This window comes from Pongo abelii, chromosome 2, assembly GCF_028885655.2.
Source record: "Pongo abelii isolate AG06213 chromosome 2, NHGRI_mPonAbe1-v2.0_pri, whole genome shotgun sequence".
Lineage (NCBI taxonomy): Eukaryota > Metazoa > Chordata > Mammalia > Primates > Hominidae > Pongo > Pongo abelii.
In genome coordinates this window covers 51598250-51670338 of record NC_085928.1, presented here as the reverse complement: position 1 = coordinate 51670338, position 72089 = coordinate 51598250, and the positions used below count along the sequence as shown (strand labels likewise).

General features: G+C 41.7%; 1 protein-coding gene across 1 annotated transcript; it reads left to right on the top strand.

Moving 5' to 3' along the window:
* Positions 1-21271: 21271 nt before the first annotated feature.
* ZNF717 (zinc finger protein 717) lies at positions 21272-68729 on the top strand. Its single transcript, NM_001132579.1, is given in 5 exon segments — positions 21272-21456; positions 62844-62970; positions 63214-63306; positions 65251-66980; positions 66982-68729. Coding segments are annotated over 4 exon segments (2595 nt in total). The 5' UTR covers positions 21272-21456; positions 62844-62936; the 3' UTR covers positions 67720-68729.
* The last annotated feature ends 3360 nt before the right edge of the window (positions 68730-72089 follow it).

Sequence of the window (72089 nt, the reverse complement as noted above, 5' to 3'; positions counted from 1 at the left end):
CCAGATGCTCTATACTTCAGCTCAAAAAGTGGAGCTTGTAGCTGTAATTGAGGTATTGACTGCTTTTTATATGCCTATTAATGTGATTTCTGATTCTTCATACATGGTTCATTCCACACAGTTAATTGAAAATACTCATTTATGATTTCATACAGATGAACAACTGATAATAAAAACAAAAAAGGGGGAGAAACAGGGATTATATGACAGCCCATACACATTGAATCTACCATTATTAACTTTCAATTTTTGGAGCCTGCCCAAAGGCCAGATGTTATCAGCAGCTGAACAGCATCTACAGAAAACAGCTGCAAAGACAGAAGCAGAACAACTGGTTTGGTGGAAAAATTCAATAACAAAAAGTTGAGAAATAGATAAAATAATAACTTGGCATTGAGGTTATGCTTGTGTTTCTCCAGGATGGAATCAACAGCTGATTTAGATACCATCAAGACACCTGAAACTTTATCATGAGCCAGATGCTGAGGAAGAGATTAAAAGCACAATCATCATTGAAATTACAGAGCTTCTGGCTGAGCGCGGTGGCTCATGCCTGTAATCCCAGCACTCTGGGAGGCCGAGGTGGGCAGATCACAAGGTCAGGAGATCGAGACCATCTTGGCTAACACGGTGAAACCCCATCTCTACTAAAAATACAAAAAATTAACTAGGTGAGGTGGCGGGTGCATATAGTCCCAGCTACTCAGGAGGCAGAGGCAGGAGAATGGCATGCACCTGGGAGGCAAAACTTCAGGTTTTGCCAAGAATGACACTGTAAATGTAACAAAGCTTCCATGCTTGTTAGTGAACACCAACTCAGCCACTCTCCTGTATTTGCACATCAGGATGAAATGAAAAGAACAAGCAGGCCTGATGCGGTGGCTCATGCCTGTAATCCCAACACTTTGGGAGGCTTAGGCGGGCAGATCACCTGAGGTTGGGAGTTCGAGACCAGCCTGACCAACATGGAGAAACCCTGTCTGTACTAAAAATACAAAATTAGCCAGGCGTGGTGGCACATGCCTGTAATCCCAGCTACTTGGGAGGCTAAGGCAGGATAAGTGCTTAAACATGAGAGGTGGAGGTTGCAGTGAGGCGATATTGCACCATTGCACTCCAGCCTGGGCAACGAGTGAAACTCCATCTCAAAAAAATAAAAATTAAAAAATTAAAAAAGACCCCCAACCTTGTCTAGACTATGGGTTTCAGTTTCACCCCAGGGGGATCCTGGTTGGGTTAGAACCCTGAATCTGGCTTGAGTTCGAATCCTAAAGAATAAAGGGAATAAAGGCTGCAGCCACTGAGATACTCAATCTGGTCTGGTTCTGGCTTTTATGTGTCTAGCTGTATTTTTGGTCTAAAATATTTGGCCCAACAGAGGCTAAAGGCTTTGATGGTCTCAGCAAAAGCCTTGTGAGATCTCTAGTTTATCTGATTGCTCAATTGGAACAAAAAGACTCCGTAAACTAGAAAAACCTAAAGAAAATGGCACACGTGAAAAATTGAGAGCCAACTCCTGTTTGTTGTTCTGTCCACCTCCATCTCTCACTCCTCTTTCTGCCTTTGCTGTGGTCCCATGGTGTTTCTCTCTTTCTGGGGACCTGATTTCAGTGTAGGAGTGAAGTCCACGATTTTAAAAAGTTTTCATGTCTGCTTTTTAACTCTGCCTGCTTTGCTGAGCTCTTATAATGAGAAATAAACCATTCAGAACAGAAACAACGGGGCATCAAAAAACCAACTTCAGGCGGCGCTCTGGCAAGTACCTCCCTAGAGGGGAAGGGCTTACTAAAGGAGATTTAATGTTGAAAAGGCCAAAATGAGAAGCTCTAACCTTAAGCTTGCTCGGTTTCCTGGGACTCGAGCTGGCTATATATTATGGACCATTCTAGTCACACACACACACACACACACACACAAACACACACACATTTTTTTGAGACAGAGTCTTGCTCTGTTTCCCAGGCTGGAGTGCAGTGGTGCGATCTTGGCTCACTGCAACCTCCACTTCCCAGGTTCGAGCAATTCTCCTGTCTCAGCCTCCTGAGTAGCTGTGATTACAGGTGTGCTCCACCATGCCTGTCTAATTTTTGTGGTTTTAGTAGAGATGAGGTTTCACCATGTTGGTCAGGCTGGTCTCAAACTCCTCATCTCAAGTGATCCACCCACCTTGGCCTCCCAAACTGCTGGCATTATAGGCGTGAGCCACTGTACCCAGCCTATACATATACATATATACATATATATACTTTTTTTTCTTTTTGACACAGAGTCTTGCTCTTTTGCCCAGGCTGGAGTACGGTGGTACAATCTCGGCTCACTGCAACCTCCACCTCCCAGGTTTGAGTGATTCTTCTGCCTCAGCCTCCTGAATAGCTGGGATTACAGGTGCACACCACCACACCCAGTTAATTTTTGTACTTCCAGTAGAGACGGGGTTTTGTCATGTTGGCCAGGCTGGTCTCGAACTCCTGGCCTCAAGTGATCCACCTGTCTCAGCCTCCCAAAGTGTTGGGATTACAGACATGAGCCACTGCACCTGGCCTCTAGTGCACACTTTAAACCTGATGGCCAAATTACATGAAAGAAAATTCAGAACTCAAATAGTTACTATTTTTAAAAACCCTAAAATGAAAAAGTCTCAGTTCTTTTGCCTATCTATTTTTTTCCCCTGCCTACTTTGAATCTGCTGACTTGTCTACCGGTGTTGAGACAAAACTTACTGTCTGTGGTGTTACCAATTCAAGGTTACTTGGCTGAAGAAAAACAAAAGAATGAAACAATTCTTTATTTTTTTGTCTTTTTGAGACAAGTTCTCTCTCTAAGGTCTCACTCTGTTCCCCAGGCTGGAGTGCAGTAGTGGGATCATAGCTCACTGTTACCTCAACCTCCCAGGCTCAAGCAATCCTCCTGCCTCATCCTCTCCAGTAGCTGGGACAATAGGCATGCACCACCATGCCTGGTAATTTTTAATCTTATTCTTAGTAGAGATTGGGTCTCACTATGTTGCCCAGGCTGGTCTCAAACTCCTGAGCCCAAGTGATCCTCTTGCCTCAGCCTCTCAAAGTGCTGGGATACAGGCATGAACCACTGTGCCCAGATGAAAGAGTTCTTTTATAAATACAAATAATTTAAAAAGTATTGATAAAATAGAAATGTCTTCAGAATTGTCAGCACATTTTTGACTGTGTTTTATATTTACATTTGCTAGATATTTTAAGGTGCTAGGGTTTGGCGTGAAGGTTATAAAGCTATAAACACAGGAAAAAAAGAATATTTGTTAATGTGATTTTTAAAATACATGAGACCAATTTAATACGGTTTGTTGAACAAAAATAATGGAATTTTCTGAGTTATTGGTAAAATACCCAGGTATTTAACTTTGAAGTCCTCACTTACATGAACACCTGATATTCACAGGCTATAACATGGTTAACAAGAAAATAACCTAGAAATGATGACCAGCTTTGTCTAATACCTCAGTTCTCACAAATACTCTGGATAAACTGTTAAAAATAAGTAAATGTAAATGGATAAATGTCTATACAAGACATCTTAATGTATTTTTGAAATTTTTTTGAGACAGTGTCTCTGTCTGTCACCTAGGCTGAAGTGCATTGGCATGATCACAGCTCACTGCAACCTTGACCTCCTGTGCTCAAGGGATCCTCCCACCTCAGCCTCCCAAGTAGCTGTTAATTACAGGCATGCACCACATGCTCAGCTAATTTTTATTTTTTTTGTAGAGTCAGCATCTCACTATTTTGCTCAGGCTGGTCTCACGATACTCCTGCCTTGGCCTCCTAAAGTGTTGGGATTACAGGTATGAGACACCATGCCCAGCCTATTTTTGAAATTGTAGTTATGTTAAATTAAATAATAGATACTCATAAATATCTGGGTTAGTTTCAATTTAAAAACTTACGTTTTAGCCCGGCTGTGGTGGCTCATGTCTGTAATCCTAGCACTTTGGGAGGCCAAGGCAGGTGGCTCACCCGTGGTCAGGAGTTCAAGACCAGCCTGACCAACATGGTGAAACCCCATCTCTACTAAAAAATACAAAAAATTAGCCAGGTGTGGTGGTGGGTTCCTGTAATCCCAGCCACTCAGGAGGCTGAGGCAGGAGAATTGCTTGAACCCGGGGGGCAGAGATTGCAGTGAGCTGAGATCATGCCATTGCACTCCAGCCTGGGCAACAAGAGCGAAACTCCATCTTAAAAAAAAATATATGTTTTAGGAACACGTAATTCTAAATTATGAAATCATTCTCATCTGTAAGATACTGCTATATGACAATTCAAGATTTCTTGCTTCCTGGGTTTTTTATTAAAATTAGGGTTACTAAGTGTTAATATTGTGGTAGATATATGTGATTAAGACTACTAGATACAAGAGAAACAATTCTGTATGCAAAATGTATACTGGTTTTTGTTTCAGAGAAAGTAAATTCGCTTGGAGATTTTTAAGGATTATTTTAAATTGAAGGAATAAAAAAGATAGATAAAACTAAATGTGTATAAAAAGTTGGGAAAGATGGAAAAAATTATACAAGGTTATTAAAAGTTTATGTAAATCTTACCTCGAGGTCAAAACTGATTGATATCAGATAGATTGTTTGTAAAGTTTATTTAAATTAGCTGTAATATTAAAAACATAGTGATACAAAACTAAAAATTTTGGTTAAAACAACAAGGTTTTCTTAAAGTATTTATTTGCTCTTAATAAGAGGTAATAAATATTGACTTTTAATCCTGAAATCTGTTAGTATAAAAACTTTTCAGATTTGTATATCAGAAGTTCAAATTTTCCTGTACTTTCATGTTACACATGACTCACGGATCACATCATTGTCTTCTGTTCCTTCTTGAGAAGGAATAGAAGGCTTGGCTTTTCTGCTTGGCTGGGATGATAACTCCTTCAGCTTTTTCATCAGGTCTAATTTTGTGCTCTTGGCTTTTAAATATGTCTGAATTACTTCATGTAACCAGGAAACTTCCATGCTATCACTGTGAGCTACGGATCCCCACTGCTCTATGCTCTGGTTTTCCTGTTTACATTCCTCTGTAATATTATGCTCACTCATGACCCTGGACACACTCTTTCTATGTCTAATTAAATTCAAGTCTCCTTGTCATCCGGTTTGACTTCCAAGTGATTTAAATTAGCTTCCCATAAGAAGACACAATTATGCCACAGAAGTTTTGCCCTTTAAATGACTGGCCTGTAATAAAGAGTTTAGGTTTTATCAAGGTAATCCATGTGTTGCCTTTATTGTTTTTTTAATTACTTGGGAAAACTGAGGGTTTTCAGTTTTCACATCCATGTAACCTTCTATGTTGCTTTTGATGTCTTTTGGTTGTCATGCTAATTAAATGAATGACTATTATTTAAAAATGACATGTGGCTGTGTGCAGCGGCTCATGCCTGTAATTCCAGCACTTTGGGAGGCCAAGGTGGGTGGATCACTTGAGCCCAGGAGTTCAAGTCCAGCCTGGGCAAAATGAAAAAACCCCATCTCTACTAAAAACACAAAAACTAGCTAGGTGTGGTGGCACATGCCCATAGTCCTGGCTGCTTGGGAGGCTAAGGTGGAGGATCACCTGAGCCTGGGAGGTTGAGGCTGCAGTAAGCCATGATTGCACCACTGCACTCCAGCCTGGGCAACAGAGAGAGACCCTGTCTCAAAAAAATAATAAAATAAATAAAAAAAAACATGTCATTCTGTTTTGGTCAAATGTTTTTAATTTTTTGACATCTTTGCTAAAACTTAGTGGCATGATCTCGATTCACTGCAACCTCTGCCCCAAGGTTCAAGTGATTCTCCTGCCTCAACCTCCCAAGTAGCTGGGACTACAGACACGTGCCACCACGCCTGGCTAATTTTGTATTTTTAGTAGAGACAAGGTTTCGCCATGTTGGCTAGGCTAGTGTCAAGCTCCCGACCTCAGATAATCTGTTCAACTTGGCCTCCCAAATTGTTGAGATTGCAGGCATGAGCCACTGTGTGTGACCTAAATCTTCTTTTGGTTACATTTGTAGGTATGTTATTAATATAAATATTTTAAATGTTATATAAATTATAAAAATCTAATATGGTATCAGTGATAATTTTGATGATGTTAAATCTTTTCTAAAGTTGTATGTGTATACATATATTATTAATATAAATATTCTAAGGATTTTATAAAATTTGTGGAAGTCTGATGGATCTGATGTGTTGCCATCAGTCATGATTCTGGCTGTTATCTTAAAATGCTACATATAGTAGAAATAACTAAATTTTCTTGCCAGTTGAGAACTTCCACTGGATTTTAACCAAAGGCTATTCTAAGTCTTTGTCATCCACGGTGATTGCTTAAAGTTCTTCTCTAAAACCCTTTACAGGCCGGGCGCGGTGCTGGACGTGGTGCAGGGTGTGGTGCTGGGCCTGGTGGAGGGCACGGTGCTGGACGTGGTGCAGGGCGCGGTGCTGGGTGCTGTGCAGGGCGCGGTGCTGGACGCGGTGCAGGGCGCGGTGCAGGGCGCGGTGGCTCACACATATAAAAATCCCAGCACTTTGCGAGGCCAATGTGGGTGAATTGCTTGAACTCAGAAGTTTGAGAGCGGCCTGGGCAACATGGTAAAACCCTGTCTCTACAAAAATACAAAAATTAGCCAGGCATGATGGTGCATGCCTATGGTCCCAGCTACTTGGGAGGCTGAGGTAGGAGGATGGCTTGAGTTTGGGAGGGAGAGATTGCGGTAAGCCAAGACCATGCCACTGCACTCCATCCTGAGTGATAGAGCCAGACCATGTCTTGAAAAGAAAAAAAAAAAGCCTTTACAATCAGCTATCATCCAAATTACTTTTAATGGAAAGGACTCTGACAAGTTCTTTTAAATATGGTTTCTGATAACTTTGGGGATCATACCATTGGACTAGGAAAATCTTCCAGGACTCTAAAAAGCTGAATGAGAATTTCTAATTGAAATCAAGCAAAACACAAAAAGCTGAATGAGAATTGCTATTTGAAATCAAGCAGAACAAGATTTAGTTACACGGGACTCAACTTATAAAAGACAGAAAATATTTTATTCATGGCCCTTTCATTGGAAACATTGTTGATTCTCTTTATGTTTTGTTTTCCAAAGTCAAGAAATTTTTTTTTCTTTTCAGCTATTTTTAACGTACAATACATTAGATAAACTATATTGTGAACAAAAATTTGAGCCATTTATCTGTCTCTCTAACTGATTTCTTCAGAATTCAGAAGCCATTCATGAGCATTCTTAAATTACGGCAATATAATTATTTGCATAAGTTCAATAAGAATCTGTTTCTGGTAACAGGATTCAATTGGAGACACTGTTTGTTTTATCAAGGCTTTAACTTGAATGGCAGATACAACCAGACCACTTTAAGGAATTGAGGTTGGCTTTATAGCACCAATACAAAGCCCCTTAGAATGACTGGCTTGGAGTCTTGTCTACAAGGGTCCTTTACAAAGTTGCTGTCCTTGTGGTAAGAAGTAATGCCACTTTCTGACGGGCCCAGGAACCTCAAGATATTTGGGGACCTTGAGAAGAGAGGACTACACCCATTCATAAAAGTATTACAGGAGAGCTGGCAAGATGTCTGAATAGGAACAGCTCCGGCCTGCAGCTCCCAGTGAGATCAACCCAGAAGGCGGGTGATTCATTCATTTCCAACTGAACCGCCACTGGTGAAGGCAAATAGCATCTGGAGTGGACCTCCAACAAACTCCAGCAGACCTGCAGCAGAGGGACCTGCCTGTTAGAAGGAAAACTAACAAACAGAAAGGAATAGTATCAACATCACCAACATCAAAGACCAGAGGTAGATAAATCCACAAAGATGGGAAAAAACCAGTGCAAAAAGGCTGGAAACTCCAAAAGCCAGAATGCCTCTTCTCCTCCAAAGGATCACAACTCCCCACCAGCAAGGGAACAAAACTGGACAGACAATGAGTTTGATGAATTGACAGACGTAGGCTTCAGAAGGCGGGTAATAATAAACTCCTCCGAGCTAAAAGAGCATGTTCTAACCCAAGGCAAGGAAGCTAAGAACCTGGAAAAAAAGTTAGATGAATTGCTAACTAGAATAACCAGTTTAGAGAAGAACATAAATGACCTGATGGAGCTGATAAACACAGCACAAGAACGTCATGAATCATACACAAGTATCAATAGCTGAATCAATCAAGCAGAAGAAAGGATATCAGAGATTGAAGATCAACTCAATGAAATAAAGCAAGAAGACAAGATTAGAGAAAAAAGAGTAAAAAGAAACGAACAAAGCCTCCAAGAAATAGAGGACTATGTGAAAAGACTGAATCTACGTTTGATTGGTGTACCTGAAAGTGACGGGGAGAATGGAACCAAGTTGGAAAACAATCTTAAGGATATTATCCAGGAGAACTTCCCCAACCTAGCAAGACAGGCCAACATTCAAATTCAGGAAATACAGAGAACACCACTAAGATACTCCTCAAGAAGAGCAACCCCAAGACAGAAAATCTTCAGATTCACCAAGGTTGAAATGAAGGAAAAAATGTTAAGGGCAGTCAGAGAGAAAGGTTAAGTTACCCACAAAGGGAAGCCCATCAGACTAACAGTGGATCTCTTGGCAGAAACCCTACAAGCCAGAAGAGAGTAGGGGCCAATATTCAACATTCCTAAAGAAAAGAGTTTTCAAGCCAGAATTTCATATCCAGCCAAACTAAGCTTCATAAGTGAAGGAGAAATAAAATCCTTTACAGACAAGCAAATGCTTTAAGATTTTGTCACCACCAGGCCTGCCTTACAAGAGCTCCTGAAGGAAGTGCTAAATACAGAAAGGAACAACTGGTACCAGCTGCTGCAAAAACGTACCAAATTGTAAAGACCATTGACACTATGAAAAAACTGCCTCAACTAACGAGCAAAATAACCAGCTAGTATCATAATGACAGGATCAAATTCACATATAACAATATTAACCTTAAATGTAAAAGAGCTAAATGCCCCCAATTAAAAGACACAGACTGGCAAATTGGATAAAGAGTCAAGACCCATCAATGTGCTGTATTCAGGAGACCCATCTCATACACATAGACTCAAAATAAAGGGATGGAGGAACATTTACCAAGCAAGTGGAAAGCAACAAAAGGCAGGGGTTGCAATCCTAGTTTCTGATAAAACAGACTTTAAGCCAACAAAGATCAAAAGAGACAAAGAAGGGCATTACATAATGAGAAAGGGATCAATGCAACAAGGAGAGCTAACAATACTAGACATATAATCACCCAATACAGGAGCACTCAGATTCATAAAGCAAGTTCTTAAACACCTACAAAGAGACTTAGACTCCCACCCAATAATAGTGGGAGACTTTAACACTCCACTGTCAATATTAGATCAATGAGACAGAAAATTAACAAGAATATCCAGGACTTGAACTCAGCTCTGGACCAAATGGACTTAATAGACATCTACAGACCTCTCCACCCCAAATCAACAAAATATACCTTCTTCTCAGCACCACATTGCCCTTATTCTAAAATTGACCACATAATTGGAAGTAAAACACTCCTCAGGAAATGCAAAAGAACAGAAATCATAACAAACAGTCTCTCAGACCACAGTGCAATCAAATTAGAATGCAGGATTAAGAAACTCACTCAAAACCTCACAACTACATGGAAACTGAGCAACCTACTCCTGAATGACTACTGGGTAAATAACGAAATAAAGGCAGAAATAAAGATGTTCTTTGAAACCAATGAGAACAAAGACACAACATACCAGAATCTCTGGGACACATTTAAAGCAGTGTGTACAGGGAAATTTATAGCACTAAATGCCCACAAGAGAAAGCAGGAAAGATCTAAAATTGACACCTTAACATCAAAATTAAAAGAACTAGAGAAGCAAGAGCAAACAAATTCAAAAGCTAACAGAAGACAAGACATAAATAAGATCAGAGCAGAACTGAAGTAGATAGAGACACGAAAAACCCTTCAAAAAATCAATGAATCCAGGAGCTGGTTTTTCGAAAAGATCAACAAAATAGACCACTAGCCAGAATAACAAAGAAGAAAAGAGAGAAGAATCAAATAGATGCAATAAAAAATGATAAAGGGGATATCACCACCAATCCCACAGAAATACAAATTATCATCAGAGAATACTATAAACACCTCTATGCAAATAAACTAGAAAATCTAGAAGAAATAGATAAATTCCTGGACACATACACCCTCCCAAGTCTAAACCAGGAAGAAGGCAAATTCCTGAATAGACCAATAACAAGTTCTGAAATTGAGGCATTAATTAATAGCCTACCAACCAAAAAAAGTCCAAGACCAGATGGATTCACAGCCTAATTCTATCAGAGGTACAAAGAGGAGCTGGTACCATTCCTTCTGAAACTATTCCAAACAATAGAAAAAGAAAGAATCCTCCCTAACTCATTTTATGAGGCCAGCATCATCTTGATACCAAAACCTGGCAGGGACACAACAAAAAAAAGAAAATTTTAGGCCAATATCCCTGATGAACATCGATACAGAAATCCTGAATAAAATACTGGAAAACTGAATCCAGCAGCACATCAAAAAGCTTGTCCACCATGATCAAGTTGGCTTCATCCCTGGGATGCAAGTCTGGTTCAACATATGCAAATCAATAAATGTAATCCATCACATAAACAGAACCAATGACAAAAACTACATGATTATCTCAATAGATGCAGAAAAGGCCTTTGACAACATTCAACAGCCCTTCGTGCTAAAAACTCTCAATAAACTTGTATTGATGGAAAGTATCTCAAAATATTAAGTGCTATTTATGACAAACCCACAGCCAATAACATACTGAATGTGCAAAAACTGGAAGCATTCCCTTTGAAAATCAGCACAAGACAAGGATCCCCTCTCTCACTACTCCTATTCAACATAGTGTTGGAAGTTCTGGCCAGGGTAATCAGGCAAGAGAAAGAAAGAAAGGGTATTCAATTAGGAAAAGAGGAAGTCAAATTGTCTCTGCTTGCAGATGACATGATTGTATATTTAGAAAACCCCATCATCTCAGCCCAAAATCTCCTTAAGCTGATAAGCAACTTCAGCAAAGTTTCAGGATACAAAATCAATGTGCAAAAATCACAAGCTTTCCTATACACCAATAACAGACAAACAGAGAGCCAAACTATGAGTGAACTCCCATTCACCATTGCTACAACAAGAATGAAATACCTAGGAATACAACTTACAAGGGACGTGAAGGACCTCTTCAAGGAGAACTACAAAACATCCCTCAAGGAAATAAGAGAGGACACAAACAAATGGAAAAACATTCCATGCTCATAGATAGGAAGAATCAATATCGTGAAAATGGCCATACTGCCCAAAGTAATTTATAGATTCACTGCTATCCCCATTAAACTACCATTGACTTTCTCCATGGAATTGGAAAAATATACTTTAAATTTCATATGGTATCAAAAAAGAGCCCAAATAGCCAAGACAATCCTAAGCAAAAAGAACAAAGCTGGAAGCATCATGCTACCTGACTTCAAACTATACTACAAGGCTACAGTAACCAAAACAGTATGGTACTGGTACCAAAATAGATATATAGATCAAAGGAACAGAACAGAGCCCTCAGAAATAACAACACACATCTACAACCATCTGATCTTTGACAAACCTGAGAAAAACAAGCACTGGGGAAAGGATTCCCTATTTAATAAATGGTGTTGGGAAAACTGGCTAGCCTTAGGCAGAAAGCTGAAACTGGATCCCTTCCTTACACCTTATACAAAAATTAACTCAAGATGGATTGAAGACTTAAACATAAGACCTAAAGCCATAAAAACCCTAGAGGAAAACCTAAGGAATACCATTCAGGACATAGGCATGGGCAAAGACTCCATGACTAAAACACCAAAAACAATGGCAACAAAAGCCAAAATTGACAAATGGGACCTAATTAAACTAAAGAGCTTCTGGACAGCAAAAGAAACTATCAGAGTGAATGGGCAACGTAAAAAATGGGAGAAAATTTTTGCAATCTATCCATCTGTCAAAGGGCTAATATCCAGAATCTACAAAGAACTTAAACAAATTTACTAGAAGAAACAACCCCATCAAAAAGTGGGTGAAGGATATGAACAGACACTTCTCAAAAGAGGACAATTATGCAACCAACAAACATATGAAAAAAAGCTCATCATCACTAGTCATTAGAGAAATGCATCTCATGCCATCTCATGCCAGTTAGATACCATGAGATACCATCTCATGCCAGTTAGAATGGCGATCATTAAAGTCAGGAAATAACAGATACTGGAGAGGGTGTGGAAAAATAGGAATGCTTTTACACTGTTGGTGGGACTGTAAACTAGTTCAACCATTGTGGAAGACAGTGTGGCTATTCCTCAAGGATCTAGAACTAGAAATACCATTTGGTCCAGCAATCCCACTACTGGGTATATACCCAAAGGATTATAAATCATTCTACCATAAAGACACATGCACATGTATGTTTATTCCAGGACTGTTCACAATAACAAAGACTTGGAACCAACCCAAATGCCCATCAATTATAGACTGGATAAAGAAAATATGGCACATATACACCATGGAATACTATGCAGCCATAAAAAAGGATGAGTTCATGTCCTTTGTAGGGACATGGATGAAGCTGGAAACCGTCATTCTCAGCAAACTAACACAAGAACAGAAAACAAAACACCACATGTTCTCACTCATAAGTGGGAGTTGAACAATGAGAACACATGGATACAGGGAGGGGAACATCACACACTGGGGCATGTTGGGGGGTGGGGGTGGGGGGAGGGATAGCATTAGGACAAATACCTAATATAGGTGATGGCTTGATGAGTGCAGCAAACCACCACAGCACATGTATACCTATGTAACAAACCTGCACGTTCTGCACATGTACCCCAGAACTTAAAGTGCAATAAAAAAATAGGTTAAAAAAAAGTATTACAGACACAGTCTGATTCAAATCTTTGACTTGGCTAGCCTCAAGGCTTTTAAAAGTCTAAGATTCCTTATTAAAAATTTCCAACAAAGCCAATTTTAAGAAGCCTATATGGTCAATAAATATTCTTTCTGCACTTTATGCAAATAATCAGACCAGGTATGATAAGACTAAAACTTATTTTGCACACAAATTGGTCCTACTATGATTTGTCTTTGATAAAATGATTGACTAGAGAGAGAAAATTTGTGTTCCAAAAGAAAACTATGACATATGCTATTAGATTCCAGCCCTGATCATTGTTTTCGAGTTTTTTTATTTGCCTATAATTTGGGCTGAATCCTGAATTATTTCCTGGCTCCAAGTGTTCCCTAGTGAACCTGGATATAATATATTGTAAAAAACTAGTTTTATCCTGTCAGGAATGAGATGTATTTTTGAAGGACTACTTAAACTAGCAATTACAATTCGATTATTATGATTATAGAATCTCGGGATTTCTCTTCCTTCTTGTCAAGGTCTTTACCTGATGTTTGTCTCATTAGAAAAAAAAAAAATCAGACTGATTACACTCTACTCAAGACTGAAGACATGTACTTTAACCTGTCCCTATTACCAGTAAGCCAAAGCCTTAACTTTCAGAATCTGTCAGGGACCCTGTGTGGTCCCTGGATCAAGCACCCATGGGCTTATGAATGCGTTGACTGCTGGCATATGAGAGGTAATTGTCTATTAGGTTATGTGGCTCTTCCTCTTTCTATTTATAACTCCAATGTTTCTGAACGCTGAAGTAGTTCATCAAAATTATTTTCCAGGATTAGACAAACCGTACCTGCAAACCAAGGAGATGAATTTTGGCCTATGTTTGGCAGAAGTCTCTTGCAATGATGGGGAATAACCTCTCATGAACGTATAATTGGAAGCCTGTCAACCACTCTAGGTAACTTAGCAAATGAACTAGCTGAAGCCATAGCTACCAAATAAAGATCTTTAGACCCTTTAGCCAGGATAGTCATGGATGACAGAATAACTTTAGGCTACATAGTGGTGAAACAGGGAGAAATTCATATGGCAGCTAGCTAACACATCGCGTTGTGTTTAGATCCATACATCTTCTGAAGTTGAAACACATGTAAAAAAATAAGACGATATGGAATTAATTATGACAAATCCTAGGGAAGAGGCTGAAAGAGCTGTAACACAAACAGGGCTGAGATATGACCCTTGCTCACCACATTGTGTGCAAAGAGAAGGAAAGAAGAGCTGTGGCCCTTTGGGGAGCCCAGACCTGGGAGCTCCCCGAGCCAGGGCTGTGATTCCCTCTTTGGGGCCCTGTGGTTCCTGGTATCTCCAAGCTTCTGGATGCCACTGTGTTCCCAGTGTGCCAGCTGTAGAAGCTGCTTGCGGTGCCCGTGGTCCAGCCACAGCCTTGTGGAGAGCTGGTGCCCGTGTTGGCACCTGGAGCTACCTGCCCCACTGTAGCAGCCAGCAAGTCTGACTGCACAGTGGCCAGACCCCATGCTCGCTCACACACCCCTTGCCACTCCATGCAGTCTCCCTTGGCAGGCATGGGATCCAACGTGGTAGCATGAGCTGAGCACAGCCTGCCAGGCTGAGTGTGCGGGGCCCAGCAAAACTCAGGCAAAAGTGCCACCAGACATAGAGGTTTCTGTCCAGAAAAGTGACACTCCAAGGATCCCATAACACCACTACTCTTCCCAGCCTCTGGAAACTCTCAGTCTACTCTCTATTTTGATGAGTTCAATTGTTTTAATTTTTAGCTCCCACAAATGAGTGAGAACATGCAAAGACTGTCTTTCTGTGCCTGGCTCATTGTACTTAACATAACGTCCTCTAGTTCCATCAATGTTCAAATGACAGAATCTTATTCTTTTTCATGGCTGAAGAGTACTCCATTGTGTATATGTATTACATTTTCTTTATCCCTTCATCTGTTGATGGACACTTAGGTTGCTTCCAAATCTTGGCTATTAGGAATAATGCTGAAATAAATATGGGAATGCAGATATCTCTTTGATATACTAATTTTCCCTCTCTTGGGTATATACCCAGCAGTGGGATCGCTGGATCATATGATAGTTCTATTTTTAATTTTTTGAGGGACCGCCATATTGTTCTCCATAGTGAATGTACTAATTTACATTCCCACCAACAAGTAAGAGTGTTCCCTTTTCCCCACATTCTTCGAAGCATTTGTTTTTGCCTGTCTTTTGCATAAAAGCCATTTTAATGGGGTAAGATGATAAGATATCAATCTTATTGTAGTTTTGATTTGAATTTCTCTGATGATCAATGATATTGAGCATCTTTTCATATACCTATTTGACATTTATATATCTTCTTTTTTGTTCTTGCTCATTTTTTGAGACAGGGTCTCACTCTGCCACCCAGGCTGGAGTGCAGTGGTATGATCATGGCTTAATGTAGTGTTGACTGCCAGGGTTCAAGCAATACTCCCACCTCAGCCTCCTGAGTAGCTGGGACCACAGGCATGCATCACCATGCCCAGGTAGTTTTTAAAATTATTTGCCATGTTGTTCAGGTTGGTCTTGAACTCCTGGGCTCAAGTGGTCCACCCTTCTTGGCTCCCCAAAGTGCTGGAATTACAGGTGTGAGCCACTGCGCCTGACCTGTGTGCCTTCTTTTGAGAAATGTCTGTTCAGATCTTTTGCCCATTTAAATAATTGGATTATTAGTTTTTTTCTTATAGAGTTGTTTGAGCTCCTTATATATTCTGGTTATTAATCCCTTGTCAGATATATAGTTTGCAAATATTTTCTTCCATTCTGTGGATTGTCTTTTCACTTTGCCCATTGTTTTCTTTACTATGCAAAAACTTTTGAACTTGATGTGATACCACTTGTTCATTTTTGCTTTGGTTGTCTGAGCTTTTGGAGTATTACTCAAGAAATCTGTGCCCAGACCAATTTCCTGGAGAGTTTCCCTAATGTTTTCTTTCAGTAGTTTTGTGTCTTTGATTTAAGTCTTTAACCCATTTGGATTTGATTTTTGTATATAGCACAAGAGAGGGTTCTAGTTTAATTATTCTGCCAATGACTTTGGGAGGCTGAGGTGGGCAGATCATGAGGGCAGGAGATCGAGACCATCCTGGCTAACACTGTGAAACTCCGTCTCTACTAAAAATACAAAAAAAAAATTTAGCCAGGCATGGTGGTGGGCACCTGTACTCCCAGCTACTTGGGAGGCTGAGGAGGAGAATGGTGTGAACCCAGGAGGTGGAGCTTGCAGTGAGCCCAGATCACGTCACTGCACTCCAGCCTGAGCAACAGAGCTAGACTCCATCTCAAAAAAAAAAAAAAAATTATTCTGCCAATGAATATCTAGTTTTCCCAGCACAATTTGTTAAAGAGACTGTCCTCTCCCCCATGTATATTCTTGGCACCTTCATTGAAAATGAGTTAATTGTAAATGTATGGATTTATTTCTGGGTTCTCTATTCTGTTCCATTGGTCTATGTGTCTGTTTTATGCCAGTACCATGCTGTTTTGTTTACAATTGCTCTGTAGTATAATTTAAAGTCAGGTGATGTGAGTCTTCCAGTTTTGTTCTTTTTGCTCAGGATGGCTTTTGGTATTCTGGGTCTTTTATGGTTTCATATAAATTTTAGGATTTTTTTTCTATTTCTGTGAAGAGTGTTATTAGTATTTCAATAGGGATTGCATTGAATCTGTAGATTGCTTTGTGAAGTATGGGTATTTTAACAATATTTACTCTTCCAATCAATGAACATGGACTATCTTTCTATTTTTTTTTGGTGTCCTCTTTAATTTTTTTGCATTGGTGTTTTATAGTTTTCATTGTAGAGATCTTTCACTTCTTCTGTTATGTTTATTCCTAGAAATTTTATTTTATTAGTAGCTATTGTAAATGGGATTACATTCTTGATTTTCTTCTTTAGATTGTTCATTTTTGGCATTTAGAAATGCTACCGACTTTTGTAGTTTGATTTTCTATCCTGTGACTCTGAATTTGTTGATCAGTTCTAATAGTTTTTTGGTAGAGTCCTTAGGTTTTTCCAAATATAAGATCAAATAATCTGCAAACAAGAAAACAGTAATAATTTTGCTTCTTTCCAATTTGGATGCCTTTTATTGTTTTTCTCTTGTCTGGATTGCTCTAGCTAGGACTTCCAGTACTATGTTGAGTAACAGTGTTGGAAGTGGAGATTCTTGTCTTGTTCCAGATCTTAGAAGAAAGGCTTTCAGCTTTTCCCTGTTCAGGATGATACTGGCTGTGGGTCTGTTGCATATGGTTTTTATTGTGTTGTGGTATGTTCCTTCTATATCTAGTTTTTTTTGAGGGTTTCTTTTTATCACAGGGATGTTGGATTTTATTAAATGCTTTTCAGCTTCAATTGAAATTATCATATGGTTTTTGTCCTTCATTCTGTTGATATGATGTGTCACATTGATTGATTTTCCTATGTTGAACCATGTTGGCATCCTTGGGATAAATCCCACTTAGACATGATGAATGGTCTTTTTCATAGAATGAGTTTGGAAATACTACAGCCTCCTCTGTTTTTTGGAACAGTTTGAGTAGGATTGATAGTAATTCTGCCTACAATGTTTGGTAAAATTAATCAGTGAAGCCATTGGATCCAGGCTTTTCTTTGCTAGGAGATGTTTTATTATGGCTTCAATTTCATTTATCCATTTCTTCTAGGTTTGTTGTTTGGTTGGTTTTTTTTTTTTTTTGAGATGGAGTCTTGCTCTGTCACCCAGGCTGGAGCATGGTACAATCTCAGCTCACTGCAACCTCTGCCTCCCAGGTTCAAGTGATTCTCCTGCCTCAGCCTCTGGAGTAGCTGGGAGTATAGGTGCATGCCACCATGCCTGGCTAATTTTTGTATTTTTAGTAGAGATGGGGTTTCACCATGTTGGCCAGGCTGGTCTTGAGCTCCTGACCTCAGGTGATCACCTGCCTTGGCCTCCCAAAGTGTTGGGATTACAGGCATGAGCCACGGTGCCCAGCCGTTTCTTCCAGGTTTTTCAATTTATTGGAATATAGTTGGTTGTAATAGTTTCTAATGATTCTTTGAATTTCTGCAGTATCAGTTGTAGTGTTTCCTTTTTAACCTCTGGTTTTACGTGTTTGAGTCTTCTCTCTTTTTTCTTAGTCTGGCTAAATGTTTGTTGATTTTGTTGGTCTTTTAAAAAATATTAACTTTTCATTTCATTGATATTTTATATTTTTAAATTTCAATTTCATTTATTTCTGCTCTGATCTTTGCTATGTTTCCTTCTACTAATTTTAGTTTTGGTTTGCTCTTGCTTTTCCAATTATTTAAGATGCATTATTAAGTTGTTTATTTGAAGCTTTTCTACTTTTTTTGATGTAGGTGCTTTTTGCTATAAACTTACGTCTTAGTACTGTTTTTACTGTATCCCATAGGTTTTTTTTTTTTTTTTTTTTGAGACGGAGTCTCGCTCTGTTGCCCAGGATGGAGTGCAGTGGCACGATCTTGGCTCACTGCAAGCTCCCCCTCCTGGGTTCACGCCATTCTCCCGCCTCAGCCTCCCGAGTAGCTGGGACTACAGGCGCCTGCCACCACGCCCAGCTAATTTTTGTTTTTTGTATTTTTAGTAGAGACGGGTTTTCACCGTTTTAGCCAGGATGGTCTCTATCTCCTGACCTCGTGATCCGCCCGCCTCGGCCTCCCAAAGTGCTGGGATTACGGGCATGAGCCACTGCGCCCGGCCTGTACCCCGTAGGTTTTGGTTTGACTTTAAAGTTTTTCTTTTCTCGAAAACTCAGTGTCATGGTACCGGCTTCTAGTGCTTTGGGCAGTGAGACCCTTTTACTTGATAACAGTGGTAGCTGGGACAACTTGGCAACGTAAATAAATAAACGGCATCTAGACTGGAAAGGAAGTACAGTTATCTTTATGTACAGATGACATAATCTTGCATTTAGAAAATCATGAGAAGTTTACTAAAAAGTATTAGGACTCGTGAACAAATTTAGCAAAGTAACACTATATAAGATTGGTATACAAAAATAACTGTATTTCTTTACCAAGAAATCAAGAATCCAAAAATGGAATTACAAAAATAAATCTTGTTACAATAGAATTAAAGCTAGGGAAGCTTAAACTTGAACACTAAAAACTACAATACATGGTTAGTGTTGGAAACATCCAGGTACCATCCTTGAGCCTTCTCTCCTTGGCTCTGAGGACTTAACCTTCACGGGGTGAGGAAAGGGGTTGCATTCTTGGCTTTTACATTATATTACGTGGGTTTGGGGTGAGGTATCTGCAATTCAAATGAGTATTACAATCTCTACTTTTATGGATAAGAGACTGAGGCCCACAAAGAGAGGGAATGACAGTCTATATCCTGGAAGGCGAATTGTCAGGCACTGATTTCCGCTATGTAACCCCTGCCAATCATCGTGTATTTAAAGGATCCCCAGATACCATACCAATAGGTATTCAAGAGAGAGGCCTGTAATCCAGGCGTCCGAGAAAGCAAGGCTAGAGATTCCAATGTTGGAGACAACACGACTCTGGGAAGATTAAGGTTGAGTTTTCTGGATCTGCAGAATAGAGTCACTGAGGAGCAATCGCAAGATCAGAGGAGATGAAAGAACAAGTCAGGGCATGCTTAGGAAAAGAGAAAACCAGGGACAGGTTTTAGGCAAGAGTCACACTGAGGAAGGGCAGGTTCTTGGAGTCGCTCAGGAAGGAATTCAAAAGCAAGCCTGTGGTGGAAGAAAGTAGCTCTATGGAGGCACTGGCGGTGTAACAGCCCTGCGTCTGCTCCTGCAGGGCAAGGAGCCCTCGGTGGGTTGTGCTCCCAGAGTAGCAGCCTAGGGGTGGCTTGTAGTCATTTTCATAATTCACTTTTAATGGCATGCTAATTAAGATTACTCAGAAATAGCTAGAAATGGGCAGTAACTTCCAGCTGTTTCCATGGCAAGGGGTGGGGACTTCCCGTGCTGCCATGGCGTTGGCAAACTGTCACGGCGCTGGTAGGAGCGTCTTCTGGTGATCTGAGGTGTGAGGTGCTTTCGCTGCCTCTCCCAGTTTCCTGCGTGCCTCTTATCTGAAAGCCCTTCACACCCCCATCTGCCCACCTACAAACTTCACTGCCCTTTCACCCCACCCCCGTTTCACACGCACCCCCACATCAACCCTGAGCATTCAAGCCGGCGTTTCCCTGTTAGGAACCTCGGTGGTAGCCGGAGCTCTGAGAAACCCCTAGGCAGAACTCCTTGCCTAGTTTGTGGCAGAAGTCAGGGAAGGAAAGGCAAAGTTCAGGTCTTTCTCACAATAAATAAATAAAGATAGGTAGATTTGATTGATTGATGGATGAAACGTGGGAGTTTATGGGCAAATATTTATCAGACACTGGAAGTGTAAATTGTCACAAAGATTATGGAGTGCATCTGTCTTATGACACTGTTATTTTATCCTAGTATATGCACTAGAGCATTTTTTCTAACTGTGTAAATTGAAGGCTCACAAATTAGTTTAGTGAGAGAAAAGATAACTGATTGGAAGAGAATTACCATATTCATTAGTTGTGTTTTTAAAAATTTAAAGTAAAATAGAGACATGATTTTTTTCATGATTTCGAATGCATCTATAAAAAATAGACATGAGGGCTGGGCGCGGTGGCTCACGCCTGTAATCCCAGCACTTTGGGAGGCCGAAGAGGGCGGATCACGAGGTCAGGCGTTCGAGACCAGCCTGGCCAACACGGTGAAACCCCGTCTCTACTAAAAATAGAAAAATTAGGCGAGTGTGGTGGCGCGCGCCTGTAATCCCAGCTACTCAGGACGCTGAGGCAGGAGAATCGCTTGAACCCGGGAGGCGGAGGTTGCAGTGAGCCGAGATCGCGCCATCGCACTCCAGCCTGGGCGACAGAGCGAGACTCCGTCCCCCCCCCAAAAAAGTTACTCATTAACAGCATAGACCAATCGGCCTCTATTGAAATTTCTCCATTATTTTCACAATGTCCCAGGCTGTGAAACCAGGATTTAATAAAGAAGCAGAATGCCACATCTGTGTCACCTGGGTAGGGACCAGTCCTGATCCATTAAGTCCGGGTCTCCGGGTAACTGGACTCACTGCTAGGCAAAACAGAATGTCCGGCGTGGGTTCCTAACGGGGGGCCGCAGAGCCTCATGGGAAATGTAGTGTCACCTTCCAATGATGTTACCATCAAGGACCTTGGAAACCTGCTTTTCTCTCTGCGCATGCGCCTGCCCGCCCACTCCGCCATTTTCCTCCGGAAGTGCGGAACCCAGGGGCGGTCCTGCAGCTGGGCAGGCCTGGGGCTTGGTTCTATGTCCATGCGGGTCGGTGCGAGGGCGAAGAGGAAACTGTGGGCCTCGGGGGATCCCGGGGAGCCGGACCAGTGTTCCCCAGTTGTTGGAGCAGACGCGTGAGCGCATCGCGGGCGGGCAGGGCCTGACGTGCAGGTGCGGGCCGCGGACCCTGGCAGGGGCTGGGAGGACAGGCGTGGGGTCCTGGCAGTGAAGCGGGTTCCAGAGGCGCAGGAGCGTGTAGGCGAGGCCGGTGGCTCTGGGCCCGGAGTCTGCAGGCCGCGCTCCTGTCCTGCCGCTGATGGGCCCGGTTATCAAGCCGCATGTCGCTCAGTTTGCCCATCTGTCCCGGTGCTAACACACTGTTCTCGGGAGACGTTCGCCATTCCCAGAGAAGTAGTGCGAAACGCGTGCGCCTCGAGTCTTAAACTGGGCGTTTGTATTAGTTGGGTTTCCCTGTGTCTCTTTAGCAAGTGAAGTTTCTGGTTTCTTCCTTCACTGTGTGACCTGCCTAGTCCTCCGGGGTTGCGTTTACGGAAGTTTGTACCAGACCTAGTTTCCAGGGAAGAACTCACTGATTCCGCGAGGGAGGTGGGGTACTGGATGATGGTCTTCAGCCTTAAGGGTACTTCAGTCTTAACCGTGTGTTATAAAGTTTGAAGGGGAGGGTTCCCTATGAATAAGAAGCGCACTTGAAAGAACAGCCCTCTGGTCTAACCTCTCACTGGTGCTTCAGAGGAGGAAAAAAGGTCACAGGTGAAGATCCTAGTTTTCCTCGCTCAGGAAATATTAATTCTGCTCCCTAGAACGTACAAGATTTGCAAAGACTAGATGATAGTGGAAGGTTTGGACAAACTTTCAGAAGGTTGAGGTGAATTCGGCTGAGAAGAACAGGCAAGGACCTAGGAAATATTCCTTATTTGAAGGGGCCTGAAAGTGTGGTCTGGGGTGCAGGAGTGACCTGTCATACTTGAGAAGATTAAAATACTCTCCAAACACAGTCCCATTCCTTCAGCCTTAGCTCGTTGTTTCCAGCGTCTGAGATATATTAAACCTAGTCCATCACCAAACTTAGCGTTAGATTGTGAAGTTCTATTTATTGTATTTGATTTGTAATTTAAGACTTTCTCCCCCTACATAATTTTGTTAAAAACATATTGAATTCTGTTCACTTAGGTGTAACAGTGAATACTTGCTGTTTAAGGAATTAATTAAACCTTACTGGCTTATAAAAAACAACCACCATTTTATTTGTTTGAAGTTCTGTGGATCTGCATTTTGGTGTGGTGGATTCAGCTGGGTAGTTGATACATTTGTGTTGCCTCGATCACAAAAGAGGCCTTGGTCACCTGGTGCCTTGACTGAGCCTGGTTGGTTGAAGATAGTTTCCTTCACAATCTGGCGGTTTGTGGTGACTCTTGGCTAGGCCCTGTGTCTCCATCAGGGTAGCTCCAGACCTCCTCACAATATGACTGTGTCCAAAAAGGCAAGAACCAATGGATAGTTGCGTGACATTTTCCATTGTCCATTCACTGGACAAGTCAGATAGAAAAGCCCAATTTATTGTCAGACCATAATATGAGGGCTTGGATTCAGGGAAAGGTGTTATTGGGAAATGTGAGTAGAATGGTGTACTGCAGGAAATACATATTATGTACATTTAAAAAAACGTAATTGTAGGCCAAAATTGCTGGGTTGCAAGATGCACTTTACATGATGTTCAGGTATAGAAAAGCAAGATGTACTGTCATGGGAGCACTCATGAAGTTATTTGTGGAGTCCCCATATTAATAGGAAAATAGTTAATACAGCCCAGTATATTTCTATAACATTTATTTTAGTGAACTTATAATGTTTCTTTGTATTAAATTATTAGATTATATCTTTAGGTAATATTGTTGTTAAATTAGTAGGTAATATATATTTTTATTCAAAAATAAATTGTGCATCTAATGTCTACCAATTAATGTACTTGTAGATGTATCTTATCTTAACTTGAGTCTTTGCTGCCCCTAATGAGGCGTGAAGGACTCTTCTCCCACGGGGAAGTTTTTCTTTTTCAGGAGGGAGGAGGGCTTTTCCAGGTAATGTGTCTAGAGTGTTGGGCAGAAGAATCTGGGATCACACCACACCAGTTCTCTCCTTAATCCACGTCATTTGCCTTCTCTCCCAGCTATGTTTCCAGTGTCCTCTGGGTGTTTCCAAGAGCTACAAGAAACAAATAAATCTCTGGTGAGTTGTTTATTTGTTCTTCACTTTGTTTTACACTGTATTTTCTGAGTTTATGGGTGTCTGTGAATTAAAAAGGAAAAGTAGAAATAAGTAAAACTCAGGTTGAAGGAAATATACATAAATAAGATAAAGCTGACCTGTAGATATAGGCAGGTTATAAGAGCTTAGAGTTGTCTAAGTTGAGTGCAAATTTTCCTCTGACGTTTCTGATGCTGTGACAAAAAAGGCAGTCGTGGTTGTTACATGATTGGAATGGAACCCGAGAAGAGAGCATGCTGTGTTCTTGTGGGACAGGAAAGCTTGTGTGCACCAAGTCTGAACCACCACCTTCATTGGTGACAGATTATGTGCTGGAACATATTTCACACCGGCCTGGCAGTAAACACTTGTAGTGTTGTGCAGTGGAAACGGTCATCTTCTGCTAAAGCACAGCGTGTTGTGCAGTGGAAACGGTCATCTTCCGCTAAAGCATGGCGTGTTGTGCAGTGGAAATGGTCATCTTCCGCTAAAGCATGGCGTGTTGTGCAGTGGAAAGGGTCCTCTGCCGCTAAAGCACAGCTTCCATCATAAGGTATGCTCCTTGCTCGAAGAATGTGGTCCCAAACAGCTTTTGGGAGGTCCTCCTTGATTCATGGATGAAACCCGGAACATCTTGAGGACTGAGTTAACCACAGGTCCTTAAATAACTCTCCACACATTTTTCTTAGTTTATCTCTACGTGCAGGGTGTGCAGCAGCCTGTTCAAAGTTATATTTTCTGGGAAATATTACCAGTGTTTATTTGCAATTTAGCCCACTCTGTGTAGTCCTAACTTATTTCTTCGAAACTCACCATTAACCTAAATAATAGTCAAATTTAGGGGGACTGTATTTTCATTACTCGAGTCTTCTACCGTAGTTGAAACGGTCGTACCCGAGAGAGTTAGAGAGAAACGCCACACTTTGAGACGAATTCAGGAGTCCTTTATTAGCCGGCGACTGAGAGACGGCTAACGCACGAAATTCTCTCAGCCCCGAAGAAGGGGCGAGATTTTCTTTTATACTTTGGTTTAGAGAGGGGAGGGGGAATTCTAGCTGCAGCAACTTTACAGAAGAAAAAACAGACAAAAACGTTAAAAAGACAGATGGTTAAAGGAAAACAAACTGTTCCGAGTGCAGGGGCTTTAAATTCACCACAAAATGGTAGGTGAGGGGGCTCTGGGTGTTATCTGCTGGACAAACATGGGGGCTTTATGATACTATCTCTGAGTAAATTGCTGGGAACTGTGGACATCGCTTGCCTCAGCACTTTATCAGTTAATTGCACTCTTTGATATGTTGAAAGTCGGCTTGCACAAGTTAAAGTCCTTGAGGAAAGGGGGTGGGTAAGGAACCCTTGATGTCTTATAAATGAAGGAGCCAAATGGAGTTTGTCCGGTTTTCTCTGCTAAGGGAGAGTCTATTCATATTAAAAACAAGGTTAGGTATCTAAGGAAGAGTCTATTCATGTTAATACAACGTTGGGTATTACAAAACATCTGTTCATGATCCAGAAATTCTTCTGTGTTAGTTCTGTTAAAAGAAAAACTTTAAAGGAGTTTAATTGAGCAATAAACGATTCACGAATCGGACAGTCCCCAGAATCACCGCAGATTCACAGAGACTCCAGCGCAGTCATGTGGTGGAAGATTTATAGACAAAAGGGAAGTGGCATACCGAAATCGGAAGTGAGGTACAGAAACAGCACAGCGTTTGCCTTGTTTGAACACAGTTTGAACACTTGGCAGTGACTGAGTGGTTGAAGTTTGGCCACTGGGATTGGCCAAGACGCAGCTGTTGTTCCAGGTGCATACTCTCAGGTTAGGTTTTCGTTCTTGTCTACCTATTAAGGTAGGTTGCAGTTCATCCACAAGGACTCATATGTAGAATTATGGAGTCCTTCTCAGGCCATACTCAGTTCACTTTAACAATTCCTTCCCTTTGGTTATTTTCTCAATTTTGAGAGATTGGCCAAAACTTCAGGCACTGGTGTCACTGTTACCATTGCAAATGTACTTACTTGGTTTAGAAACCCACTGGGAAATAGACCAGTGAGTTTTGAAAAGGTGGAACAAGGACTTGAGTAGAAGGTACCTTCTTATGCTGGAACGTCCTGTTTACAGGAGAAAAACAAAACCTGGTTTGTTCTAGGATTTATGTGTTTCCTTAAAGTCTTACTTTGATTATGTTACATTTAGCATGAGTGACTCCATTTTTGTTTGCTTTGGTCTGTTGGGACCTATTGCATGAGCTTAGTTTAAAACAATGGTCTCCCATAATTTTGCTTAAAAAATTCCTCCTTTTGGCTGGGCACGGTGGCTCACACCTGTATTCCCAGCACTTTGGGAGGCCAGGGTGGGCGGATCACAAGGTCAGGAGATTGAGACCATCCTGTCTAATACGGTGAAACCTCATCTCTACTAAAAATACAAAAAATTAGCCGGGCATGGTGGTGGGCGCCTGTAGTCCCATCTACTTGGGAGGCTGAGGCAGGAGAATGGCCTGAACCCAGGAGGCAGAGCTTGCAGTGAGCCGAGATTGTGCCACTGCACTCCACTCTGGAGTGAGACTCTGTCTCAGAAAAAAAAAATTCCTCCTTTTTAGTCAAGTTCTCACTTAGTTGAGAGTGTGACCAAAATGTAGGGCCTTAGCACCACTCTTAGTTACCATCGTTTTGGGTTCCAGATTTAGCACGTCACTCCCATTGTTTTGGGTTTTGGGTTTAGCACATCACTCCCATTGTTTTGGGTTCCGGTTTTAGCAGGTAACTCCCATTGTTTTGGGTTTCTGGTTTAACACGTCACTCCCATTGTTTTGGGTTTCCGGTTTTAGCACGTCACTCCCGTTGTTTTTGGTTCCGGTTTTAGCACCTTACTCCCATTGTTTTGGGTTTCTGGTTTAGCATGTCACTCCCATTGTTTTGGGTTTCCAGTTTAGCATGTCACTGATAGGTTATGGTGTCCTTATGGTTGCACATTTTTTTTTTTAACCTCTTGTCATTCCAGTTGAAGAGATACCATTCGACATTTTAGAGATGGCTGCATGCAAACTCTTAAAACATTTGAGGAAGTACAGTGCGCCAGGGAGACTCTTATGACTACTGGGATAACACTAAGAATTTGGCATATGCTCCTTACTCAGAGTCCCCATAAATCAAACCACCTAAAATCAAATAGATTAAAGAATAAGTTAGGTAAAGAATTTACTTGCTTAACTAAGTGGGTTTTTTTGTTAATTCCGTACAACCAAATCTTTATAATACCCGATGTTTTCTCCATATGCCATAAGTGTTAGCAGCTGCACAGATACTTAAGAGTTTCATGATAGTAGAGAAGTCTTGATCTGTGATCTTGGGAAAAACTGTTCACATTAAGGATGCCATCTTCTTCTGGGGGGAAATTGTCCTTGTTAGCTTTACCTTAAGGGTTCTAATGGGCATACAGTTCCGAGTGTGGAGGGACCCTTCTGAGTTGTGAGACTATGAACCCAAAGTTTAAGGTTTTAAAGTTTTGCTGTCATGTGGATGGCAAGGGCAGTCCTTCTTTGATGTTCTCAGAAGATCCAGTCATCAGATTCTAGATTGTGAAGGGGTTGACTGTCCTCAGTGAACCATAAAAGGCTTTCTTTAGCTGGTGAAAATACACTTCAGAGTAATAATCTAGTGTTTTAACATCAACCCTCTTGCATGGAAGAACTTTTATACAACCAGAAAACATGCACTGAAAATGACAACTGAATGAAATCCCTTTATAAAATGTTTAAATGGCCCATTGGGTAATGAAATGTACCTGAAGTTTTGATTGTTTCCCTAGGAATATAGGTTTCACAAACCAAACATTGGTTGTAAACTATTTTAGCAATTTAGAAATCACCACACCAATATATTTAATTTGGATCATTTTATCTTTTCCATGATGAGTTATGGAATGCAGAACTTTTAATAACAAAAGCTTTAAGGACTTGAGAAGGACAAGGTGGCCATCCTGGTTCTTCATGAGTTATGGAATGCAGAACTTTTAATAACAAAAGCTTTAAGGACTTGAGAAGGACAAGGTGGCCATCCTGGTTCTTCATAAGTCCGTGCTTAATTAACATTAGACTTACATCCTCTTGAATACCAGCTGTTTCTCCAAATTAGGTGCATGGCACTGGTAACTGATGAGTTATAGGTAATTTGACTTAGACCATGGAGTTTATTTAAATTATATATCTAAACAATTTCAGTATTGGTGATTTAGCATGCAAATCTGGCAAAATATTTCCTTGGTATTCAATTTTTGTTTTACTTGGGTTAGCAGTTTTATAAACCAGTTGGTCTTTTTATTAAATTTGGGGAATTTTTTTTTTTTTTTTTTTTTTTTTTGAGGCAGTCTCACTCTGCTACCTAGGTTGGAGTGCAGTGGCACGATCTTGGCTCACTGCAACCTCCGCCTCCTGGGTTCAAGCGATTCTCCTGCCTCGGCCTCCTGAGTAGCTGGGATTATAGGCGCACACCACCACGCCCGGCTAATTTTTGTATTTTTAGTAGAGGCGGGGTTTCACCGTTGGCCAGGCTGGTCTCAAACTCCTGACCTCAAGTGATCCGCCTGCCTTGGCCTCCCAAAGTGCTGGGATTGCCGACGTGAGCCACTGCACCCAGCCTAACTTTTGGGAGTTCTTAACCAGTCCAATTCTTGGGGATCGGGGAACTTATGGGGAATTTTTACCCATGATATTAAAGTTATTAGAAACCTGTGTTCACGAGTGTTTTTCAGGGTCCTTTTCATTCTTTCATGAATCTTCTAAGAGACACCATATTCTAGAATTTTGCATGCTTGTGAAGTTTTTAGAAACTGCATCACCATTAAGCAATTAACTGTGGAATTGACTTTAAATAGTTAAAGACAATTGACAAGGAAATTTGGTTATTTCTGTGGTCTACAATAACTTAATAACCATAATTAGGGTGGATGTGGTGGCTCATGCCTGTAATCCCAGCTGTTTGGGAGGCCAAGGTAGGTGGATCACCTGAGGTCAGGAGTTTGAGACCAGCCTGGCCAACCTGGTAAAACCCTGTCTCTACTAAAAATAAAAAAATTAGCCAGGTGTGGTGGCAGGTGTCTGTAATCCCAGCTACTTGGGAGGCTGAGGCAGGAGAATCGCTTGAACCCAAGAGGTGGAGGCTTCAGTGAGCCTAGATCACTCCATTGCACTCCAGCCTGGGCGACAAGAGCGAAACTCTGTCTCAAAACAAAACAAAACAGGTAATTGTGATAGCATACATATAGACATATTAGAATTTTAGAAATCCTGGCCAGGTGCAGTGGCTCAGGCCTGTAATCCCAGCACTTTGAGAGGCCGAGGTGGACGGATCATGAGGTCAGGAGATCGAGACCATCCTGGCTAACATGGTGAAACCTCGTCTCTACTAAAAATACAAAAATTAGCCAGGCGTGGTGGTGGGCGCCTGCAGTCCCAGCTACTTGGGAGGTTGAGGCAGGAGAATGGCGTGAACCTGGGAGTTGGAGCTTGCAGTGAGCCGAGATCGCGCCACTGTACTCCAGCCTGGGTGACAGAGCAAGACTCCGTGTCAGAAAAAAAAACACACAAGAATTTTAGAAATCCTATACAATTTGAGAACGGATTGATGACATACACTAAATATAACCTGAAGAAGGTTCAATGTTATTTTTTATTTTGACAGTGCTTCCCATGTGACTTAACATGTTAAATAGTCCTGTTTACCTCTCTTTTGGGTGCTTCAGGGGCCTCTGTAGCATCCCAAAGTTAGAGGTCAGAAAAGACAATTTTGAAGTTGAAATTTGATTTTGGGAAGCCTATTAAATATATTAAAGGTTTAAACACTTGATGTTATGAAATAGAATTCCAGGTCACCATAAGTCATTCATTTACCTAGAATCATGACTTAAAAAATTTTCAAACAGCAAAAATCTTTAATCATTGGTAGAGGGAAGACTTACCTTCCTGAACAATCTGCCTCTTGTTTTTCCTTTTTTTTTTTTTTGGTAGTTTATTTACAAGGCAAACAAATTTTTCATTACTTTTTAATATTACCTGAAAATCTTCTTTAAAGAAAGCCAAATGTCACCCAATTTTTCATAAAACCTTATAGACAAATCTATTATTATTATTATTTTTTCTCAGATGGATTTTCCCTCTTGTTGCCCAGGCTGGAGTGCAATGGTGCGATCTCGGTTCACTGCAACCCCCTGCCTCCCAGGTTCAAGCGATTCTCCTGCCCCAGCCTCCTGAGTAGCTGGGATTAGAGGCATGCACCACTATGCCCAGCTAATTCTGTGTTTTTAGTATAGCCAGGGTTTTTCCTTGTTGGTCAGGCTGGCCCTGAACTCCTGACCTCAGGTGATCCAGAAGGACTCTAGTGGCTGGGGATGTGGAGCAGGCACCCAGCCCTCTTTTTGTGGCCAGCATGGACTTCCTCCCAGCCTGGCAGTGTCAGGTAGTCAGGTTTGTCTGGCTTCTCCCAGGGTGTGTGCCCAAGAGGCCCAGGCAGAAGCTGTAAGGCCTCTCATGATCACCCCTCAGAAGTCCCAGAGCATCTCTCCTACCACACTGTCCAGTCGTACTCATCACTGAGACCAGCCACGATTCAAGGGGGGAAGGTGATTAGATTCCCCTTTTGATGAGAAGCATAGTAGGAACCTGTAGCAGTCTAATAAACCATAGCTTGTCCTCTGGCTACAAACTATTAACATTTCTCCCACATGCAAATTATGCTTTGCCCCTCTCAAAAGCCCCAGAATGGTTTTCCTTATGGCACTGGCTGGAAGCCCAACTGAATCCTGAATCAGGCTGTGATTGTGGTGGCCTGTCATCTGCCCCCCCGACACACTCAGCCGCAGTGAGGACTGAATCACTTTGTGGTGGCCTGTCATCTGTCCCCCACACACTCAGCCGCAGTGAGAACTGAATCAGGTTGTGGTGGCCTGTCATCTGTCCCCACACACACTCAGCCACAGTGAGGACTGAATCAGGTTGTGGTGGCCTGTCATCTGTCCCCCACACACTCAGCCGCAGTGAGGACTGAATCAGGTTGTGGTGGCCTGTCATCTGTCCCCCCACACACTCAGCCACAGTGAGAACTGAATCAGGTTGTGGTGGCCTGTCATCTGTCCCCCCACACACTCAGCCGCAGTGAGGACTGAATCAGGTTGTGGTGGCCTGTCATCTGTCACCCCACACACTCAGCCACAGTGAGAACTGAATCAGGTTGTGGTGGCCTGTCATCTGTCCCCCCACACACTCAGCCGCAGTGAGGACTGAATCAGGTTGTGGTGGCCTGTCATCTATCCCACACACACTCAGCCGCAGTGAGGACTGAATCAGGTTGTGGTGGCCTGTCATCTATCCCACACACACTCAGCCGCAGTGAGGACTGAATCAGGTTGTGGTGGCCTGTCATCTGTCCTCCCACACACACTCAGCCACAGTGAGGACTGAATCAGGTTGTGGTGGCCTGTCATCTGTCCCCCCACACACTCAGCCACAGTGAGGACTGAATCAGGTTGTGGTGGCCTGTCATCTATCCCACACACACTCAGCCGCAGTGAGGACTGAATCAGGTTGTGGTGGCCTGTCATCTATCCCACACACACTCAGCCGCAGTGAGGACTGAATCAGGTTGTGGTGGCCTGTCATCTGTCCTCCCACACACACTCAGCCACAGTGAGGACTGAATCAGGTTGTGGTGGCCTGTCATCTGTCCCCCCACACACTCAGCCACAGTGAGGACTGAATCAGGTTGTGGTGGCCTGTCATCTGTCCCACACACACTCAGCCACAGTGAGGACTGAATCAGGTTGTGGTGGCCTGTCATCTGTCCCCCCACACACTCAGCCACAGTGAGAACTGAATCAGGTTGTGGTGGCCTGTCATCTGTCCCCGGACACACTCAGCCACAGTGAGGACTGAATCAGGTTGTGGTGGCCTGTCATCTGTCCCCCACACACTCAGCCGCAGTGAGGACTGAATCAGGTTGTGGTGGCCTGTCATCTATCCCACACACACTCAGCCACAGTGAGGACTGAATCAGGTTGTGGTGGCCTGTCATCTGTCCCACACACACTCAGCCGCAGTGAGGACTGAATCAGGTTGTGGTGGCCTGTCATCTGTCCCCCAACACACACTCAGCCGCAGTGAGGACTGAATCAGGTTGTGGTGGCCTGTCATCTATCCCACACACACTCAGCCGCAGTGAGAACTGAATCAGGTTGTGGTGGCCTGTCATCTGTCCCCCACACACTCAGCCGCAGTGAGAACTGAATCAGGTTGTGGTGGCCTGTCATCTGTCCCCCACACACTCAGCCACAGTGAGGACTGAATCAGGTTGTGGTGGCCTGTTATCTGTCCCCCCACACAGTCAGCCACAGTGAGGACTGAATCAGGTTGTGGTGGCCTGTCATCTGTCCCCCGACACACTCAGCCGCAGTGAGGACTGAATCAGGTTGTGGTGGCCTGTCATCTGTCCCCCACACACAGCCGCAGTGAGGACTGAATCAGGTTGTGGTGGCCTGTCATCTATCCCACACACACTCAGCCGCAGTGAGAACTGAATCAGGTTGTGGTGGCCTGTCATCTGTCCCCCCACACACTCAGCCACAGTGAGGACTGAATCAGGTTGTGGTGGCCTGTCATCTGTCCCCCACACACTCAGCCACAGTGAGGACTGAATCAGGTTGTGGTGGCCTGTCATCTATCCCACACACACTCAGCCGCAGTGAGGACTGAATCAGGTTGTGGTGGCCTGTCATCTGTCCCACACACACTCAGCCGCAGTGAGGACTGAATCAGGTTGTGGTGGCCTGTCATCTGTCCCCCAACACACACTCAGCTGCAGTGAGGACTGAATCAGGTTGTGGTGGCCTGTCATCTATCCCACACACACTCAGCCGCAGTGAGAACTGAATCAGGTTGTGGTGGCCTGTCATCTGTCCCCCACACACTCAGCCGCAGTGAGAACTGAATCAGGTTGTGGTGGCCTGTCATCTCTCCCCCAACACACACTCAGCCGCAGTGAGGACTGAATCAGGTTGTGGTGGCCTGTCGTCTGCCCCCCGACACACTCAGCCGCAGTGAGAACTGAATCAGGTTGTGGTGGCCTGTCATCTGTCCCACACACTCAGCCACAGTGAGGGGACTGGTGTGAAAACAGTCGGCATTTCCCTTTAGATGGGGTTGGTGGGAGGCAGGAGGTAGGTGCTGCCCTGTAGGCCCCGTCTAACAGTTGGTCATTCCCATGGGGCACCTGTTGCAGTTCTCTAATGAGTGCCCAGTCCTGGTCCCTGAGAACGGCATCCGGTCCTGGTCCTCGAGAATGGCGTTTGTGTCTTTTTACTCCTCCCTCTGGGCTTTTGTCATTCTCCATGTTCTTTTTCTTTCAGTGCCTGGGTTGCCGTTGACCAACTTTCTCTGCCTTTTTCTTATGGTCAATAGGGTATTCAATGGCTTCTTTTTGATTTTTTTTTCCTTTTCTTTTTTTTTTTTTTTTTTTTTTTACTTTGGCCTTTTGAGACAAGAAATTATTTCTTTATATGTTCTCTAAATTCTGTTTGAAAACTGAATCTCCTTCTTTAGTTCATGTCTCTCTCCTGTCATATTTATTCAGTGACAGTTAGGGGAGGTTGGTAGCACTTTCCACATTCTTCCTAGATGTCTCTTTAGACAGATCCCTGAGATGGTGTAGTGCCCTTTCAGTTTCCATGTTGTGGCCGTAGTTTTCCCACAGTCCCTCAGCACGTAACTCCCAGGCCTTTTCTCCAGTTTCCAATGACATTTTTTCACCGTTCTTCAGGCCCTCACCAAGAGTCTTGATGCCCTTCCAGCTTACATGAATCGTCTCCTTGAAGCCCAGTTACAGCTCAGCCTCACAGTCGTGGCACATGTTGTAGCTTCTGATTACCACAGCAGCTGATTTCCAGCTGCCGTATTCTTTTCCAGTTATCTATTCTGAAGAAACCATCTCCAAAACTTGGCAGCTTAAAACAACTCATTATTACTTGTTTTTTGGCTTAGAGAGTCTTGGTGGCCAGCTCGTCTCACACACAGTTGCAGCAGGGCAGCAGCCGAGCTGGATTGTGTGAAAGCACAGTGGGGTGGTGTGCAGGGTGGCTCATTAGTGGTTGGGAGTGGGTGTTGCAGGAGGCTCAGTGGGGGCTGTCAATGAGTGTAGCTAGTCGTGGACTGGCCGTGTGGTTTCCATCATAGGGGTCTCAGGGGAGTGAGATTTCCTGCCTGGTGACTGGCTTTCTCCTGGATAAGTGTTCCGTTCTCTCAGCCCGGCTTCTGAAGTCCCCAAATACCACCTTTGTCACCTTCTGTTGGCCAAATACGTCAGTAATCTGGGCAAGGTTCAAGAGGAATTGGTTCTGACAGAGAGAGGAGCAGGAAAGAAGTTGTCACCTTTAGTCTACCAGAAATGTGATTTTTATAACAAGTTTGTTCCAAATACATTCCAGTTCCCCTTGTGAATACTTTTTCTGACTCACAGGGTATTTCAAAGTTTATTACTTGGTTTTCAGACATCTGAGCCTTTTCTGGATATCTGTTTGTTGTTGGTTTCTAATTTAATTTCAAGTGTTCAGACAACACACTTTGTATACTTTCAGGCTTTAACCTTTCCTCAATAGATCGACATACAGTCTGTCTTGGTAGTGCTCAACTGTGTGCTTCATAAAATACCATTTGGGTCAGGATTTTGTCATTTAGATCCGTATTTTTCCTATTTTTTATCTGGTTGTTCTGTCAGTTACTGAGAGAGCAGTATTAATTCACTAGCTATAATTGTGGATTGTCAATTTCCTGCTTTTTTTCTGTTGTTTTTGATTCATGTACTTTGAAGCTCTGTGTGTGTGTGTACTTTGTGTGCACTTTGAGGCATAATTTGTAATTGTAATATCATCTTCTCTGATTCTTTTATTTTTATGAAAGTACCTGTTTATTTCTGGTGATATATTTTGTTCTGAAGCCTCTTTCATCTAGTGTTAACATCTCTGTTGAAGCTTTTTATGATTAGTGTCTGGATAGCATATTTTTATGATTAGTGTTTGCATAGCATATTTTTTCTCATAGTTTGTTTGTGTCTTTGTGTTTAAATTGTGTCTCTGTGGATGCCATATTGTTGGGTCTTGCTTTCCTCTCAGGTCTGGCAGTTTCTGTCTTAAGTAGAGTGTTTGTCCAGTTACATTGTAACTAATCATTAGTAAGGTTGGATTTAGGTCTGCCATTTTTCTACTTATTTTCTATTTGTTTGTTTATTTTATTTTTTTAAGACAGGGTCTTGCTCTGTCACCCAGACTGTAGTGCAGTGGTGCAATCTTGGCTCACTGCAACTTCTGCCTCCCAGGCCCAACCAATCCTCACTTCAGCCCCCTGAGTAGCTGGGACTACAGGTGCATGGCACCACACCTGGCTAATTTTTATATATTTTGTAGAGATGGGGTTTTGCCATGTTGCACAGGCTGGTCTTGAACTCCTGAGCTCAAGCAATCTACCCACCTTGGCCTCCCAAAGTGTTGGGATTACAGCATGAGACACCATGCCTGGCCTTCATCTGTTTTTTGATCTTCTATATATTCTTTCCTAACTTCTTTTGGGTTAATTAAATATTTCTAAATATTCCAGTTTGATTAATCTTTTGGCTTTTTGAAATAATTTTTTATAGGCTGGGCATGGTGGCTCATGCTCATAATCTGAGCTCTGTGGGAGGCCACCAAGGGAGGTGGATTGCTTGAGCCCAGGAGGTTGAGACCAGCCTGGGCAACATGGCAAAACCCTGTCTGCAAAAAAACCAAACCAAAAACTAGCCTGACATCGTGGTGTGCACCTGTAGTCCCAACTATTCGGGAGGCTGAGGTGGGAGGGTTGCTTGAGCCTGGGAGGTTGAGGCTGCAGTGAGCTGTGATCATGCCACTGCACTCCTGCCAGGGCAACAGAGTAAGATCCTGTGTCAAAAAATATTATTTTTTATAAATAATTTATTATTTCGAATTTTGGTGACAAACACATACCTTAAAATTTACCGTCATAACCAGTTGTAAGTATACAGTTTTGTAGAGTTAAGAATATTTACAGTGTTGCGTAGCAGATTTCTAGATTTTTTTTTTTTATCTTGGAAAATTCTATACTCATTCAACAACTATTAATTTCCCCCTCCTTCCACCTCCTGGCAAGCACTATTCTACTTTGTGTTTCTAAAAATTTGGCTTATATACCTGGGGTTATATAATATTTGTTGTTTTGTAAGTAGGTTCCATGTTATGTGTCAGATGTGTCAGGATTTTGTTCCTTTCTATGGCTGAATAACGTTTCTTTGTGTGTGTGTGTATATATATATATTTCCTGGATGGACGTTTTGGTTTCTTCCACCTTGTGGCTGTGTAATGCTGCTGTGAGCATAGGTGTGCACATATCTGTTTGAGGTCCTGCTACTAGTTATTCCGTCTCTCTATAGAAGTTGGATGGCTGGATCATATGGTCATTTTATTTTATTTTTTTTGAGGAGCCAGTTCATATTTCCACCAACAGTGTACAAGGGTTTCAGTTTCACCTGCACTTGTTACTTTCTGTTGGGTTTGAAGTGATGTCCCATTGTGGTTTCTATTTGCATTTCTCTAATGATTAGTGATGTTACACATCTTATATATCTCATGTATCTGTTGGCTATTTGTATATCATCTTTCATCTTTGGATAAATGTTCTTTGTCCACTTTTTAATCACTTTATTTTGTTGTTGGGTTGTAGTGGTGTTTTTTGGTCATGATCATTCATTATCTCACAGTTCATCCTCATTATGTTGGGCAAACAGTCATGCTGCAGGGTATAGATTATGTTATTCTGTTACTTTCAGGTAGAATTGGGGTCCAGGTTCTAATTGTCTCTAAGTTTAGGTTCTGAATGAGAATCAACAGAGGTAGACCACTGCTGCTGAGGCCTGGGGACTGCTGGGAAAAAGGCAGGAAACAGATACGGACCTGACCACGGAGGGTTTGTGTTTCACAGCTCCCATCTGGGTACCCAAGAAACCTACATGTAGCTCGTGTGTGGAGAGCTCACATTGCCCACTCAAAGCAATTGAGGATGGAACAGGCTTTGGGCTGGAGCTCATTATTTGGAATGATAACCACATCTGCACAGAGAGGACCTGATAAGATGTTGTCCTTCCATCTATATCTGGGAATCCTGTGTAGGGTGTCTCTGTAAGGACAGGGGCAGGGTTGGCTCCTTGGCCTCTAGTTAGCCTCACGAGTAGTCTAGTAAAGGTTTTGCAAACTTGTCACTATCTGTGGACATTCTGGCCAGCTCTTGTTTTCACCCTACTGACTTCTTCAGACACCACCTATTACTGTAGACCATTCATGGTTTTTCTTCCTCTTCAAATCAGTAATCAATAAATCCTCTTAAAATCAATAAATTTCCACTCCTTTAGGAAACTCTGATCTTCTGGTCACTCCAAGGTTTAATTAACTGGTTTGATTGTTTTTCTGTTTTGTTGGTTTCTTTTTCCTTCTTCCTAGGGGTTTCTAATAATTTTAGTTTGATGTCTCACTTTCTCCATTTTTTATTTCTTAGTTTTCTTCTGTGATTATTTTCACTGCAGCTGCAGGGCCTAATCCTGGGTTGGCAGAGAACTAGCACTTACTCTGCCCTAATTGGAATCCAGGAGAGATAGGAGGTGCCCTAGTGTGAAAATGTGTTTGCTCCTCTCTGCTTCTGGTAGTCTCTCTGTAGGAGTTCTTTACGTATTCTGGATGTTCACTTCTTATGAGATACATGATGTGCAACTATAGGTTGAATGTCTCTGATCCAAAAATCTGAAATCCCAAATGCTCCAAAGTCTGAAACTTTTCGAGAGCCAACATGACACTCAAAGGAAATGCTTATTGGAGCATCTCAGACTCAGGTGTTTGAATTCGAGATGCTCAACCAGTAAGAATAATTCAAATATTACAAAATCTGAAACACATCCCAAGCATTTCAAATAAGGGACACTCAACTGGTATTTTCTTTTATTCTATAGTTTGCCTTTTACCCTGTTGGTTGTGACCTTTGAGGTACAGAAGCTTTTAGGTTTGATATATTTTTGCTTTTACTGCCTGAGCTTTTAATGTCATATCCTAAAAATTATTGACAAATTCATTGTCATAAAGCATTTTCCAAATTTGTTTTCCCTAGGAGTTTGATAATTCTAGTTTTACATTTAGGTTTGTAATTCACTCTGAATTAATTTTAACGTGGTGTAAGGTAAGAGTCCAACTTCATTGTTTTGCATGTGGATATACAATTTTCCCAATACCATTTATTTTAGAAACTCTCCTTCATCATTGAGTGGTCTTGGCATCCTTGTGGAAGATCATCGGACCATATATGCCGGGTTGGTTTCTGAGATCTCTGTTGTGTTGGTCCATAAGTGTGTCAAGTGTGTCTTTATGCCATGACCACATTTTTTTTTTTTTTTTTTGGCTTATTGCAGTTTTGTAATTGTTTTGAGACCTTTAATTTTGTTCTGTTTCAAGATTGATTTGCCTATTCATGGGCCCTGGAGATTCCATATGAATTTTAGGATGGGTTTTTCTGTTTATCAGAAATGTCATTGGAATCTTTATAAGGATTGTATTGAATCTAGGTCACTTCGAGTAGTGTTGACATCATTCCGAGATGAAATCATCTAATCTGCAAACCCAGCTTTTCTTTTCATTTATTTGTGTTTAATTTCTTTCAACAGTGTTTTGTAGTTTTCCGTGTTCAAATCTTTTGCCCTCTTGGTTAAGCTTATTTCTAATTTTTAAAATGCTGTTGTAAATGTAATTCTTTTTTTTTTTTTTTGAGATGGAGTCTTGCTCTGTCTCCCAGGCTGGAGTGCAGTGGCACTGTCTCAGCTCACTGCAACCTCCGCCTTCCTTATTCAAGCGATTCTCCAACCTCAGCCTCTCAAGTAGCTGGGATCACAGGTGCGTGCCACCGCGCCCAGCTAATTTTTTGCTATTTTTAGTAGAGACAGGGTTTCTCCATGTTGACCCGGCTAGTCTTGAACTTGTGACCTCAGGTGATCTGCCCGCCTTGGCCTCCCAAAGTGCTGGGATTGCAGGCATGAACCACTGCGCCTGGCCAAATGTCATTCTTTTTAAAAATTTCTTTTCTTTGTTTTCTTTTCCTTTCTTTTTTTTTTTCCTTTTCTTTCTCTTTCTCTTTCTTTCCTTTCTTTCTTTTTTTTTGAGATGGCGTCTTACTCTGTTTCCTAGGCTGGAGTGCAGTGGCACAATCTCAGCTGACTGCAACCTCCACCTTACAAGTTCAAGCAATTCTCCTGCCTCAGCCTCCCAAGTAGCTGGGACTACAGGTGTCTGCCACTACGCCCAACTAATTTTTGTATTTTTAATAGAGACAGAGTTTTACTATTTATATTAGAGATAGGGTCGGCCCAGCTGGTCACGAACTCCTGACCTCAGGTGGTCCACCCGCCTTGGCCTCCCAAAGTGCTGGGATTACAAGCGTGAGCCACCGTACCTGGCCTCTCTTTTTAAAATTTTATTTGCAGATTGTTCATTGTTAGTTTATAGAAATGCAACTGACTTGTGTGTGTTACTGTATCCTGAAACTTTGTTGAATTTCATTATTCTACCAATATTTTGTGGAATTTCAGGATTTTTACACATTACATCCTGTTGTCTGTGAACAAAATTTTGTACTTCTTCCTTTCCAATTTGCATGCTTTTTATTTCTTTCTCTTGCCTAATTATTCTGGGTAGAAATTCCAGTACTGTGGTGAATAGAAGTGGCAGGAGGAGATGTTGCTATCTTGTTCCTGATCCTAGAGGAAAAGTTTTTAGTTTTTCACCATTGAGTATGATGTTAGCTGTGAGCTTTTCATGTACGATCTTTATTTACTGCGGAGTTTCCATCTATTACTAATTCTTTGAGTGTTTTTATTATGAAAGGTGTTCATCTGACTCTGGAACCAGATAAATGTTGACCTGATAGAATGGATTGGAATGTCCCCTCCTGGTTTTTGAACATTTTTGGAATATTTTGCAGAGGATTGGCATTAATTCTTCTTGAAATGTTTGGTAAAATTCTCCAGTGAAGTTATCTGGACCTGGAATTTTCTTTTTTGGGGGGTTTTTGATTACTGGTTGAATCTTCTTACTAGTTACAGGTCTCTTTGGATTTTTTATTTCTCCGTGATGCAGTATAGTGGTTTGTGTTTCTAGGAATTTATAAATTTATTCTAGGTTGCCCAGTTTTGTGGCATATGGTTGCTCACATTAGTTTCTTGTAATCTTTTTCATTTCTGTGGCATCTGTTGTACTGTCACCTCTTTTATTTATGATTTTAGTATTTGAGATTTCTCTTTTTTTCTTAATACAGCTGTGAGTTTTAAAATTTTTATTGATCTTTAAAAAAAAAACTCATTGTGGTTTTTTTTTCCTTTTTTTTTCTGGTCTTATTCTGCTAATCTCTGCTCTAATCTGTTATTTTCTTCCTTTTGCTTGATTCGTCATTAGTTTTTTTCACTTCAGGTGTAATGTTAGGGTATTGATTTGAGACCTTTCTTCTTTTTAATTTAAGCACCTACAGCTATAAGCTTCCCTTTAGCATGGGTTTGAGATCTTTCTTCTTTTTAATTTAAGCATCTGCAGCTGTAAGCTTCCCTTTAGCATGGGTTTGTGATCTTTCTTCTTTTTAATTTAAGCATCTGCAGCTGTAAGCTTCCCTTTAGCACTGCCTTTGTTGCCTCCTCCTGAGTTTGGGTATGTCATGGTTTTGTTTTCATTTGCTTAAACATTTTTTTGTCTTATTGTAATATAATTGCATTGTTTTTAATAAAGGTGATTAGTGAAACACGTAATGAATTGTGCTTCTGTTTTTATAATATTTTAAGCATTCTTAACTCAGAAATGTAAACTTTAGAAAAAAATTCCAGGCCAGGCACAGTGGCTCACACCTGTAATCCCAGCACTGTGGGAGGCTGAGGCGGGTGGATCATCTGAGGTCAGGAGTTGGAGACCATCATGGCCAACATGGTGAAACCTGTCTTTACTGAAAACAGAAAAAAAAAATATAAAAGTTAGCTGGGTGTGGTGGCGGGTGCCTGTAATCCCAGCTACTCTGGAGGCTGAGGCAGGAGAATCACTTGAATCTGGGAAGCGGAGGTTGCAGTGAGCTGAGATTGCACCACTGCACTCCAGCCTGGGTGACAGAGCAAGACTCCATCTCAAAAAGAAAGAAAAAATTTCAGACATATTTATATGTATTTCAATTTAGAAACTGTGATCTCCTAAGTGTATTGACATAGCAACCTGACATAAAGATAAATAAACATGTACCAAAACGGAAACTTGCAAATACCTGTTTTTTATTAATTTTTAATTATATATATTTAAAAATTGCCAGGTGCAATGGCTTACGCCTGTAATCCCAGCACTTTGGGAGGCTGAGGCGGACAGATCACATGAGGCCAGGAGTTTGAGACCAGACAGGGTTTCACCATGTTGGCCAGGCTGGTCTCGAACTCCTGACCTCAGATGATCTGCCTGCCTCGGCCTCCCAAAGTACTGGGATTACAGGCGTGTGACACTGAATATATACATCTTAATGAGTTTAGAGGTAAGTATTCACCCAAGGACTCATCAAAATAAATAATGTCATAAACATGACCATCACTCCCCAAATATTTCTCATTCTCACTCTTTTTAAAAAATGAGACCGGGAGTGGTGGCTCACGCCTGTAATCCCAGCACTTTGGGAGGCCGAGGCGGGTGGATCACGAGGTCAGGAGATCGAAACCATTCTAGCTAACACAGTGAAACCCCGTTTCTACTAAAAATACAGAAAATTAGCCGGGCATGATGGCGGGCCCCTGTAGTCCCAGCTACTCGGGAGGCTGAGGCAGGAGAATGGTGCGAACCTGGGAGGCGGAGCTTGCAGTGAGCCGAGATCGCATCACTGCACTCCAGCCTGGGCAACAGAACGAAACTCCATCTCAAAAAAAAAAAAAAAAAAAAAATGAGATGACTATTTCACCTAAAATATACCCTCTTTAAGTTTTTTTTTAAGTGTGCAATACAGGACGGCCATGCATCAGAGATACATGATGTGGGTTTGGTTCCAGACCACTGCAATAAAGTGAGTTATACAATTTCTTTTGGTTTCCCAGTGCATGTAAAAGTATGTTTATACTGTGCTGTATAAAGTGTACAATAGCATATGTCCACAAAGTGTACACACCTTAATTTACAGATACCTTATTGTTAACAAGTGCTAACAGCCATCTGAGCCTTCAGCAAGCTATAGTCTTTTTTTATGTGTGTGATAGGGTTTTACTCTGTGGCTCAGGCTGGAGTAATTGCAGCCTCAACCTCCTGCTCAATCAAACCCCGACCTCAGACGCCTGACTAGCTGGGACTACAGGTGCATGACACCATGTCCAGCTAATTTTTGTATTTTTTTTTTTTTTGTAGAGATGGGGTTTTGCCATGTTGCCTCGACATCCTGGGCTCAAGCAGTCCACCCACCTTGGCCTCCCAAAGTGTTGGGATGACAGGTGTGAGCCACTGCACCTGGCCAAGTTGCGGTCTTCTTGCTGATGGAGGGTCTTGCCTGAATGTAAGATAGTGGTTGCTGAGGGTTGGGGTGGCTGTGGCAATTTCTTAAAATAAGACAACATTGAAGTTTTGCTGTGTCAATTGACTCTTCCTTTCACAAAAGAATTATCTGTAGCATACGACGTTGTTTGATAGCTTTTTACCCACAGTAGAACTTTCAGAATTGGATTCAATTTTGTCAAACCTTCGTACTGCTGTACCAACTAAGTTTATGTATTATTGTAAATCACTGGGTTCAATTCTGTCAAGCCCTCCTTCTGCTGTACCAACTAAGTTTATTCTAAATCTGTTGTCATCTCAACAATGTTTACACTATCTTCACCACGAGTAGATTTCATCTCAAGAAACCACTTTCTTTGCTCATCCGTGGAAGCAACTCATCCACTCATGTTTTCTCCGGAGGCTGCTGCAGTCTCGCCACATCTTCAGGCTCTGTCTCTGATTCTAGTGCTCTTGTTATTTCCACTATATCTGCAGTTACTTCCTCCACAGAAGTCGTGAACCCTCAGTGTCATCTGTGAGAGTTGGAATAATCTTCCCAACTTCTCTTTTTTTTTTTTGAGATGGAGTCTTGCCTGGGCTGGAGTGCAGTGACACGATCTCAGCTCACTGCAACCTCCGCCTCCCGGGTTCAAGCAATTCTCCTGCCTCAGCCTCCCAAGTATTTGGGATTATAGGCACCCCCACCAGACCCAGCTAATTTTTTGTGTGTTTTTAGTAGAGACACGGTTTCACTATGTTGGCCAGGCTGGTCTCAAATTCCTGACCTCGTGATCCACCCGCCTTGGCCTCCCAAAGTGCTGGGATTACAGGCGTGAGCCACCACGCCCGGCCCCAACTTCTTCTAATGTTGCTATTTTGATTCTTTTTTAAATCATGAATGTTCTCAATGGCATCTAGAATGGTGAATCCTTTCCAGTGGGTTTTCAGTTATTTTGCCCAGATCCATCAAAGGAATCACTTTCTAGAGAAACTATAGCTTTATGAAATACAAATTTTTTAAGTGATAAGACTTGAAAGTTGAAATTATTCTTTGATCCAAGGGCAGCAGAATGAATGTTGGGTTAGTAGGCATGAAAACAGTATTCAGATCTTTATACATCTCTGTAAAAGCCCTTGAGTACCAGGAGCATTGGCAGTGAGTGGTAATACTTTGAAAGGAATCTTATTTCTTGAGCAGTAGGTGTCAACAGTGGGCTTAAAATATTTAGTAAACCATATTTGTAAACAGATAGTCTGTCATCCAGGCTTTGTTCCCATTTGTAGAGTACAGGCAGAGCTGTTTTATCATAATTCTTCAGGGCCCTCGGATTTTCAGAATAGTAAATCATCATTGGTTTCAAGTTAACATCACCAGCTGCATTAGCCCTTAACAAAAGAGTCAGCATGTCATTTGAAGCCTTAAAGCCAGGCATCAACTCCTCTCTAGCTGGGAACATCCTAGATGGCATCTCCTTCTAATAGAAGGCTGTTTTGTCTCCATTGCAAATCTGTTTAGTGTAGCCATCTTAATCAGTTATCTTCTAGATAGCTTTCTGCAGCTTTTCCATCAGTACTTGCTGCTTTATCTTGCACTTTTATGTTATGGAGATGACTTTTTTCCCTAAATCTCATGAAACAAGCTCTTCTAGCTTCAGACTTTTCTTCTGCAGCTGCCTCACCTCTCTGAGCCTTCATAGAATTGAAGAGAGGCCGGGTGCGGTGGCTGTCATGCCTGTAATCCCAGCATTTTGGGAGGCCGAGGCGGGCAGATCACCTGAGGTTGAGAGTTCGACACCAGTCTGACCAACGTGGAGAAACCCCATCTCTACTAAAAATACAAAAAATTAGCCGGGCGTGGTGGCGCATGCCTGTAATCCCAGCTACTCGGGAGGCTGAGGCAGGAGAATGGCTTGAATTTGGTAGGCAGAGGTTGCTTGGGAGGCAGAGGTTGCGATGAGCCGAGATCGCGCCATTGCACTCCAGCTTGGGCAAGAACGAAACTCCATCTCAAAAAAAAAAAAAAAAAAAAGAAAAAAGAGAGTTAGGCTTAGGCTTAATGGATTTTTTTTTTAATCTTCTATCTAGACCAATTAAACTTTCTTCATAACGGCAGCAAGATTGTTTAGCTTTTTATCACTCGTATTCACTGGAGTAGTACTTTAAATTTCTTTCAAGAACACTTCCTTTGCATTCACGACTTGGCTAAGTGTTTGTTGCCTGAGGCCTAGCTACTGGCCTGTCTTGCTTACAGCATACCTTCCTCACTAAGCTTAATTATTTCTTCCTTTTGGTTTAAAGTGACAGACATGCAACTCTTCTTTCACTTGAACACATAGAGGCTATTGTAGGGTTATTAATTGACCACATTTTAATATTAATAAAAAGAAGCCTGAGAAAAAGAGAGAAAGAGAAATGACCCGTTGGTGTGGTAGTCAGAACACATGCATTTGTCAATTGTTTGCTGTCTTATCTGGGTGTGATTTGTGGTTCCCAAAACAATGGCAATAGTAGCATTAAAGATCATTGATTACAGATCACCATAACAGGTTCAATAATAAAAAGCTTAAAATACTGTGAGAATGACCAAAATGTGACACAGAGACGTGAAGTGAGCACATGCTGTAGGAAAAATGGTGCCAGTGAGACCTGCTTATTGCAGGGTGGCCACAAACCTTCAATGTGTAAAAAACATGGTCACAAAACACAATAAAGCAAAGTGCAGTGAAACTAGATTTGTCTGTCTTTTGATAGACTCTAACAATCTCTGTCTTTGAATTGGTACATTCATACCATTAACATCCAAAGTGATTATTGATATCATTGGATTAATATCTACTATATTTGTTACTGTTTTCTATTCATTCTCCTTAGTCTTCATTCTTTTGTCTACCACTCTTTTTCTGCCCTTTGCAGTTTTCATTGATGATTTTAGATGACTACATTTTCATTGTCTTTCTTAGCATGTACTTCTTTTTTTAAAACTTTTTTTAACTAGTTGCCATAGAATTTGCAATATACATTTACAACCAATTCAAGTCCACTTCCAAATAACGCTATCCCACTATCCCACAAATAAGACTACCTGCTTAACAAAGAAAACACCTAATTCCTCAATATACATTTACAACCAATTCAAGTCCACTTTCAGATAACACTATCCCACTTCATGGGTGACTACCTACTTAACAAAGAAAACACCTGATTTCTCCCTCCCTTCCTTCCATTCCACTCCTTGTATTATTATTCCTTATTTCACTTGTGTATAAGCATATATAATCTATCTGTGTGTATTTATTATTATCTACAAACTTATTGATCAGATCAATTATGAATAAATTCATGTTTTTATTGTACCACAATTCCTCCCTCCCATCTTCCATTCCATTCCTTGTATTAGTGTTACTCACTTCACTTGTGTATAAGCATACATAATTTATCTGTGTGTATTTATTATTATCTATAAACTTCTTGGTCAGATCAATTAAGAATAAATACATAAGTTTTTATTGTACCACAATTCTTTCTTTAATGCTCTTTTAAAAAAAAAGTTGATCCAGGTTTCGGTTATATATCTTTTGTTTCCCTCTAAAGAATTTCATTTAACATTTCTTGCAAGACAGGTTTCCTGGCAACAAGTTTCTTGAATTTTTATTTTTCTGAGGAAGGCCTTAATTCTCCTTCACTTTTGAAGGGTGGTTTCAGTGAGTACAGAAACTTAGGTTGGTGGGTTTTTTTCTGTCAACATTTTGAATTTTTCATTTCACTGTCTTCTTGCTTTCACAGTTTCTGCAATGTTGAATGCAGTTCTTATCTTTGTGTCTCTGTAGGTAAGGTGTTTTCTGCCCCACCTCTGGTTTCTTTCAGAGTTTTCCTTTATCTTTTATTTCATATAGTTTGAAAATTATACGTCCAAGTGTAGGTTGTTGGCATTTATCCTGCCTGGTGTTCTTGGAGCTTCCTGGATCTTTGGTTTGGTGTCTGACATTAATACTGGAAGTTCTCAGACATGGTTGTTGCAGATCTTTCTTCTATTTCTTCTCCTCCTGGTATTCTTATTACTCTGATTCACCTTTTGTAGTTGTCCCACAGTCTTGGATATCATCTTCTGTTCTTTTCAGTGTTTCTTTTCTTTTTTAGTTTTTGAAGTTTCTGTTGATAAATCCTCAAGCCCAGAGATTCTTTACTCAGCTGAGTCTAGTCTACTAATAAGCCATCAGAGGTATTCTTCAGTTATTTACCACATTTTTTTCACTACATTATGTTGATGGTTCTTACGATGTCTGTCTTTCTGATTGCATTACCCATCTACACTTGAATGCTGTCTACTTCATTCATTAGAGCCCTTAGCATATTCTCCAGTGGTTTAAAAAAAAATTCCAAAATCATAGCTTTGTCTGCTTCTGAAGCTTGCTCTGTTGCTACAAATTGTATTTTTTTTTTCTTTTTTTTGCCTCTTAGTATGCCTTGTAATTTTTTCCCCTTTATTCCCAGGCATGAAGTACCCACTAAAAGTGACTGCTGTTAATATAGCTTCAGTAATGTGGTGATGAGGTGTCAGGGCAGGTGATGCTCTCTTAGTCTCTTTAGGCTGCTATAATAAAATACTTTAGACTGAGTAATTCATAAACAACAGAGAATATTGCTCACAGATCTGGAGGCTGGAAAGTCTAAGACTAAAGTGCCAGGACATTTGGTGTTTGGTGAAGGTCAAACATTCAGACACTCGCAACGACTCTAGTGGCAGCAGCAGTGTTCAGGAATCCTATGTGAGGGACAAACACTCAGACCCCAGCTGGAGTGTTCTAGAATCCTGTGTGAGGGAAAAACATTCAGACCCTCATACCCATGTTCTGGAATCCTATGTGAGGGACAAACATTCAGACCCCAGCTGGAGTGTTCTAGAATCCTGTGTGAGGGAAAAACATTCAGACCCTCATACCCATGTTCTGGAATCCTATGTGAGGGACAAACATTCAGACCCCAGCAGTAGTGTTGTGGAATTTTATGTGAGGGACAAACATTCAGACCCTCGTAGCAGTGTTCTGGAATCCTGTGTGAGGGACAAAGACGCAGAAGGCAGCAACAGTGTTCTGGAATCCTATGTGAGCAACAAACTATCAGACCACAGCAGCAGTGTTCTGGAATCCTATGTGAGGGACAAACATTCAGACCCCAGCAGGCGTGTTCTGGAATCCTATGTGAGGGACAAACATTCAGACCCCAGCAGGAGTGTTCTAGAATCCTATGTGAGGGACAAACATTCAGACCCTCGTAGCAGTGTTCAGGAATCCTATGTGAGGGACATTCAGCCCACAGCAGGAGTGTTCTGGAATCCTATGTGAGGGACACACATTGAGAGCCCAGCAGCAGTGTTCTGGAATCCTATGTGAAGGACAGACATTCAGACCCTCTTAGCAGTGTTCTGGAATCCTATGTGAGGGACAAACATTCAGACCACAGCAGTAGTGTTCTGGAGTCCTATGTGAAGGAGAAACATTCAGACCCTCGTAACAGTCTTCAGGAATCCTATGTGAGGGACAAACATTCAGACCACAGCAGGAGTGCTCTGTAATCCTGTGTGAGGGACAAACATTCAGAACCTCGTAGCAGTGTGCTGGAATGTTAAGTGAGGGACAGACATTTAGACCCTCGCAGCAGTGTTCTGGAATCCCATCTGAAGGACAAACATTCAGGCACTCGCAGCAGTGTTCTGGAATTCTATGTGAGGAACAGACATTCAAACACCAGCAGAAGTGTTCTGGAATCCTATGTGATGGACAGACATTCAGACACCAGCAGAAGTGTTCTGGAATCCTATGTGAGGGACAAACTTTCAGACCACAGCACGAGAGATCTGCAATCCTATGTGAGGGACAAACTTTCAGACCACAGCAGGAGTGTTCTTGAATCCTATTTGAAGGCAAACATTCAGACCCCAGGAGCAGTGTTCTGAAATCCTATTTAAGGGCAAATATTCAGACCCTAACGTGAATGTTCTAGAATCCTATGTGAGGGACAAACATTCAGACCATAGCAGGAGTGTTCTGGAATCCTATGTGAGGGACATTCAGACCCTCATAGCAGTGTTCTGGAATCCTATGTGAGGGACATTCAGACCCTCATAGCAGTGTTCTGGAATCCTATGTGAGGGACAAATATTGAGACCACAGCAGGAGTGCTCTGTAATCCTATGTGAGGGACAAACATTCAGAACCTCGTAGCAGTGTGCTGGAATCTTATGTGAGGGACAGACATTTAGACCCTCGAAGCAGTGTTCTGGAATCCCATGTAAGGGACAAACATTCAGACCTTCCCAGCAGTGTTCTGGAATTCTATGTAAGGGACAGACATTCAGACCCAGCAGCAGTGTTCTGGAATCCTACATGAGGTACAAACATTCAGACACCAGCGGAAGTGTTCTGGAATCCTAGGTGTGGGACATTCAGACCCTTGTAGCAGTGTTCTGGAATCCTATGTGAGGGACAAACATTCAGACCACAGCAGCAGTTTTCTGGAATGCTATGTGACAGAAAAACATTCAGACCCTCGTAGCAGTTTCCTGGACTCCTCTATGTCAAGGACATTAAGACAACAGCCACAGTGTTCTGGAATCCTGTGTGACAGACAAACATTCAGACCACAGCAGAAATGTTCTGGAATCCTATGTGAGGGACAAACATTCAGACCACAGCAGGAGTGTTCTGGAATCCTAAGTGAATGACAAACATTCAGACCTTCGTAGCAGTGTTCAGGAATCCTATGTGAGGGACAAACATTCAGACTGTCGTAGCAGTGTTCTGGAATCCTATGTCAGGGACCAACATTGAGACCCTCGTAGCAGTGTTCTGGAATCCTATGTCAGAGACATTCAGAGAACAGCCTCAGTGTTCTGGAATCCTATGTGACTGACATTTAGACCACAGCAGAAATGTTCTGGAATCCTATGTGAGGGACAAATTTCAGACCACAGCAGGAGTGTTTGGAATCCTATGTGAGGGACAAACATTCAGACTCCAGCAGCATTGTTCTTGAATGCGATATGAGGGACAAACATTCAGACTACAGCAGGAGTGTACTGGAGTCCTATGTGAAGGACAAACATTCAGAACACAGCAGGAGTGTTCTGAAATCCTATGTGAGGGACAAACATTCAGACCACAGCAGGAGTGTTGTGGAATCCCTTGTGAAGGACAAACATTCAGACCCTTGTAGCAGTGTTCTGGAATCCTATGCGAGGGACAAACATTCAGAACACAGCAGGAGTGTTCTGAAATCCTATGTGAGGGACAAACATTCAAACCACAGCAGGGGTGTTCTGGAGTCCTATGTGAGTGTCATTCAGACAACAGCAGGAGTGTTCTGGAATCCTATGTGAGGAACAAACATTCAGACCACAGTAGGAGTGTTCTGGAATCCTATGTGAGGGACAAACATTCAGATCCTTGTAACAGTGTTCTGGAATCCAATGTGAGGGAGAAACATTCAGACCCCAGCAGCAGTGTTCTGGAATCCTCTGTGAGGGAAAAACATTCATACCCTCGTAGCGGTGTTCTGGAATCCTATGTGAGGGAAAAAAACTCAGAATCCCGGAGCAGTGTTCTGGAATCCTATGTGAGGGACAAACATTCAGTCCACAGCAGCAGTGTTCTGGAATGCTATGTGAGGGACAAACATTCAGACCACAGCAGGAGTGTTCTGGAATGCTATCTGAGGGACAAACATTCAGACCCCAGCAGCAGTGTTCTGGAATCTTATGTGATGGACAAACATTCAGACCCTTGTAGCAGTCTTCTGGAATCCAATGTGAGGCACAAACACTCAGAACCCAGCAGCAGTGTTCTGGATTCCTATGTGAGGGACAAATATTCAGACCCTTGTAGCGGTGTTCTGAAATCCTATGTGAGGAACAAATGCTCAGAATCCAGCAGCAGTGTTCTGGATTCCTATGTGAGGGACAAATATTCAGACCCTTGTAGCAGTGTTCTGGAATCCTATGTGAGGGACAAACGCTCAGAATCCAGCAGCACTGTTCTACAATCTTATGTAAGGGACAAACATTCAGACCAGAGTAGGAGTGTTCTGGAATCCTATGTGAGGGACAAACATTCAGACTCCAGCAGCAGTGTTCTTGAACGCTATGTAAGGGACAAACATTCAGACCACAGCAGGAGTGTTCTGGAGTCCTATGTGAGGGACAAACATTTAGAACACAGCAGAAGTGTTCTGAAGTCCTATGTGAGGTACAAACATTCAGACCACAGCAGGAATGTTCTGGAATCCCTTGTGAAGGACAAACATTCAGGCCTTTGTAGCAGTGTTCTGGAATCCTATGTGAGGGACAAACATTCAGAACACAGCAGGAGTGTTCTGAAATCCTATGTGAGGGACAAACATTCAAACCACAGCAGGAGTGTTCTGGAGTCCTATGTGAGTGTCAGACATTCAGGCAACAGCAGGAGTGTTCTGGAATCCTATGTGAAGAACAAACATTCAGACCACAGTAGGAGTGTTCTCGAATCCTATGTGAGGGAAAAACATTCATACCCTCGTAGCAGTGTTCTGGAATCCTATGTGAGGGAAAAAAACTCAGAATCCAGAAGCAGTGTTCTGGAATCCTAATTGAGGGACATTCAGTCCACAGCAGCAGTGTTCTGGAATGTTATGTGAGGGACAAACATTCAGACCGTAGCATGAGTGTTCTGGAATCCTATGTGAGGGAAAAAAACTCAGAATCCAGAAGTGGTGTTCTGGAATCCTATGTGAGGGACATTCAGTCCACAGCAGTAGTGTTCTGGAATGCTATGTGAGGGACAAACATTCAGAACACAGCAGGAGTGTTCTGAAATCCTATGTGAGGGACAAACATTCAAACCACAGCAGGAGTGTTCTGGAGTCCTATGTGAGTGTCAGACATTCAGGCAACAGCAGGAGTGTTCTGGAATCCTATGTGAAGAACAAACATTCAGACCACAGTAGGAGTGTTCTCGAATCCTATGTGAGGGACAAACATTCAGACCCCAGCAGCAGTGTTCTCGAATCCTCTGTGAGGGAAAAACATTCATACCCTCGTAGCAGTGTTCTGGAATCCTATGTGAGGGAAAAAAACTCAGAATCCAGAAGCAGTGTTCTGGAATCCTAATTGAGGGACATTCAGTCCACAGCAGCAGTGTTCTGGAATGTTATGTGAGGGACAAACATTCAGACCGTAGCATGAGTGTTCTGGAATCCTATGTGAGGGAAAAAAACTCAGAATCCAGAAGCGGTGTTCTGGAATCCTATGTGAGGGACATTCAGTCCACAGCAGTAGTGTTCTGGAATGCTATGTGAGGGACAAACATTCAGACCATAGCATGAGTGTTCTGGAATCCTATGTGAGGGACAAACATTCAGACTATAGCAGGAGTGTTATGGAATCTTATGTGAGGGACAAACATTCAGACCACAGCAGGAGTGTTCTAGAATGCTGAGGGACATTCAGACCCCAGCAGCAGTGTTCTGGAATCCTACGTGAGGGACATTCAGACCCTCATAGCAGTGTTCTGGAGTCCTATGTGAGGGACAATCTCCCAGAACCCAACAGCATTGTTCAGAATCCTATGTGTGGACAAACATTCAGACCACAGCAGGAGTGTTCTGGAATCCTGTGTGAGGAGCAAACATTCAGACCCTTGTAACAGTGTTCTGGAATCGTATATGAGGGACAAACATTCAAACCCCAGCAGTAGTGTTCTGGAATCCTATGTGAGGGACAAACTTTCAGACCTTCATAGCATTGTTCTGGAATCCTATGTGAGGGACAGACGCTCAGAACCTAGCAGCAGTGTTCTGGAATCCTGTGTGATGGACAAACATTCAGACCACAGCGGGAGTGTTCTGGAATCCTTTGTGAGGGAGAAACAATCAGACCACCGTAGGAGTGTTCTGGAATCCTATGAGAGGGACAAACATTGAGACCCTCGTAGCAGTGTTCTGGAATCCTATGTGAGGGACAGACACACAGAACCTAGCAGCAGTGTTCTGGAATCCTATGTGAAGGAGAAACATTCAGACCACAGCAGGAGTGTTCTGCAAATCCTATGTGAGGGACAAATATTCAGACCCTCATAGCACTGTTCTGGAATCCTATGGTAGGAACAAACATTCAGACCACAGCAGCAGTTTTGTGGAGCCCTATGTGAGGGACAAACACTCAGAACCCAGCAGTATTGTTCTGGAGTCCTATGTGAGAGATAAACATTCAGACCACAACAGGAGTGTTCTGGAATCCTTTGTGAGGAACAAACATTCAGACCACACCAGCAGTGTTCTGGAATCTTGTTTGAGGGACAAAGATTCAGATCCCAGCAGCAGTGTTCCGGAATCCTATGTGAGGGACAAACATTCTGACCCTTGTAGCAGTGTTCGGGAATCCTATGTGAGGGACACTCAGAACCCAGCAGCAGTGTTGTGGAATCCTATGTGAGGGACAAACATTCAGATCACAGGAGGGGTGTCCTGGAATCCTTTGTGAGATTGAAATTTTCAGACCACTGCAGCAGTGTTCTGGAATCCTATGTGAGGAACAAACTTTCAGACAACAGTAGGAGTGTTCTGGATTCCTATGTGAGGAACAAACTTTCAGACAACAGTAGGAGTGTTCTGGATTCCTATGTGATGGACAAACATTCAGCCTCGTAACAGTGTTCTGGAATCCTATGTCAGGGACAACGATTCAGACCCCAGCAGCATTGTTCTGGAATCCTATGTGAGGGACAAACATTCAGACCACAGCAGGAGTGTTCTGGAATCCTTTGTGAGGGACAAACAATCAGACCACAGCAGAAGTGTTCTCCAATCCTATTTGAGGGACAAACATTCAGACTCTCGTAACAGTGTTCTGGAATCCTATGTCAGGGACAACGATTCAGACCCCAGCAGCATTGTTCTGGAATCCTATGTGCGGGACAAACATTGAGACCACAGCAGGAGTGTTCTGGAATCCTTTGTGAGGGACAAACAATCAGACCACAGCAGGAATGTTCTCGAATCCTATTTGAGGGACAAACATTCAGACCCTCGTAGCAGTGTTCTGGAATCCTATGTGAGAGACAAATATTCAGACCCCAGCAGCAGTGTTCTGGCATCCTGCATGAGGGGCAAACATTCAGACCTTTGTAGCAGTGTTCTGGAGTCCTATGTGAGGGACAAACCCTCAGAACCCAACAGCAGTGTTCTGGAATCCTATGTGAGGTACCAACATTCAGACTCCTGCAGCAGTGTTCTGGGGTCCTAGTGAGGGACAATCATTAAGACCCTCGTAGCAGTGTTCTGGAATCCTCAGTCAGGGGAAATACTCAGAACCCAGCAGCAGTATTTTGGAATCCTATGTGAGTGGTAAACATTCTGACCACAGCAGGAGTGTTCTGGAATCCTTTTTGGGGAGCAAACATTCAGACCACAGCAGGAGTGTTGTTGAGTCCTATGTGAGGTACAAACATTCAGACCCTCGTAGCAGTGTTCTGGAATCCTATGCAAAGGACAGACACTCAGAACCCAGCAGAAGTGTTCTGGAATCCTATGTGAGGGTCAAACATTCAGACCACATTAGCAGTGTTCTGTAATCCTATTTGAGGGAAAAACATTCAGACCACAGCAAGAGTGGTCTGGAAGCCTATGTGAGGGACAAACATTCAGACCCTCGTAGCAGTGTTCTGGAATCCTTCGTGAGGGACAAACTTTCAGACCCCAGCAGCAGTGTTCTGGAATCCTATGTGAAGGAGAAACGTTCAGACCACAGAATCAGTGTTGTGGAATCTTAAATGAGGAACAAACATTCAGACCACAGCAGTAGTGTTCTGGAATCCTATGTGAGGGACAAACATTCAGAACCCAGCAGTAGTGTTCTGGAATCCTATGTGAGGGACAAACGTTCAGACCACAGCAGGAGTGTTCTCTAATCCTATGTGAGGGACAAACATTCAGACCCTCGCTGCGGTGTTCTGGAATCCTATATGGGGGACAAACCATTCAGACCCTCGTAGCAGTGTTTTGGAATCCTATGTGAGGGACAATCACTCAGACCCTAGCAGCAGTGTTCTGGAATCCTATGTGAGGGACAAACACTCAGACCACAGCAGTAGTGTTCTGGAATCTTATGTCTTATGTGAGGGCAAACAGACTCCTGCAAAGAGGGACAATTTGACCTCCTCTTTTCCTAATTGAATCCACTTTATTTCTTTCTCTTGCCTCATAGCCCTGGCCAGAACTTCCAACACTATGTTGAATAGGAGTGATGAGAGAGGGCATCCCTGTCTTGTGCCTGTTTTCAAAGGGAATCCTTCCAGTTTTTGCCCATTCAGTATGATATTGGCTATGCGTTTGTTATGAATAGCTCTTATTATTTATAGATAAGTCTCATCAATACCTAATTCATTGAGAGTTTTTTAGTATGAAGGGCTGTTGAATTTTGTCCAAGGCCTTTTCTGCGTGTATTGAGATAATCATGCGGTTTTTGTCTTTTATTCTGTTTATAAGCTGGATTACATTTATTGATTTGCATATGTTGAACCAGCCTTGCATCCCAGGGATGAAGCCATCCTGATCATGGTCGATAAGCTTTTTGATGTGCTGCTGGATTGGGTTTGCAAGTATTTTATTGAGGATTTTTGCATTGATGTTTATCAGGGATATTGGTCTAAAATTCTCTTTTTTGTTATGTCTCGTCCAGGCTTTGGTATCAGGATGATGCTGCTGGCCTCATAAAATGAGTTAGGGAAGATTCCCTCTTTTTCTATTGATTGGAATAGTTTCAGAAGGAATGGTACCAGTTCCTCCTTGTAACTCTGGTAGAATTCGGCTGTGAATCCGTCTGGTCCTGGACTCTTTTTGGTTGGTAAGCTATTATTGCCTGAATTTCAGAGCCTGTTATTGGTCTATTAAGAGATTCAACTTCTTCCTGGTTTAGTTTTGAGAAGGTTTATGTGTCGAGGAATTTATCCATTTCTTCTAGATTTTCTAGTTTATTTGCATAGAGGTGTTTACAGTATTCTCTGATGGTAGTTTGTATTTCTGTGGGATCAGGGGTGCTATCCCCTTTATCATTTTTTATTGCATCTATTTGATTCTTCTCTCTTTTCTTATCAGTCTTGCTAGTGGTCTATCAATTTTGTTGATATTTTCAAAAAGCAGCCCCTGGATTCATTGATTTTTTGAAGGGTGTTTTGTGTCTCTATTTCCTTCAGTTCTGCTCTGATCTTAGTTATTTCTTGGAAGTCAAATTGTCCCTGTTTGCAGATGACATGTTTGTATATCTAGAAAACCCCATCATTTCAGCCCAAAATCTCCTTAAGCTGATAAGTAACTTCAGCAAAGTCTCAGGATACAAAATCAATGTGCAAAAATCACAAGCATTCTTATACACCAATAACAGGCAAACAGAGAGTGAAATCATGAGTGAACTCCCATTCACAATTGCTTCAAGTAGAATAAATTACCTAGGAATCCAACTTACAAGGGATGTGAAGGAGCTCTTCAAGGAGAACTACAAACCACTGCTCAACAAAATAAAAGAGGACACAAACCAATGGAAGAACATTCCATGCTCCATGCTCATGGATAGGAAGAATCAATATCGTGAAAATGACCATACTGCCCAAGGTAATTTATAGATTCAATGCCATCTCCATCAAGCTACCAAGGATTTTCTTCGCAGAATTGGGAAAAACTGCTTTAAAGTTCATATGGAACCAAAAAAGAGCCCACATTGCCAAGTCAGTCCTAAGCCAAAAGAACAAAGCTGGAGGCATCACACAACCTGACTTCAAACTATACTACAAGGCTACAGTAACCAAAACAGCATGGTACTGGTACCAAAACAGAGATATAGACCAATGGAACAGAACAGAACCCTCAGAAATAATACCACACATCTACAACTATCTGATCTTTGACAAACCTGAGAAAAGCAATGGGGAAAGGATTCCCTATTTAACAAATGGTGCTGGGAAAACTGGCTAGCCATATGTAGAAAGCTGAAACCGGATCCCTTCTTTACACCTTACACAAAAGTTAATTCAAGATGTATTAAAGACTTAAATGTTAGACCTAAAACCATAAAAACCCTAGAAGAAAACCTAGGCAATACCATTCAGGACATAGGCATGGGTAAGGTCTTCATGTCTAAAACACCAAAAGCAATGGCAACAAAAGCCAAAATTGTCAAATCAGATCTGATTAAACTAAAGACCTTCTGCACAGCAAAAGACATCAGATTGAACAGGCAACCTACAGAATGGGAGAAAATTTTTGCAACCTACTCATCTGACAAAAGGCTAATATCCAGAATCTACAAAGAACTCAAACAAATTTACAAGAAAAAACCCCATCAACAAGTGGGCAAAGGATATGAACAGACACTTCTCAAAAGAAGACATTTATGCAGCCAACAGACACATGAAAAAATGGTCATCATCACTGGCCAGAGAAATGCAAATCAAAATCACAATGAGATATCATCTCACAGTAGTTAGAATGGCTATGATTAAAAAGTCAGGAAACAACAGGTGCTGGAGAGGATGTGGAAAAATAGGAACACTTTTACACTGTTAGTGGGATTGTAAAGTAGTTCAACCATTGTGGAAGACAGTGTGGTGATTCCTCAGGAATCTAGAGCTAGAAATACCATTTGACCCAGCCATCCCATTACTGGAATTATTCCCAATGGTATATAAATCATGCTACTATAAAGACACATGCACACGTGTGTTTATTGCAGTGCTACTCACAATAGCAAAGACTTGGAACCAACTGAAATGTCCAAATGTCCAACAATGATAGACTGGATTAAGAGAATGTGGCACATATACACCATGGAACACTATGCAGCCTTAAAAAATGATGAGTTCATGTCCTTTGTAGGGACATGGATGCAGCTAGAAACCATCATTCTCAGCAAACTATCACAAGGACAAAAAACCAAACACTGCATGTTCTCACTCATAGGTGGGAATTGAACAATGAGAACACATGGACACAGAAAGGGGAACATCACACACCAGGGCCTGTTGTGGGGTGAGGGGAGGGGGGAGGGATAGCATTAGGAGATATACCTAATGTAAATGACGAGTTACTGGGTGCAGCACACCAACATGGCACGTGTATACATATGTTAAGAACCCTGCAAGTTTTGCACATGTATCCTAGAACTTAAAGTATAATAAATATATATATATATAAAAATAATTCAATACGGAAAATATATTAAAAAAAGAAAGAAAACCTGGTATATTATTTGGCAGTAAAAAAAAGAAAACGCTGTCATTTTTGAACAACATGGATGAACCTGGAGGACAACATGTTAAGTGAAATAAGCCAGGCACAGAAAGACAAATATATCATGACATGACTCCTACTGGTATGTAAAAAAGTTGATCTCATAGAATTACAAAGTACAATGGTGGGTATCAAAGCTAGGGGTAAAGGGGAGTTGCGGTGATGTTAATCAGAGGATACATACTTAGAGTTAGTTAGAAGGAATAAATTTCAGGCGATGTAGAGCAAGGTGATTGTAATTGATGATGACATATTGCATTCTTGAGAAATAGAAAGTTAATGTTATGTGTATTCACCAGAAAAATGATAACTATGTGAGTTGATGTATTTGTTAATTAGCTAGATTTGACCTTTTCACAATGTATGCATACTTTGTCCCTCACATAGGATTCCAGAACACTGCTGCTGGGTTCTGAATGTTTGTCCCTCAGTTAGGATTCCAGAACACTACTGTGAGAGTCTCAATGTTTGTCCCTCACATAGGATTCCAGAACGCTACTGCATTGGTCTGAATGTTTGTCCCTCACGTTTTACATTACAAAAACTTGCAATATCATATGTCAATTAAAAATGAATATTAATAAAGTAATTTTAAAAAGACAGAAAAAAAAAAAACCGGACTACAGCGGCCGTGTTCTGGAATCCTATGTGAGGGACAAACATTCAGACGCCAGCAGCAGTGTTCTGGGATCCTATGTGACGGACAAACATTCAGACCATCCCAGCAGTGTTCTGGAATACTATGTGTGGGACAGACACTCAGACCCCAGCAGCAGTGTTCTGGAATCCTATGTGAGGTACAAACATTCAAACCCTGGAATCAGTGTTCTGGAATCGTATGTGAGGGAAAAACTTTCAGACCACAGCAGCCGTGTTCTGGAATCCTATGTGATGGACAAACATTCAGACCCTCGTAGCAGTGTTCTGGAATCTTATGTGAGGGACAAACATTCAGACTACAGCAGGAGTGTTCTGGAATCCTATGTGAGGGAGAAACATTCAGACCCCAGCAGCAGTGTTCTGGAATCCTACGTGAGGCACCATCATTCAGATCATTGCATTAGTGTTCTGGAATTCTAAGTGAGGGAAAAACATTCATAACCTAGCAGCAGTGTTCTGGAATGCTATGTGAGGGACAAACATTCAGACCCCAGCAGCTGTGTTCTGGAATCCTACGTGAGGGACAATCATTCAGATCATTGCATTAGTGTTTTGCAATCCTATTTGAAGGACAAACACTCAGACCCCAGGAGCAGTGTTCTGGAATCTTATGTGAGGGACAGACATTCAGACCGCAGCAGCAGTGTTCTGGAATCCTATGTGAGGAACAAACATTCAGACCATGGCAGCAGTGTTCTGGAATCCTATGTGAGGGACAAACAGACCACAGCAAGAGTGTTCTGGAATCTTATGTGAGGGACAGATATTCAGACCATGGCAGCAGTGTTCTGGAATCCTATGTAACAGACATTCAGACCACAGCAGGAGTGTTCTGGAATCCTATGTGAGGGACTAACATTCAGACCACGGCAGCAGTGTTCTGGAATTCTATGTAACAGACAAACGTTCAGAACCTCGTAGCAGTGTTCTGGAATCCTATGTGAGGGACAGACATTTAGACCCTTGCAGCAGTGCTCTGGAATCCTATGTGAGGGAGAAACCTTTAGACCCTTGCAGCAGTGTTCTGGAGTTCTATGTGAGGGACAGACATTCAGAACCCAGCAGCAGTGTTCTGGAATCCTATGTGAGGTACAAACATTTAGACCCCAGCAGCAGTGTTCTGGAATCCTATGTGAGGGACAAACATTCAGACCATGGCAGCAGTCTTCTGGAATCCTATGTAACGGACAAATATGCAGAACCTCGTAGCAGTGATCTGGACTCCTATGTGAGGTACAAACATTCACTCCCCAGCAGCAGTGTTCTGGAATCCTATGTGAGGGTCAAACATTCTGACCCTCGTAGCAGTGTTCTGGAATTCTATGTGAGGAACAGACATTCAGACCCCAGTAGCAGTGTTCTGGAATCCTGTGTGAGGGACAAACATTCAGACCCCAGCAGCAGTGTTCTGGAATCCTAGGTTAAGGGCAAACATTCAGACCCCAGCATCAATGTTCTGGAATCCTATGTGAGGGACAAACATTCAGACCCTCCTAGCAGTGTTCTGGAATCCTATGTGAGGGAGAAACATTCAGACCTCAGGAGCAGCGTTTTGGTATCGTATGTGAGGGACAAACACACAGACCCCAGCAGCCGTGTTCTGGAATGCTATGATTGGGTCTATACTGTGAACCTCAGAAGTGTTCCTCTGTTTAATTAATTTTCCACCTTAGGTGGAACATGATTAGAATGGGCTGCAGTGGAAGGGGATAATTCCCTTTCCCTCCATTATTTAGTCTCTGATTATACTAGAGCAGATTAGGCTGAAGTTAAGTAGTTTCTCCTGTGGACAAGCCTTGTTAAGATGGGGTGCTCTGGCATATTTTGAAATGGTTTTCCTTTTTCCTTCCAAAAGGTTGAAGCAGGAGGGGAGTTTTCTCAGGTATTTGTCACAGGAGCCTGGTGAAGCTCCATGAGACAATTTTACAGTATTGTGCCCCTCCCTCACAATAACTCTATCTCTTTGTAGTTTTTACCACTTAGAGTTGTCCACGCGGATCCTCCAGCCATTCACCAGTTACAGTTTGAGTTTTTCTACTCCAGCACTGATTCGAAAGTTGGTTTCAGTAGTGAGTCCGTTTTCCTGTAAGCCATAAAGTCCTATATTCACTTCTCTGTCTCTGCAATCCTGGGGGCAGTGGTTTGCCCTGTGTCCTCCCCTGAGTTTCAAATCTAGAAAGAATTGTTGATTTTTTAGTCTGTTCAGCTTTTTATTTGTTGTTAAGATTGTGTCATATTAATTTGTTGTGAAGATTGTTATTAAAATTAATTATTGTAAAGTAATTATTGATTACTTCCAAGCTTCTTACATGCAGAAATAGGAACCTGGAATGTGTTTCTAAAACTGTCTTCTCAATGCGTATATGCACAGTTAAAGGATTTTTTTCCACAGGACTATGGTCGTGATGAATTATATTAGTAGACTTCCGAATATTGAATTTTTCTTTATTCGTGGAATAAACTCAGAAAGTTCCTTCTTGGTCTTCACAGTCTATTTCTTTTCCTGTGTAAATGTTAGTGTTTCTGTAGATTCTGTAGTTGTTTCTTTTATTCTTTCATTCTCTTATTTTCATTTGGTCTGATGGATTCAGGTACCATTGAAATGCTGGTAGTTTCTAAATCTTTATCTTTAGTTTTGATCTCTCTTCTGAACCACTGGAGCCATATTCCCAATTGCCAGTTGGACATTCCCACATATGGAACCTCAGATGTTTCACACATGATATGTCCAAGTCTGTGTCACTTCTGGTTATCATATTCTTTTATTTTTTGCAAATTTCACTTCACAACACCAGTACCAAACTAGCTGGATCATGGCAGATAACTTGGAAACAAAACTCCCCTTTTTACCCACTGCACAGCAAATTGGTACCAAATCCTGTTTCTACATTTTTTTCCTTTTAAGAACTGCTTCCCTATTGTGTATTCTTACACTCCATGTCCTGATGTAGGTGGTCACATCTGTCTTCCTGTTTACTCCCTTCTGGCTTTCCCTTAAGCCCTTTCCCATTCTCTTTCTTAGGGATGGCTGTTAAAATGCCAATATGGTCATGTAACTTTTCTGTCCTTACTGGACCTCCTTATTTACACCTGTTTGTGAAGTGACTATGTTCACCCTGGGTGGATACAGCAATTTTTTGTCCCGTAGAAAGGAAATTTTGAAATGCTAGTGTATATGCTTTTAATTATACTTACCCTTTTGTATCCATGGGTTTTGCATCTGTGGATTCAGCCAACTTCAGCTTGAAAATATTCCCACAAAAATAGATGGTTGTCTCTGTGCAGAGCATCTACAGAAATTTTTCTTGTCATTGTTTCCTAAACAGTACAGTATAAGAGCCATTTATGTAGCATTACATTGTCTTCAGTATTATATGTAATCTAAAGAGTTAAAGTTCAGTCATGCATGGCTTACTAATGGGATTACTTTCTGAGAAATGCATCTTTAGGTAATTTCATTGTTTTGTGAACTTCATAGTGTTACAAAAACCTACATGATATGTATATTTTTATTTATATGTTTTTGGTATATAGGTAACCAGATGGCTCAGAGCCATTATTGAATATCGTTTTCTGCACTTCATCTGCAATGCCAATATCAGGTTTCTGTGTACGTTTCATCATCATCTTATGGGACTATTGTCATATACATGTTTCATCATTGACTGAAATGTTATTATGCAGCTCATGACTGTATATAGGAGGATGTACATAAGTTTTATGCAAATATGAGACTAGTTTATATAAGAGAGTTATCTAATCTGTGGATTTTGGTATCTGGGAGTATCTTGGAATCAGTCCCCATGGATACTGAGGAAGTAATGTAATGTAAAAATGATAGATGCATAAGAATTTTTGAAATTAGGTCAAATATTTAAATGCAGAATCACTGCATAATCAATTCCTTAAATATTGCCTTTAGCTTTCATCACTGCCCAGGATCATTCGTCTAGGCATGGTGCTGTCCAGAGTTCCATTAAAGTGGTGTGTGTTCTCTTTGCCTTTGTGAGTAGACTTCTGATACTTTCTCATAGTCATGAGGATTCATGGTTCGTGTGGAAGAGCCAAACATCTGATTTTTCAGTAAAGTGGAACCTCATGATGCAAAATAAAACTTATTTCCTTCTCTCTTATTTTAGTCTGTATTGAACTTGTGTCTCAATGAGTTCACCTAAACATCATTCCCAGTATGTGTTTATACTTATATATTCATAACCAGATCATGAGCTCCTTTGAGGAGTATTTTATTCCTCTTTTTTTTTTTTTTTTTTTTTTTGAGAGATAGGCTCTCTGTTGGCCAGGCTGGAGTTCAGTGATGTGATCATAACTCACTGCACTGTCAAACTCTTGGGCTTAAGCAATCCTTCAGCCTCAGTTTCCAGAGTAGCTAGGACTACAGGCATGCAGCATGATGCCTATTTTTTTTATTATTTTTGTAGTGAGAGGGTTTTGCATTTTGTTTATACTTTTATCCCCAGCAATAAGGATGGTTCTAGATCTATAAGGTGAGCTTTGTAATACAATTTTATCAATTCATAAGTTATTACAGTGGAAGCATATTTCTACTGTGATTACTCCTTCTCTCACCATAAACAGTACAAAACAAACTACATCTTATGTAAAATACATATAAGACACATGGACACACAAAAGAGTGAATTCCCAGATTCATGTTCTTTTGACCCTGGGCTGATGCTTTGACTTGAGGAAAAATGTGCCATTACAGGGGTTGGTGTCCTTTGAAGATGTGGCTGTGCACTTCACCTGGGAGGAGTGGCAGGACCTGGATGATGTTCAGAGGACCCTCTACAGGGACGTGATGCTGGAGACCTGCAGCAGCCTGGTATCATTGGGTGAGTAAAACTTCCCAGTAACTCCCAGGAATGTGTTTTGTTGTTGGTAAATATAGGAACCGTTTTAAGGTATAATAATATTTACTTGTAAGATTCCAGTTGATGAAAAATGTGTCACTACTCTGTAATGAAATGTTCAAATTGGCTCCTTCATTGCACAGTCCCTGAAGCCCAGCTGTTGTCATTCTGAAAAGGATTTGACTTAGTGGTTTGACAAAGTCTTACACTCTTTCTCGTTATCAGGGCATTGCATTACCAAACCTGAGATGATCTTCAAGCTAGAGCAAGGAGCAGAGCCATGGATAGTAGAAGAAGCCCCAAACCTGAGACTTTCAGGTCAGTCGGTGAATACTGGGCAGGGAGGCCTGGAGGACTAATGCCCAGCAGATTTTTGTAGTGTTATCTTGTTTTCACCACTTTTTTCCCTAGATCTTTGACCTGAAGACTGTTGGTCTGCATTAAATGTGCATTATATAGTCCCCAGGGGTAACTCTCATGCATATATCCCAGTCTCTTATTTTTCTGAGTATCTTCTATTTACCCCAAATCCAATCCCTGCCATCCTCTCCTCAGGCCTTTTTCTTTGCTATTTGTTTTCTCTATTTCCCTCTTTTCCTCTATTCTGATGTAGTATCTTAAAAAATTTTTTTAGACATTCATGCATTTATTTATCCATTGAATGTATCTTAAGCGATTTTTAAGAATCAGTCATTATAACAATGATGATGAAAATAGTGTTTCTTTTTAAGCTGTAGCTTTATTCTTGTTTTATTTTTTATTAAACAGATAGTTCTCACTCTGTTTCTCAGACTGAAGTGCAGTGGCATGATTATAGTTCACTGTAATGATGAACTCCTGGGCTCAAGTGTTCCTCACACCCTAGCCTCCCAAGTAGCTAGGACTACAGGTGTGTGCCACCACACCCAGCTAATTTTTTATTGTTTGTGGAGATGAGGTCTTGTTCTATTGCCCAGGCTGGTCTCGAACTTCTGGCCTTAAATGATCCTTGTAGACCCCCACCTACAAAAAAAAAAAATAGCTGAGTATGGTGACATGGGTTTGTAATCCCAAGTTTTATACTTGGGAGGCTGAGGTGGAAGGATTGCTTGGGCTCAGGAGTTTGAAGCTTCAGTGAGCTATGATAGCAACACTGCACTCCAGCCTGGGTAACAGAGTAAGATCCTGTCTCAGAAAGAAATTATGAAGCTGAAGGGGACTCATCATAGGGGCCTGGATAGGGGTGATGCTGGACCTGGGAGGAGAACCAGAAGATTCTGGGTCTCAAGTCCAAAGAAACCAATTATTTCCTGTTGAAGGGCTCAGATTTCTGTTTGAGAGTGGAGTTTGTAGTTACCATTTGAAGATGAGAAATGTACAGGAAACTTCATTTTTAAATGAAACTGTGTGACATCTGAAACTCCAAAACATAAAATAAAACCCTTCAAAAATGGTGAATTACCAAGCAGGGGTGTGTGAGTGGAGAGGGGCAGGGGTGTGTGAGTGGAGAGGGGCAGGGCTGTTGATCTCAGAAGGAACCAGAAATAGACTTTGCAAAGATGACGGGCACAGCCTGAGTTGCAGAACCAATCCTTCAGATCACCAGTGTGGTTTTTTGACTGGAGCTTCTGTGCCTATTATGGTTCTGGGAAGCAGGGGTTGTCATGTTTAAGTAGGAATTTGCCAGGATCTGTTTTTGTTTAACATGGGGGATAAGAGATTTTCTGCTTGGAAAACCTCCAGACACATTTAACCATTCTCAGGGAAGAGTGAAAGGTTAAATATAGGCAAAATCCTGTCCACAAGCTACTTCCATGCTTAGGAGACAGAAAAATGGCCATCTCCTGTACCTGCCAGTTGCTGACCCAGGGAAAACTGGCTATCTTCAAAGAAGAATAATGAAAAAATAGCAGCTATTAAAACAGCCACTATTATATGAATAAATAGGAAAAAAAGAGAAAACAAATGACAGATAATGAGCACTTATTAAAACCTATGAGTAGGAAGTAGATGCATATTATTACCAAATAATTCTTTGTGAAATAAAAAAGAAAAGGAAAACTTCAAATGCAAAGAAAAACTCAATTGAACATTAGAAAATATACTGATTTATTACATTATGTTAGTAGGAACAGGAACCATATGGGTATAAAACCAATACCCATTATTTATTTTTATCAAATCTTACTCCACTGGGATAGGAAGCAATTTTTTTTACCTTTACACAAGCATTCTGTAAGACATGCTCATGTGTGGTTCATGGATACCTTTTTCTCATTTCAGCTGTCCAGATCCTTGATGACCTTATTGAAAGGAGCCATGAAAGTCATGATAGATTTTTCTGGCAAATTGTAATCATCAACAGCAACACATCAATTCAGGAGAGAGTTGAATTAGGAAAAACATTTAATTTGAACTCAAACCATGTTTTAAATCTGATTATAAATAATGGAAACAGTTCAGGAATGAAGCCTGGGCAGTTTAATGTTTGCCAGAACATGATTTTCCCTATTAAGCCTGGTGAGACACAGTCTGGAGAGAAACCTCATGTCCCTGATATAACTAGGAGATCCCACAGACATCATGAACATCTTACTCAGCATCACAAGATTCAAACTCTGCTGCAGCCTTTTCAAAGTAATGAACAAGGGAAAACCTTCAACACGGAGGCAGTGTTCTTTATACATAAGAGGGTTCATACAGGACAGACCTTTGATAAATATAATGAATATAAGAAAGCCTGTAATAATTCAGCTGTTATCATCCAAGGGATAACTCAGGTAGGACAGCCAACTTGCTGTAGAAAGTCTGACATCACTAAACATCAGCGAACACACGCAGGAGAGAAACCCTATGAATGTGTTGAATGTGAGAAACCCTCCATTAGCAAATCAGACCTTGTGATACAGCACAAGATGCCTACTGAGGAAAAACCTTATGCCTGTAACTGGTGTGAAAAATTGTTCAGCTATAAGTCCAGCCTCACTATCCATCAGAGAATTCACACAGGAGAAAAGCCCTGTGGATGCAATGAATGTGGAAAAACCTTTCGCCGTAAGTCATTCCTCACTTTACATCAGAGAACTCACACAGGGGATAAACCCTACAAATGTATTGAATGTGGAAAAACTTTTCACCGTAAGTCACTTCTCACTTTACATCACAGAACTCACTCAGGGGAAAAGCCCTATCAGTGTAGTGAATGTGGAAAAACCTTTAGCCAGAAGTCATACCTCACAATACATCATAGAACTCACACCGGGGAAAAGCCCTATGCATGTGATCATTGTGAAAAAGCATTTAGCCATAAGTCAAGGCTTACTGTCCATCAGAGAACACACACAGGGGAAAAACCCTATGAATGTAATGAGTGTGGAAAACCCTTTATCAATAAGTCGAACCTCAGGATACATCAGAGAACTCACACAGGGGAAAAACCCTATGAATGCAATGAATGTGGGAAAACCTTTCACCGTAAGTCATTCCTCATTGTCCATCAAAGGACTCACACAGGGGAAAAACCCTATGAATGCAATGAATGTGGGAAAACGTTTCGCCGTAAGTCATTCCTCACTGTCCATCAGAGAACTCATACTGGGGAAAAACCATATGCATGTAACGAATGTGGAAAAACATATAGCCACAAGTCATATCTTACAGTACATCACAGAACTCACACAGGGGAAAAACCCTATAAATGTAATGAATGTGGAAAATCTTTTTACTGTAAGTCATTCCTAACTATACATCAGAGAACTCATGCTGGCAAAAAACCCTATGAATGTAATGAATGTGAGAAAACCTTTATCAATAAGTTAAACCTTGGGATACACAAGAGAACTCACACAGGGGAAAGACCCTATGAATGTAATGAATGTGGAAAAACCTTTCGTCAGAAGTCAAATCTCAGCACCCATCAGGGAACTCACACAGGGGAGAAACCTTACTTATGTAATGAATGTGGAAAAACCTTTCATCGCAAGTCATTCCTCACCATACACCAGAGAACTCACAGGGGAAAAACTGTATGGATGTAATGAATGTGGAAAAACTTTTTGTCAGAAATCATACCTTATTATACATCAGAGAACTCACACTGGGGAAAAGCCCTATGAATGTAATGAATGTGGAAAATCCTTTCATCAGAAGGCAAATCTTCGGAAGCATCAAGGTATTCACATGGGGGAGAAACCCTATGAATGTAGCGAATGTGGAAAAACTTTCAGTCAGAAGTCAGTCCTCACTGTACATCATAGAACCCATACTGGAGAAAAACCTTACGAATGTAATGAGTGTGGGAAAATCTTTTGTCACAAGTCAAACCTCAATACGCATCAGGGAACTCACTCAGGAGAGAAACCCTATGAATGTGATGAATGTAGGAAAACTTTTTACGATAAGACAGTTCTCACCATACATCAGATAACTCACACAAGTGAGAAGCCATTTGAGTGTAAAGAATGTAGGAAAACCTTCTCCCAGAAGTCAGAACTCTTTGTACATCACAGAACTCACACAGGGGAAAAACCCTTTAGATGTAATGAATGTAAGAAAACTTTCTCCCAGAAGTCAGGCCTCAATATACATCAGAGAACACACACAGGAGAAAAACCTTATGAATGTAAGGAATGTGGGAAAACCTTTTGCCAGAAGTCACACCTCAGCAGGCATCAACAAACCCATATAGGAGAGAAATCTGATGTAGCTGAGGCAGGCTATGTGTTCCCTCAAAATCACTCTTTTTTCCCTTGAACACAGAACCTACACCTCTCCGGCTACTATTATAGATTTCTCCATGCTCAGTCTAGGAGAATATGGACACAAATGGTGACTATTACTTCCTGGCCTACCAACAAGAAGGTCTTAACCATGCTGTAACAGATGTGCTATCATGCAGGCTTTCTTGTTCCCATTTTTACAGCACACTTCACACTTTAATGTCACAGATATGGCTGTTTTCCTAGAAGCTCATGTACCAACCTCTGCCAGCTTCAAACATTTCTTCCGCAACTTCCCCACTTCTCTTCTCCTCCATAGAATTGAAGAGAGTTAGGGCCTTTCTCAGGATTAGGCTTTGTCTCAAGGGAATGTTGGGGCTGATTTGATCTTCTATGCAGACCACTCAGACTTTCTGTGTATCAGTAAAAATCTGTTTTGTTTTATAAAATCATTAATGTGTTCACTGGAGTAGCACCTATAACTTCCTTCAAGAACTTTTTCTTTGCATTCACAACTTGGGTAGCTGATGCAAGAAGCTTAGCTTTGGCCTGTCTTAGCTTCCAACATGCCTTCTTCACTAAGCTTGATGATTTCTGCCTTTTGATTTGAAGTGACAGACGTGCACACTTCTTTTCACTTGAACACATGGTGGCCACTGCAGAGTGAAGTGGCCTAATTTCATTGTTGTATCTTGGGGAATGGGGGGCTGGAAGAGAGAAATAGAGACAGGGAAATGACTAGTCAATGAAGCAGTCGAACACATTTTTCCATCATGTTTGTTGTCTTCCATAGAGTTCCAGCACCCTGAGACAATTCCAATAATAACATCAGAAATCACTGATCACAGATCATCATAACAGATGTGATAACTAAAATCTTTGAAAGATTGTGGGGATTGCCAAAAGATGTGACACAGATGTGAAGTGAGCACACGGTGTTGGAAAAATGGTGCTGGTCAGACTTGCTGAGCACTTCATGGCCACAAATCTTTAATTTGTTAAAAAGGTGATGTTGCCAAGCAAAATAAAGTGAAGCTCGATAAAGTGAGGTGTGCCTCTATTTTGATGGGCTCTAACAATTTGTCTTTTCATTGGTACATTTAGACCATTGACATTCAAAGTGATTGTACAGTTGGATTAATTTTGCCATATCATTTTCCATTCACTCCTATTGTTCTTTGTTCTTGCTTTGTCCTCCACTCTTTTTCTGCCTTTTATGGAGTTGATGATTTTATGATTTTTGTTTCCTCTGTTGCTTTTTTTTTGTTTTTATTGAGACACTCACCCAGGCTGGAGTGCAGTGGTGTGATCATGGCTCCCTGCAGCCTCAACCTCGTGGGTTCAAGTGATCCTTCCACCTCAGTCTCCCAGTTAGCTAGGACTACAAGTATGCAATTAGCTAGGACTACAAGTATGCAATTAGCTAGGACTACAGGTATGCAATTAGCTAGGACTACAAGTATGCAATTAGCTAGGACTACAAGTATGCAATTAGCTAGGACTACAAGTATGCAATTAGCTAGGACTACAAGTATGCTATTAGCTAGGACTACAAGTATGCAATTAGCTAGTACTACAAGTATGCACCACCATACCTGGCCTTTTCTTTTCTGTAGGGATAGGGTCTCACTGTGTTGCTTAGGATAGTCTCTAACTCCTGGACTCAAGCCATCTTTCTACCTTGGCATGAGCCACTATACCTGGCCTGTTTTCTCTTTTTAACATTTTTATACTTTGGTTTTTACTAGTTGCCCTGGAGTTTGCAGTATAGACTTGCAACAAATCCAAGTCCACCTTCAAATAACAGTATACCAGTTCAGTTACTTCAACTGTCTTCTAATATAAATGTAATACCAGTTTCTCTCATATTCCCATCTGTTGTGTTATTGTTGCCATTTGTTTCACTTACATGTAAGCATACATAGCCTTGTATATATTAAGTATGTAATTGGCTGGGTGCCTTGGCTTAAGCCTGTAATCCCAATACTTTGGGAGGCTGAGGCAGGTGGATCATGAGGTCAGGAGATGGAGACCCTCCTTGCTAACACGGTGAAACCCCATCTCTACTAAAAATACAAAAAATTAGTTGGACGTGGTGGCACACGCCTGTAGTCCCAGCTACTCGGGAGGCTGGGACATGAGAATTGCTTGAACCAGGGAGGAGGTGGAGGTTGCAGTGAGCTGAGATTGCATCACTGCACTCCAGCCTGGGTGACAGAGTAAGACTCTGTCTCAAAAAAAAAAAAAAAGTATATAATTGCATACATTGTTATTATATACAAACTGTTATATGTTAGGTCAATTAAGAATAAAAAGCAGCTGGGTACAGTGGCTTATGCCTGTAATTCCAGCACGTTGGGAGGCCGAGGTGGGCAGATCATGAGGTCAGGAGATCGAGACCATCCTAGCTAACATGGTGAAATCCCACCTCTACTATAAATACAAAAACAAAATTAGCCTGGTGTGGTGGAGGGTGCCTGTAGTCCCAGCTACTCGGGAGGCTGAGGCAGGAGAATGGCATGAACCTGGAAGGCAGAGTTTGCAGTGAGCCGAGATCATGCTACTGCACTCCAGCCTGGGTGGCAGAGTGAGACTCCATCTCAAAAAAAGTATTTTACCACCACTTATTCCTTCTCTAATGTTCTTTTTAAAGTGTAGATTCAGGCCGGGTGTGGTGGCTCACACCTGTAATCCCAGCACTTTGGGAGGCCGAGATGGGTGGATCATGAGGTTAGGAGTTCAAGACTAGCCTGGCAAAGATGGTGAAACACTGTCTCTAATAAAAATACAAAAAAATTAGCCAGGCGTGGTGGAGGGCTCCTGTAATCCCAGCTACTTGGGAGGCTGAGGCAGAGAATTGCTTGAACCTGGGAGGCAGAGGTTGCAATGAGCCAAGAATGTGCCACTGCACTCCAGCCTGGGCAACAGAGTGAGACTCTGTCTCAAAATAAATAAATAAAAATAAATACAATGTAGATTCAGTTTTCAGATGTATATCTTTTTTTTCTCTAGATAAGGTTTAATATTTTCTCACATGACACATCTGCTGGTAACAAGTTTCCTCAACTTTTGTTTGTCCAGGGAATGTTTTATTTCTCATTTACTTTTGAAAGAAGATCTCACAGGGCACTGAAATCTTAGTTGATTTTTTTTTTCTCTCAGCGTGTTTAATATTTCATTCCACTCTCTTTTTACTTTTGTGATTCTGAGATGTTGAATGTAATTCCTTTTTTTTTTTTGGAGACAGAGTCTTGCTCTGTCACCCAGGCTGGAGTGCAGTGGTGCGATCTCGGCTCACTGCAAGGTCTGCCTCCCAGGTCCACACCATTCTCCTGCCTCAGCCTCCCGAGTAGCTAGGACTACAGGCTCCCACCACGCCTGGCTAATTTTTTGTATTTTTTAGTGGAGACGGGGTTTCACTGTATTAGCCAGGATGGTCTCGATCTCCTGACCTTATGATCTACCCACGTCGGCCTCCCAAAGTACTGGGATTACAGGCATGAGCCACCGAGCCTGGCCTGAATGTGATTCTTATCTTTGTTTCTCTATATGTTGTCCACTCCACCTTTGGTTTCTTTTGGAGTTGATTTTTATACAGTTGGAGAATAATATGCCTAGGTGTAGGTTTTTGGCATGTATCCTGCCTGGTGTGCTCTGAGCTTCCTGGATCTTTGGTTTTGGTGTCTGACATTAACAGTGGAAGTTGTTAGACATGATTGTTGCAAATGTTTCTTCTATTTCTCTCTCTTCTCCTTCTGGTATTCTCATAACTCTATGTTACACCTTTTCTAGCTGTCCCACAGTTCTTGGATATTACTTTCCATTGTTTTCAGTTTTTAAAGTTTCTTTCAATGTTTCCAGAGCTCAGAGACTCTTTCCTTTGTTGTGTTCAGTCTACTAATAAGCCAATCAAAGACATTCTTCAGGTCTGTTGCAGTACTTTTTTATCTGTTTCTTTTTTGTTCTTTCCTTGTACTTATGTCTCTGCTTACATTGCCTATCTGTTCTTGAATGCTGTCTCCTTTGTTCATCAGAGCCCTTAGCATACTACTCAGAGATTTTTATTATTATTATTATTATTATTATTATTATTATACTTTAGGTTTTATGGTACATGTGCGCAATGTGCAGGTAAGTTACATATGTATACATGTGCCATGCTATGCGCTGCACCCACCAACTTGTCATCTAGCATTAGGTATATCTCTCAATGCTATCCCTCCCCCCTCCCCCCACCCCACAACAGTCCCCGAAGTGTGATGTTCCCCTTCCTGTGTCCATGTGTTCTCATTGTTCAATTCCCACCTATGAGTGAGAATATGCGATGTTTGGTTTTTTGTTCTTGCGATAGTTTACTGAGAATGATGATTTCCAATTTCATCCATGTCCCTACAAAGGACATGA